The sequence below is a fragment of the Lepidochelys kempii genome, chromosome 10 (genome assembly GCF_965140285.1).
Source record: "Lepidochelys kempii isolate rLepKem1 chromosome 10, rLepKem1.hap1, whole genome shotgun sequence".
Taxonomy (NCBI): domain Eukaryota; kingdom Metazoa; phylum Chordata; order Testudines; family Cheloniidae; genus Lepidochelys; species Lepidochelys kempii.
In genome coordinates, this window is record NC_136389.1 from 20,481,340 (window position 1) to 20,553,428 (window position 72,089).

Here is a 72,089-nt window from a genome sequence, read left to right on the forward strand (position 1 = left end):
TTTCAGAGCTGAGTGTTTAGGTTTCACTTCCTAGCTACTCATTCCCCAAGAGAAGGAACCATCCCTACTTCTGTAATTGTACAGTATTCAATACCATGGGACCCCATTGTGATTGGGGCCTCGGCACTACCGTAAGTAACTGCCAATAATAAACTGTTAGTTCTGCAGTGGTCCATAGTTTCTCTAGACAAGCAGTACAAGCAAGATCTGACTTACTAATATTAAAAAAGAAAGTACTTTAGAAAAATTCTTTCAGGCCTTTATACACTGTGTAGAAGCCAGGTTCTCCCCACCCCGCCCCAATTTACATGACACCGTTGAACAACAGATTCAGAGCCTTCTACAGCAATCAATGTGTAAGTTATTCAATGCAACTCAACCAACCAGAAAATTTGGAAGAACAAATATCTAAAAGAAGTGTAGTGGTGGATGTGGAAGGTTTTCTGTCCTGTCCTCTATTTCATTGAGTTCTGTTATCCAGGGAACTGAACTACAAGCACTCTGTAGGCAGGCGGTGATCATATAGTGTTCTGAGGTGAGCAGAAGTAACTTTTATCGGCTTAATTCTCCATGTTTTTCTTTAGATTGCCCTACAGGGACAGGTTAAAAAAACTTGACCACCTGAGGGTGGTTTAATCAAATCCTAATACTTCTTGGAAGAGCTTTTGTATGCAGTATCTTGAGCCGCTCTCAAAGAATTGGAGAAGCCATGCTTTCTTCCACTCTGCCAAACATATTTTTTGGCAACAGAAATCCAACTAATGGTGGGATAGGAGTCAAAGAGTTAATATGAAATATTTTAACAAGAGAAGACAAAGGCTATTATACCCAGAGCTCAAGGTTCTCCAGCATATATATCAGCCTAGTCAGAAGTTATCTTTGTGGGATATTAAGATTAGAACCAGTGATAACTCTTCTCCAGAGGGGGAAATAAAGTGACTTGATAACCGAGCTCTATACCACACTGATGTAAATTGAAAACCTACCACTTTCCTTATGATCAACAGCTATCTAAAAACTAACTTTGTGGGTATACTTTTCCTTACGGATCCCACATGGGGTTTGTAAAGAAGCAGATTCAGTCTATTGACTTGCTGACTGAGCAAGTTTCTTGGGTGAGAAAAAGCCATGAAGTCTTATATGGAGAAAACTCCATTTGCTCAGGTTTCAGCAGATTATCTAAACATTCTGCACTAGCAACACAAAAAAGGCTAACATTTATTCAGACTCCTGGAATTGTTCACCATCTAAAAATACCCAGTGTCTGAGGACATATATAGACCTCTCATGAAGGCTATATTTCTCATAGTGACCACAACATTTAATGAGTTCGTGGCAGAAATTATTCATTAAGCAGTTTTCACTGGGCATCTTGTGCCACTGAGAAATCTGTACTTCAAGCCATATCACCAGCAAAGATCCTTCTGGAATAAATTTAATAAAGCAGCTAGTTTTCCAAAGAACTATCCCCAGTGGATGGCTAGTGCCACTGAAGTTAACAATTAGCATAAGTATGCATCAGGAAACTGGTGCCAGCAAATGTATAGGGTTTCTGCCTATCTGCAAATATGACCAAAGGAATATGGCATACTCCCAGTTAGGTGGATGATTAGCATGCCCAAAGCCCTATTTTATGTGGTGTTTGTTTCCTCTTATAACTAGCAGGAAAGAATGAAGAATGAACTATCATTTTTCATGGTACAGAATAATCAGGACTCTGCTACTCCATATAAAGATTTTTTGCATTTAATCATTACATATATTATCAAGGCTTTCAGTTCAATAACAAAAGATCTAAATCATGTAAGGTCAGTATAATCTATTTATCTGTTGATACGTCATTTCCTTATACTCAGTTCAACTCTTCACATCTTAGTTCACATTTTTTCCTCTTATGGCTGGATAAATCCTTTATTTCTTTCATCTTCAAAGTAGTATGTCATGTGTCTTGACAGAAGGAAATAAGGATTCAAAATGACAACTGTTTAAAAAAGTTTATTACATTGAGGAACTTATTAGCAAGTAGTACTTATTTCAAAACAAAGCAGCTGCACCATTCCTTTTTCCTTAATTATCTAAATTCAGCCGTCAATTGTAGTAAAAACTGCACTAACAATAATAATGTGGTACGAAGATTTAATGGAGTACATTAAACTTATGCAATTTGAGGAAGATTCAAAAAAGTCAACGGTCAAAATAGGATAACGGTATATAGACATATTTAGCTCTTATACCTAAAAATGAAGCCAAATGCCCTATACTTTCACTTTGCATTTTGCTATTAATATGCTTAAAGGTTGTAAAATATTCAAACAGAACACCTTACAACCTTATCAAATTTTTGTATTGCTTTAACAGGATCTACAACCTATGATTCAACATATTGTTAATGCACTTCAATCTTAATTCAGTTTCCCTTAACATACAAGGCAGTTTTAATTGGATTTATGTTAATAGGATTCAAATGTACTAGATTTATGATGGAATATATTATCCTTTACAGTTCCATGTACCTGTTAAATTTCCGTCCATCAGTTGATTTTCAGGCTTCAGTGATGAATCTGTTTTCAATCCATGATCAAACTAATCAATTTAAGTCCTCATTACAAGTTTGCTCACAAGTGATAATTCAGGTATTTAGTGCTTCAGTTGCATTTAAATGCTTTAAATAAAAAAGCATAAAACTTTATATTAGGTCCTCCCTGAACTGTCACTCCACAAAGACAGTTTTAATAAGGTGAGAATTTCAAAAGCATAAAGATTTTGGGAGCCAATTTATGTACTTGAGAATTTTTAGTCAAATCAGAAAAACAAAGAGCTTTGCAAGAATTTCCTTGACTAATTTTTATACCAGTTTAAGATCCAAGTGTCCGTGATTTGCTTTTGTTCACTTAGTTGGGGGGGACGGGAGGGGAGGGAAGGTGTTTGTTTATATTTTGTCTAAAGCTCTCAGATTTCCCAGAAAAATAAAAGCCCAGAGATTTGCAGACTTAATAAAATTTATTTAAATTTCATGCATTATGGTAGCTACAAGTGTAATCATATGAAACTGAAGGACAATAAACTTGTGCTGTCCATACAATGTAGCCTTAAGTGAAATGAATGGGAATTCCACAGTTACAAAGAAACAAGAAGGATAAAACTCTTTAAAATTTTGAGTTCTGTAAACTGAAACAGTCATGTGACTGTCAACTTCCAGGGAAGGCAAGGGTCACCACTATTTCATTTTACAATTGCAAAATATTTAGTTTAAGGAAAAGTATTCTGAAGAAACTCTGAAGTTAATCCTTTAATCTAATAATGAAGATTTCCATTAATACTTTATTTCTCTCATTTCCCATTCACCCTCTTTCTTATTGTTTGAACCAGGATGGCAACAGGAGATAGTCCACTTTCACCTACAACTACGTAGGGTTTTAATATTTAGCTCCTTCAAGTTGTATTGAGGACGCTTAATTTGAAACTGGTTATGGCTTTATTTTCTCAAGAAAGCTCTTCACCAGTCTACACAAGCTTAAATTGGCTTGATATGCAAAAATGTACAGACTGTACTTGATTCTGCACCTCCTAAATTTCAATATGTGAAAACACTTAGGGTCTTAAATAAATAGTCTCTCTCCTTCAATTCAGAAAGATCTTTAAAACAGCAAGGATTATCCAGCCTTCTAACAGAGAATGAACTAAGTAACTTGTCGAACTGGCACTTTTTTTAACTGGCCCAGTTTTCAGACAAAATCTAGCTCTTATAAATACCAATGCAGGCATTATTGCCACAATTACCATGTTTTTGCAGCTTCCATTGATTTACTGGTTGTTAGCATTTTCTGAAGGTAAACATTTGATTATGCTGTACTTTTTATAAAGACATAGTATGTAGTTCTAGCATTCAAAACCAGCTTACTGTGTCTACGAAATTATGTTAAGTTGACTTAGGTTTGCTGTAGATTTAAACCATTGTAAAGCTAATAAAGTAGTGCCACATTTGCAGAAAGGTATTTAATTTAAAGAATGCATTAAACACTATTAGGATGGGGCAAAACATTCCTTTTATACAAACTTGGTCAATTGTCTAATTACCTCATTTAAAACGGGGGGGGGGGGGGGAAGAGAGGGAGAGAGCCTCTGAGGAGTTTAGAAATCTCCAAGTAATCGAACATTTAGAATACTTGGAAAGTTTAAAAGCTAATGCAACAGTGTTACATCTGGATAAAAAACATTATTCAAAAGCAATTCCAATACCAAAAAGGATTTCAAATTGAATAGTTTATTAACATGGTAGTTGTCTTTGTAACATGTGTACACACACTCACACACTGAGTGATCTGCCTGGAAAAAAGATGTCTTAATATGCCAGGGGAAATTAAACATTAAAAATCCTTTAGATTTTCATAATTATAGGCAATTATGTCCACATCACTTACAAAGCTATTGCCGAATCTTTGCAAGGAAGCAGAATTTGAGAGAAAAAAAACTCTTTTTGGGAAATTCAACAGTGGCATAGCAGAGCTCTCAATATGAGAAAGCTGACATAATGTGGACCTTTGCTGTGAAATTTGTCTTTGCAAAATATGGGGAGAAGTTTATCAATGGGCAGAAAATAAGAAGGCGGTGTGAAGTAGGCTTTTGCAGAGTCAATTTTCCTCACAGTATTGTGCAGGGTCATCAAGAAAAATGCTTAGTCCTTCTCTGGAACCAGTTTCAGAACTTTTCCAATTGCAATGGTCTTACCTAAACCAAGGAGAAAGATGCTTGTGTTAGGTCTTTATTGGTGAATAATGCACTTACATCTAGAAGTGTGAAAGCTTCTAAAACATACAGATTCCTCATGGTGTCAGAGATAATTATATATTAGAGGAAATTATTTTTCATGACAAGAGTACAATAGTGTTAATGGGAGCAAAAATGCCACTCTCTCACAGGAGAGATCAATGTAGATACAAATAAATTGTTCGACATTCATTTGAATTTTTGCTTGCTAAGAGATTTTTCATCATAAGTGCTTTAAGTTATGCTTTTCCAAATTGTACAGGTTGAAGACACCATTCGTGCAAGTTACATTCTAGGACAAGGGAGTACATGGAAGAATTTAAGTAATCATTAAGGGACAGCTCTTAAGGAGCAAAAACATGTTATTTCAGGAAGTAATTCCATAAGTTTTATTATAGATGCATACAGCCGGAAGTCGAGAATGAATGGCAAAACAAAGATTGCCTTAAGTCGTAATATTTTGTCACCAAAAGGCATGTTTTGTCAGGTTAGTGAAAAGTTATTTGGGAATACCACCTTTTCCTTCTTGTTTGAAGTTCAGCTAGCTGGAGTATCAGTTAGCTCCTGTACTCTGCTTTACCAGAAACACCTGCTTCAAGCTAAATGGATTTAAATAACGTAATCTTAAGTCATTTTTACTTGACGGCGATGTCATGAGAAACTTTTTGTGCAGGTATTCAATACCCAGTTATTGGCACAGAAAAACTGGGGCTGGGGAAAAGGGAACTACTTTTCAGTGTCTGAGTCCAGCAAAGTTTGCAGAATATTATTAGGGCTTCAAGTGCTTAAAAAAATTGATCACACTTAACAAAATTAATTGTGATTAATCACACTATTAAACAATAATAGAATACTATTTATATAAAGGCAGCACAAATGGAAGGAGGAGACACAGCTTAGTAGAGAGACAGACAAACAGAGTGTGTGTGTGACAGATATGCATTGCCCCTTTTAGTACGCTGACCCCACTCTAAGTACACTACCTTTTTAAGTAGAAGAGCAAGTTGAGACAGCAGCTGTTGCCAGCAAGCTCCCTCCATCCTGAGCCCTCTCATGTCCCCCACCCTGCTCTGTGGAGATCAGGTAAAGGAACGGGGGGTAGGGGACACCCTGACATTAGCGCCCCGCCTTCCCCTCCAGCAAGCAGGAGGCTCCTGGGAGCAGCTCTAATGCAGAGGGCAGGAGCAGCACACGGCCTGGGCAGCTGGGGGAGGGGATGGACAGCTGAACTGCCCAACAATTGATAGGCTACTGGGCGGCTGCCGCACGGGGAATTTAGGGGGCTGCCGGTCCACCCTGATTCCAAGCCCCCACCACCTAGCTCCAACGGGCTGCTCTTCCTGCAAGCATTGGACAAAGCAGGCAGCTACCAAACATTATAAGGGAGCATTGTGAAACTTTAAACAAGCATGTTCTCTAAATGATCAGCAACGAAACAACATTAACCAGGACGACGTTAAATGAGAGTTACTGTATCTTTAGTATGCAATACCTGTGAATGCATTTCTACTATTAGCAGCAGCCCTGTTGTCTCCTCTCTATATACTGTACAATGGCATATCTGTTGTGCAGCAGGAAGAATAAGGAACATTCTTCAACATCTGATGAAGTGAGCTGTAGCTCACGAAAACTTATGCTCAAATAAACTGGTTAGTCTCTAAGGTGCCACAAGTACTCCTTTTCTTTTTGCGAATACAGACTAACACGGCTGTTACTCTGAAACCATTCTTCTACAGAGAATTTTCTGCTAAGTACTGCAGTTAGAAAAGGGACAGCTAGTATTTCCATTTCCAGTTTCTCCTTTCAGTATTTTCAGCGTTTGAGATTTCTTATTCTAAGAGTAATAAAATGGTGTATATATACAGAAGCAAACTCTAATAGTTGCACAAGTACTCTTACCCTCATCTCTTAAGGTAAAACGACCCATCTGAGGGAACTCTTTGAATGTCTCAAGGCAGATGGTTCCTGCTGTCCTTAAACGGGCAATGCATACTTGATCTTGTTTCACAAAACGCGGTCGTGTCTTACTTTTTTCTCCTGATTTTTTGTCTACCAAGCAGATTAAGGCCTGTACAAGAATGAGAGGTGTTAGCAAAACACAGTATCATTGACAATTACATTTTCCCCTCAGAAATAAAGCCTCAGTATTCCCCAAGCCTCTTTAAAAGTACTGTCCACTTGAAATTGAGTCAATTTTGAAAAGGTAACAGTGGTTTACCTAACACTTGCTTATGAAACACTCACCCCCATCAACTTCTGTCATTTTATAATAATTTTTTTCTGCAAATACCCCTCTCCCTTGTTACTGCAGGAAAAGCTACACAAATTGACTATACTTGGAATACAGTGAAACTTACATATAAAATGCTGTCAAATGCACAAGTAAACAAATTGAAAAAGGGAGAAATATCTCTCCCCCTTTTTTTTGGATAGTTTTAGGAAGATATTCAGACAAAAAAAAGTGTGACAGTGGACCATATCCTTTTATGATATCAAGTTTGAACGAACAGTAGCATTCAGGACTCCCAAAGCGTTCAGAAGATTTATACATGATGCTTATTATTTGCTGTGTTGTGTTAATACACCAGTGTCCAATCTGGATTGGAGACCTGTTGCACTATTTTCTGTACAAACAATTGAAAAAAAAAGTTCCTGCTCTGAAGAGCATGCTGTCTTTAAGTTAAAGCATTAATATAAACTCACTGTTATCTCGACTTCTTCAATACAGGTATGAATGTGCAGCACTGCATTATAACCAGGGCAGATGATGGATTTGTGCTCAATTATCACTATCTATAAAGTAATATAAGAAGTTATATTAAACTGCATTCCTCACATATTATATTCTAAAGAGGCACAGACTAACCAGTTAAGGGCTAGCTATCACACGTTTTTATCTAGAACTTCACATGCATGGCATGTCATGTCACTGAATAAAACTTTTCAGAAGCAAAAAGCCAACCCCTCACGCTTGTTAGGGGACTGGAAAAATGACTGAATGTCTTATAATACAGAAGTATGCTTACTGAAAAATAACTGATCTATAAGTAGGAAAATAGAATTTTGCTTTAAGATTAGTGATTTCTGAAACTTCAATTAGAATATTCACGTTCGGAGTACATTTGTTCAATTCACTCATGACTTTTTTTAAGCAATGATTTTAAATCTTGGATTAAGATTTATGAAATCACACAGTGGTTTTACAGTAGCTGTGAAATTTCTAACCAAATTTCAAATGGTATAGCCTTGTTTAGAGTCATTCACCATCATTAGATACAAGAACCAAGGAATTACAGAACTATATTTCAGCTAGTGTACCTGGGCATCAAATGTGCGTCCAGAATGACAAAGGTTATTAGGGTCACAGAGTATAAATCCCGGAAGGATCTCCTCCTCTTCAATTCCTTTCAGTCTAATCTTTAGGTTTTCACCTGGGGCTACAGAATCAGTTTCTACATCATCAGAAAGGATTCCAAGAACTTCCACGTTGTGCTTAAAGAAAGCAAGATTTGGGTTTTCTGATATATGAAATGTTTTACTTAACGCATGTCACAAAAAAAATATCACTAACACAAAAATGTATATTAGACCTATACAGTTCATCAGCTACATCTCTGCTTCTTCAGTTTAAATATGTTGCACTAGGTATATTATTATTAGGGCTGTCAATTAATCGCAGTTAACTCACACGATTAACTCTAAAAAATTAGATCATGATTAAAAAAATTAATCGCGATTAATCAGTTTTAATCGCACTGTTAAACAATAGAATACCAATTGAAATTTATTAGATGTTTGTGGATGTTTTTCTACATTTTCAAATATATTGATTTCAATTACAACACAAAATACAAGTGTACAGTACTCTATTTTGCTACAAATATTTGCACTATAAAAATAACAGTATTTTTCAATTCACCTCATACAAGTACTGTAGTGCAATCTCTATCATGAAAATGCAACTTACAAATGTAAATTATTTTTGTTACATTACTGCACTCAAAAAACAAAACAATGCAAAACTTCAGAGCCTACAAGTCCACTCAGTGCTATTTCTCATTCAGGCAATTGCTATAACAAACAAGTTAGTTGACATTTACGGGAAATAATGCTGCCAACTTCTTATTTACAACGTCACCAGAAAGCGAGAAGAGGCATTCGCCTGGCACTTTTGTAGCCAGCATTGCAAGGTATCTATGTGCCGGATATTCTAAACATTCATATGCCACTTCATGCTTCAAGCCACCATTCCAGAGGACATGCTTCCATGCTGATGATGCTCATTTAAAAAATAATACATTTGTGACTGAACTGGGAGAATTGTATGTCTCCGGCTCTATTTTACTCCCATTCTGCCATATATTTCATGTTATAGTAGTCTCTGACGATGACTCGGTACATGTTCATTTTAAGAACACTTTCGCTGTAGATTTGACAAAACATGAAGAAGGTACAATTTGAGATTTCTAACGATAGTTACAGCACTCGACCCAGGATTTAAGAATCTGAAGTGCCTTCCAAAATCTGATCGGGATGGGGTGTGCAGCATGCTTCCAGAAGTCTTAAAAGAGTAACACTCCAATGCAGAAACAATAGAACCCGAATAACCAAAAAAGAAAATCAACTTTCTGCTGGTGGCATTTGACTCAGATGATGAAAATGAATATGCATCAGTCTGCACTGCTTTGGATTGTTATCGAGCAGAATCTGTCATCAGCATGGGCGCATGTCCTCTGGAATGTTGGTTGAAGCACGAATGGACATATGAATCTTTAGTGCATCTGGCATTTAAATATCTCGTGACACAAGATACAACAGTGCCATACAAACCCTGTTCTCACTTTCAGGTGACATTGTGAACAAGAAGCAGGCAGCATTATCTCCTGCAAATATAAACAAACTTATTTGAGCGACTGGCTGAACAAGAAGTAGGACTGTGAGGACTTGTAGGCTCTAAAGTTTTAAAACAAATTTTATTTTTGAATGCAGTTATTTTTTTCTACATAATTTTACATTTTCAAATAGATTGCACCACAGTACTTGTAAGAGGTGAATTGAAAAATACTATTCCTTTTGGTTTTTTACAGTGCAAACATTCGTAATAAAATAAATATAAATGAGCACTGTATACTTCATATTCTGTTATAATTGAAATAAATATATTTGAAAATGTGGAAAATATCCAAAAATTGTTAAACAAGAATAGAATACCATTTATTTAAATATGTGATTAACCGTGTGCTTAAACATTAATTTTTTTAATTGCTTGACAGCCCTAATTATAAACTTCACAATTTTATGAAAAACTTGAGCACAGAAGGAAATTTCCTGGTATCACTCAGTTATTAAAATATAATCTAGCACTTTTTCTGTCCAAAATTCCAATTTATACAACATTGTGATACAGTGTATTTTAAATGTTAGTCTAGAGCAAGTTTCAAAAGGCTTCCATCATAGCAAAAGGCACATACATTTATGGAGAAGATCATACGCAAGAGATAAGTCTCATTCACTTTGGGGAGTGTATACTGTGGTGTTCTAAATATGTATTATATATCATATTAGAACCAGAACTAATCCAAGTGTCCACAACAGTCAAGTTTTAAATTTCTCGAGAGCTTTATATTCAAAAGATGAAAAGCTAGTATGTGCCAAGGTAACATTTTCTAAAACATTTTCAGCACTCTGATAAAATGAATCATACATCAGAATAAATGAGTGCAGTGAATTTGTTTGCAGATCGTAGAAGAAGATTCTGTAGAGCTTCCTAAGCAGATTAATATAAAATCAGGATGCAGGTTTATGAATACTCTCAATCAAAACATCATATAATCTAATTTATAGAAATCCCTTTATATCATAGCCTGTCCTTTGGTCTCATGCCTTCACTCACCAGTAAGGACCAGTGGGGAAGAATTAGATTAATTTGAAAAGGAGTAAGTGAAAAGAATAAAAGGATTCATCCTACCCTCCAAAGAGTAAAAGGTTTACCGCTGTTCACTTTTGTAAGGTATTAGCTCACTACTGCCATGAACAGAAGTGCACATCATCTGAAGTGTAAAAGGACTTATTGAAATATACAAATTTTATGTTTATGGTAACCTGCTAAAGGCATTTGCAACTTCTCAACCTCTCCCTACTAAATTCTCCTACAGAGTTACATGGGTGTCTATTATTAGTAGTTGTGTCAAACAGTTTTGTCATGAAAAGGAAATAGCTACTTAAAGTACCTTAAGCCAAAAGGTACAAGCTCATCTGAGAATTACATCTCAAATTAGTTATTTAAATTGTTGAGTCTTCTCCCTCCTTTCTCCTGGGGGAAAAATTGCTCAAGTTCCACAGAAGGCGTATTTTAAAACATTCTTTTCTAAACCACTTGCAAATAAGAAATGCCAGGTACAAGAGTCCAGAGAAGCACTCAATATTCACCAAAATAGGCAAATTAAGTTTTAACAAGAAAAATATTCTGTTACTAATGCATTTGACCCTTATGGAACTTCCCTACATGTTGATAAACTTGTCTTTTACTCAAATTTCAGGAGCAATTATTTTGTTCAGTGCTGTGATGATTCATTTCTTTAGTCACCTAGACCAGTAGAACAAATGCTGGTAATTTGAGCCCTAATATTGATCTAACTTGCTCTCCATGCCCTAAATTAAGGTGGACTGGACATCAAATAGAGTAGGGGTTACTATGCAAGATAACTTTTGGAGACAGTGTCTGAAAATTTCTTTTTATCTTGGAATCTTAATTCAAGTGTAGACAGACTGTCAAAAACAAATATGATGCAATCTTCACGACCTTTGGAATTAGATTACAGAATCTACTTTTAACCACACTATTCACCTAGATGGTAGCAACACAAAGCCAGCTCCTTTGTACTGTCAATTTTTAAATCTTTAATGCAAAAACATGCCCCATACTGTTAACTTGCAGCTGCTAATTTTCCAGAAGAGATGACATGGAAATCAGTCTAAGCATCAATGCATTTTGCATAAAGAAATTTCAGTTTCTAGTGTACAAGAGATTCATCTTATGTTCTGGCATGAATGCTGAGACACCCTTCATTTTCACTGACAGTCTGTTGGAACAGAAGTGGTAAAGGAATTCTCAAGCTAAGCCAATAAAAATAACAATAGTTCTCTCAGAGCATATACCTCAGCTTATATCCTTAGAACATGTTTCATTCTCACTTGAAAATGGATACAGTGTGTGAGGAAGGCGGTGACTAACTCCCAGCAGAAAAAGGATTCAACTAGGCAAAGATACTTATTGCAAAACAAACTAAAGCTCGAATAAGCCAGGCTGATTTGATGACCCAAGAGTTACTGGAGCTTAGTGATGAAGTACAATTCTACTTCTGAATGCTTAGGAAATCAAAGATATACTCAACATCCAGAAAAAAAGTTAACTGCTAAACTCAGATATTAAGCATTGATGTTTCCCCCCATAAATTTTACAAGTTTCCACCAAACACTTGTCAGGGATGGTCTAGATAATACTTAGTCCTGCCAGGAGTGCAGGGGACTGGACTTGATGGCCTCTTGGGGTCCCTTCCAGTCCTATAATTTTAAAACATTGAATATTTTCAGAGGCAGTTATATAAAGCTGAATCCTGTTTGACACAGTGCCATATACGGAAGCGCTTAGTTCTGATCAAATTACTTACTGTAAACCAAGTTGATTATAGCCTTAGAAACTTCTTAAATACGGAAGGTGAAAACTTGCCATACCTTGTTTGGCATCATCACAAGTTGCTGTCCTTTGCAAATAGAGCCTGATTCCAGCTTTCCCAGGACCACAGTGCCCATATCCTTTGTAAAAAATAAACACAATTTAAAAGCTTATTTTTCTTAAAATACTGCTCTACTTTACTGTTTAATCATAAATGTAGTCAATGCAGATGTAGCCAGTGAAAACATTGCACTATTGCATCTAAGTTACTATTTTCCAATGAGAAAAGCATCTAAAGCATGAAAGGGTCAGCATTAGAACATATTTAAAAGCAAATGTCACCCTTTTCAGTCAATCCAGCAGATCAAAAGGTAAATGACACCAGGCCCACCACATTTAAAACAGAACTACAGGAATCCTTTAAAAATAAAGTCAGAGTGGACTACATGGGCCATCCATTTGAAGGTAACAACTAATTTCAAATCCTAGTTTCGTTTTGTACCTTATATTTATCCACAATTGGCAGCCTGATTGGTCCATCAACTGAACGGTTGAAGTTTGGCAAATTATCCAGATATGGAATAAATGGTAATCCACTAAAAGAGTAAAAATATTTATTTAAATAAACATTTCACTTTGGCTAAACTTTAAACTAACTGTATGGCTTATTCATTATAAGTCAAGTAAAGGATTTCAGCCAAACACAGCAGAGGGAAAGAACTTTAACCTCTAAACAATGAAATCCTTAACACCGCTAACTTGTGTATGTTAACATAGATCAACCGTGGTGATGCAAAGTGGTTATACTGCTTACATTCACACCATTTAATTTTAAAACCACATTACAAGCATTTTTTAGAACAGTTCATTAGTCCATTGAGACTCTTGCTAGATAGATATGCTAAATCTGTTCCAGGAGTGTGAACAAAATAGGCTAGTTTTCACAGTGGTTTTCATTAACATGGTTTAATTGCCTTGAGCCATATCAGCAAACATAGCATTAAATGACTATGAGCTGTGTCCACAATCTTATTAGGGGTCTACACAGACTATTCACATCGAACTGTTTTTCACCCTGGCCCCACACACCCAGTGTGAAATGACTGGAAAATTCAAGTGGCAGTACAGCACTTTCAAGATCTCACAAGGCAAGGAAAATACGCTGTTATGGTCTGTGGTAACCTTTAACTCAACATACAACAGAAATAGTGCTTTGGTAGCAAATTCTCTTCAACAGTGCCCAAATGCTTCTGCTTTACTTCTTGGTCATATTGTTTTCTATTTCCTTTGCAATGAGAGTCTTCCCTCACGTATACGTTAGTCAATCATATTGGTTCGGACTGCAAGTTACAAACCTATACTTCCACCTAGCTTTACTGTATTACTGCCTATTAATGAACTATTACTATTTCCCCAACATGTTAACACTAAGTTACTTACATATACCAAGGACAGAAATCAGATTGCTCTTTAAGGTTTGCTCCAGTCAGTCCCGAGCAGGGCATAAAATGAATATCTTTTTTGGGATTGAAGCCAACTTTCTTCAAAAATGGCACCAGCTTCTCTTTACATTCTTCATATCTATTAAAAATTGACATGCATCTCAATCATGTTGAATTAAGAAATTCCAGTAAAGTTCTATTTTTCTATTTGAAATCTAATATTACAATAAAAATTAAAAAGAAACCTTGCTGATTAGATCAATATTCTGGATTTGATCAAGTTTTCTGGAAGTGACTTGCCAATCAATTTGCCACATGCAGCTACTTTAGCAATGTGTGCTTACTGCCCCCACCCCCAACAAGCTGAGGGAATAAGAAAGAAAGTTTAATATAAATGTGCTGAATGCCCTCTTAGCTTAGTTCCTGGAGTTATTCAAATTATTGTTGAAGTAGATAAAAGTCTGGCAAACTGACTTAACTCTCTCTGTCGTATATAATTTTTTTTTTGGGGGGGGGGGGGCTCTCCAAGTTTCAAGGCATTTAAAGTTTTCGTAACTCTCAACTGATATTAGAGGCTTGTGGCTTTGTTAGACATACATGCACAACAAACAGTTAAAATACATAATTATCTACTTTGCCAGTGGATGCTCTGCAGATTATGCCTGTATTCTCAGGCCCACCATCCTTCCAGTCAAGTATCAAAGGAGGCTTTGGCAAAAAAACAGCCCTAGCTGGAAATTACTGTAGCTTATAGTTCAGCTATAGTTAATTACATGAAAATACTGAAAAAATAATTTTTACTTCATAGAAACACTCACCTTTCATTACTCCAGTTTACAGTTGGATCATCCATTTTATTAATAAGAACTATTAAATGTTTTACACCTGCTGTTTTTGCTAACATGGCATGTTCTCTTGTTTGTCCCCCTTTTTCAAATCCAGTTTCAAACTCTCCTTTTCTTGCAGAAATAACCTAAATTTTAAAAAAGTGTTAAATATTAAAAAAGAAACAACCCAACAACTTAAGAATTCAAATTATTCTCACTTATTCTGCAATTAAATCAAAAAGGACAATGCATGGTTTACAGCCTTACGTTCAATAAACCCTAAACACACAAACATATCAGTCTAACTCAAAACCATTTAACAGTACTGACATTAGAAGCTGAGTAACAGTGTACCTATCAGAACTAAATTACATACAAATATTACTAGATTGCTACATTAAGATTTGAAAATTTCAGAGACCACAACTGACCAGATATTTTTATATATGTAATTCTGATCTAGCTATTTGTAGCAATACCATTAAGTGTAGATGTCCAATTTGTTTTTCTTACCAAAACAGCCAGATCAGCTTGAGAAGCCCCGCCAATCATATTTGGAACAAAGCTCTTATGCCCTGGGGCATCTAGGATTGTGAAGTGTTTCTTCTCTGTTTCAAAATAGGCACGGCCCACTTCTACTGTTTTACCTTTGTCTCGTTCTTCTTGATTTGTGTCTAAGGCCCAAGACAGGTACCTGCAAAAATACATTATTCTAGTTCTGCATTAAAATTTACTACACTAATATTTCGGTTTTCTTTAAAACATTGTTTATGAAAAACAAACAAATAGTCTTTAACTGCCTCAACAACACTGACAACTTTTAGCATTTCTAAGATCGAGGCATATAGATGTAGCTTTTGCACAGACAGGACACCCTTGTAGTGCTAAATCATTACTACTACAACATATAGCATTAAACTAATTATACTTCTGTGATGGCTAAGAAGATACCTGTTATTCCAAATCCTTACTTTCATACCTTAATTCCCTGAAGTTATGTTTTGAGCACATACATACAATTCATGCTTCTCCTCAGCTTAGAGATAAATTGCTATCTGAAGGAACTCCAACAGATTAATGGTCAACTTTATAATGGAAAAAAGTTTCAATGCTTTCTTCCTTTTATGCACAGATAACAAAACTGGTTTTCACCTGGCACATACAATCCTTCCTAGAGAATGTATGCTTTGTTAAGTTTTAAAAAAAAAAGGTTAAGTTATGAAATAAATATGACCTTAAAAATGGCATCAAAAAATTACAGGAAGTTTGAGGTTTCTAGTGCCTAGGATTTCAATTTTTGCCCACTCAAGAGTACTCACTGCTCTTAGGCGCAATTTTGTACACTCTTTCATATACATGCTCTTCTAGGCATTCAAATGCGATTGCCAGTGCAGAGTCAAATAAATATACCTTTGCTTCAACTTTCTTTCATATTCACCACGCACTCCACTTCCAAGTCCCCAAAACTGTTGTCACAATATCAGAACAGATTTCACATGACTGGAAGTTCAGTTATTCTTCCCAATGCCTCAATTAATATCTTAATCCTTTAATGCCAACACCAGGTTGGTATACAATATTCCATGTGACAAACAAGGACAGAGTTAAAATTGGTATGACGACTGTAATTCTCTATTTTCTAACTTATGCATAAAAATCATCATAATTTCATATTTATTTATTTATTGGTAAATGGAAGAATGGAAGAGTGTGTTGACCCAAACTTGGTGATGCAATTATAAAGTCCTTGTTTCAACAGGGAATCTTATAGTTTCAAATAAATGTTTATTTGACAAAGGTAAATGAAGAAAACACTACTCCAATCCATTGTTCATGTTGTGTCAAAGATTTGAGCTGTAGAGACAGTTGTTTCTTCAATAATGTTTTAATAGTCCCTATTTACTACCTGTATTATAAGTGAGTAGAACCTTGTCCTGGATATAAGGCAGAGCTGATGCCCTCTAGGAAGAACAAAAACTATGACACACACACACACCCCCCCGCTAAAAAGACAGGTTTTGAGAGACCCAAACCTGAGATGATCTGTTCACCCCCAGTAATTGGTGTGCTACAGCATGTAGCAGGAATTGCTAGGATCTCCTACTATACCCCTTTCAATAAACAAAAGTTAAGTTATTTTCTTGACAGAAAGTAGAGATATTCTTTGCCATCTGAAAAGAACATTTCACGATCTCCCAAGGAGGCATACTACAGGAAGCCAGATCTTGCTTCTGAATCAGTTTTCTAGATCTCAAAGGTGAGCATGTAGACATGGATTCAAGCTTTTTTGGGGGAGGGAGTGAAGAAGGGATGGGGAAAAGACAGGTAATTATCTGTATTGTAGCGGTTTGAGATTTGTGTGCAGACATGTACTCTGCTCCAGCTTTAGTGTGCCAGGCATGAACAACCTGAGTAGAACACACATATCTGCACCCACATCTCGAAGAACAGCAGTTACAATACAAGTAAACTTTTTTCTTCAAGTGGTAGCAGATGTATATTCCACTCAGGTGACTCACAAGCAGTTTCAGTAGGCAGTGAACAATGACTGCAGAACTTCTGTCCCAAAGTTTGCATCTGACCTAGATGATGATGTGATAGCATAATGTTTGGTAAAAGTATGCATGGAAGACCATTTAGCATCCCTACAAATGTCCAATATTGAAGCATGACTGAGGAATGAGATCAATGTCACCTGGGCTCTCATCGAATGAGCCTGTAATGTCTGTGGGGTGTAGTCTGAGCTACTCCAAAAACCATGATCTGGAAATCTGCATTGAGATCGGCTGACTTTTCATCCAATCCGCATACGAGACAAAAAAAAATATTTGAGATGGTGAATTAAATGGTTTAGTGCTTTCCAGATGGATGTGTAGTGGTGCTTGGCATTCTAACATGTAGAGATACTACTCATCTACATTTGAGTGTGGCTTAGGAAAGTATATAGTCAAGTAAATAACCTGATTAAGGTGAAACTATGAAATCACCCTAGACAAAAGCTTTGGATGTGGTTTTAAGGATACAGTCTTTGAAAAACTGACTAAAAAGAGGTTTGTAATTTCCTGATTTCTTGCAGATGTTATAACCACAAGAGTGTCTCCCTTCTCCCAAAAGATAGCCTACAAGTAGGTTGTTATCAACTCGAATGGAGGAACCATGAGGGTGGCCAGCACAGCATTCGAGTCCCACAATAGGTTCATTTCCTTCATAGGAGGAAACAGGGAGACTATACCTTTCAGAAATCTCACTGCCATGGAGGAAGTGTAAAGGGTAATCCAAAATGTCCTGAACATGAGCCAACATGGGCTGAATTTCCTTAGATATCAACCAAACGGAAAAATGCATCCACTTAACAAAAGAAGTAGTTCTAATAGATGGTTTTTTACTATTAATTAGGATCCTCTGAATTGCTTCCGAGAATTACCTTTCTTTCTCCTCTCGCCATGTACCAGCCATGTTGTGAGGTGTAGATTACTCAGTCCCGAATGAACAACCTGGCCATGGTACTGAAGCAGGTCAGAAGGAGGGGAAGAGATTTGGGTGGTCGAACAGACAAATTGAGAAAGCACATTGTCTTGGCCAAGCCAGCACACTAAGTATCAATTGGTCCAACTTCAGTTTGAGGATAATCTGAAAGGGGTATGGAGAAAGGCATACATCAGGTGCACTCCCTAGTACAGATGGAAGGCATTGGTTAGAGATCTTGCACTAAGTCCCCTCAGGAACCAAACTGACGGCTCTTCTTGTTGTCCTTTGTTGCATCTAGTTGATGAATGGGATTCCCCATTCCTTGAAAATAGCCTCACCATGCTGCTTTTTAGAGATCACTCATGATTGTTGGAGAAAGTCCTGCTGAGATGGTCAGCCAACTGCTTTTGAGAGCCTAGTAAGTGTGCTACCGTGGGTATGTCGTCTTCCTTGATGCAGAAATGCCAAAAATTTATTGCTTCCTGACAAAGTTGGTTGGAGTAGGCACCTCTCTACTTGTTCACATAACACACTGCAGTGGTATTGTTGGTGAGTATGTGAACCACTGCTTCCCTCATCTGATCCTGAAAGGCAATGTAAATGACTTGAAACTCCACTACTTTGATATGACATGATGCTTCCTACCCTGACCACGAACTCTGAACCTTTAACATTCCTAGATGTGCGTCCACAATATGTGGGGGAGCATCAGTGACTACAGTTCTGGTTGGCAGAGGATGGGCAAAAGGAATAATACCCTGGTACACATTGTTCTATTTTTCCTACCACTGTAGTGTCCAGTATCTCTGGAGGCCCTCAGACAAGCCTGTCCTATGACTTGCAGCTCACCACAGACCTACTTCAACCAGGACTGAAGAGGATGAAGACAACTTCACGTGTTGAATCAAGTAAGTAACTTCAGGCATACACTGACCATGGTCAGATGAGATTGGAGACCAGACAACGAACTGAACTGTTTGCAAACACACATGTGGGAGAAAAGCCCTCAAATTCATCGTCTAGTAGGCCCCACAGAACTCGATTTCTGAGTTGGAGTCAAAGTCAACCCCAATCAATTGAAGAAGTCCAGTGTGAACGGAGGACTTGTTCCTCAGAAATGCCTTTCACTAGCCAATTGTCTAGGAACAGAAAGATATGAATTCCCCTCCTTCTCAGATAGGCTGCTGTTACCATTGTCATTCATTTGGTAAAGATGCACAAGGCTGACGATGGGCCAGAGGTGAGAACTGTGTACTGATAAAGTTGACTGGCAACAAGAAATCTCATAAATTGCCTGTGGCCTGGGAAAATTGCTAAATGGAAATAGCTGTCCTGAAGACTGAGAACAAACCCATCATTGTGATTCAATGGGGGGGGGAGTAGCCAGGATAAGCATGCAGAATCTCAAACTTGAATTGTTGAGATCGCAGAGACTAAGGATAGGTCTCACCCCTTCCTTGGACTTGGGGATCAGGAAATACCAAGAGTAGAATACTTTTTTCAGATGAAAAGAAGGAACACCTCCTCTATAACTTCCAGAGCACACAGTCTGGACCTGCTGAAGAAGCAGTTACACATGAGAGGGGTCCCTCAAAAGGAATGGGGAAAAGGCCTGATGTATAGTAAAGCTGAAGACATACCTCTCAATTTTCAAGCCTTTTAATGTGTGGCAAGTCACTGAAACATTTGACCACAGACAAAATCTGTGTTTCGCATTTCAGTCGCACATCATGCCATATTTTAAGTTTAAAACTTGTTTTTCAAATATGTTCCCTCACTTTATAACTCAAAGCATTTCTGAAACAGGATATGGATGAGGAAGAAGGTCTCTGCCCAGAATACTTAGGATTTTGTTGGAGGGGCCCTATGTGGTTTTATCATGGGATTCTAATGGAAAAGGTGGTCCCTGCATATGCTTACCTCAATACAATTAATTCATGCCACCTTCTATCTCTCTACCGTGTCCAAATACAATTAATTCAGGTCAAAAATCTACCTCTCTGCATTACTTCATAGCTGTTCCCTCTAATGAGGTCCACTTCTGCTGCACGCCTCTCCATCCCCTCCAAGAAGCAGGAGATGCTTCTGAGAGGGTACACAGCCACCCAGGAATTGTTGGTGGAGGAAGGAGGCAGCACGGTGGCTCTTCACAGCCTGGGAGGCTAACAGTTCAGGGCCCTATTTCATTCACTCACCCCATTAGGCGAAGAGTTTTGTGATCCAGCCTGCTCCCTCCCTCCAGAGCTTTCCTCCCTCTGACTCCTCTTTCATACAGTATTTATAGGGGAAGGGCAGAAATATGCAAGAAGATCCCTTGCTGTCTGAGGATGGTTTCCTTCTTCCATCACCCCTACCAGTCAGCTGCTATTGTGCAGCACCACAAATTAAGGCAATATTCTGTACGATATGGAAGCAAAATCTGCTCCAGCATGGAATGCACTGCATAATGTAGCACACATCAAATCCTTGGCTGGAAAAATTCTGGAAAAAACAAAAGGAACCAAATACTACAAGGAAAACTTCAAAACAGTCTCCTCTCAGGAGCTAAAAAAGGATGCCATGTTATAGTCTTAGGTAAGATTCATACCAGGTTTCTCTGTTTTTCTCTTTAGCTTCTCTTTCATATTTCTCAAGTGTTCTTTTGTCAACCATTCCTGTTAAGTACCTAGGGCGTGAGGAAGGGAAAAAAAAAGAAAAAAAAAAAAGACATTTTACATTAAGTACATGGCAACTAAATTTCTATTCAAATGGAGTATATCAGCAGTTCTCAAAGTGTGGCTCGGGACCCCAAAATGGGTCACGACCCCCTTTTAATGGGGTCACCAGGGCTGGCGTTAGACTTGCTAGGACCCAGGTCCGAAGCCAAAGCCTGAGCTCCACTGCCTGGAGATGAAGCTGCAGCCTGAGGGCTTCAGGCCTGGGTGGTGGGGCACAGGTTACAGGCCCCCCTGCCTCGGGTGGCGGGGCTCGAGCAGGCTCAAGCTTTGGTCCCCCCGCTCCTGGCGTCATGTAGTAATTTTTGTTGTCAGAAGGAGGTCGTGGTGCAATGAAGTTTGAGAACCCCTGCAGTATATGATCTGATTACTCTGTAGATCTGAGGTATGGTCTGAAAATGGTAAGAATGGAATTTCTGCTCTCAGAAGAGCAACTCCATAATTCAAAAAGTAAGGCATGACTATCTGTTAAGAAAGTAAAGGGCAAACAAGGCATAAGCCTACCTACTATATGAGCTCCACAGTTTAAAAGGTAAACAAATGACATTCTTAAAATAAAAAAAATAGAAGGCTGTATATTACATTTTAAAATGCTTCAATTTAATAAATTTTAAAAGGGTAAAAAATCTAATATATTCGTTTCACAGACATGACCACCCAAGGAGTGGTCTTCATTTAGAATGTCTTTTAATCAAGCAAGTACTATTTTTCAGGACTGTTTTAAAACAAGTGTTTAAAGGAAAATATACACATACACAGAGACATCCATAGTTAGAATAGAACAGTTACAGAAGATTGGATTAGTCAAAACTTCCAATTTATTTGTTAAATCTTAAAACAAATAAATGTTAGAGACAATAAAACCACGTACAAGAGAGAGAAAATATAAAAGGAGAAAAGGAGAAGAGGTATCAGCAACTAAAAGCATTATATTCTAAACCAAACCAGATCATAAGTAACTGAGTCACTGCCCATAGAACTTACAAAATGGTAATCGAAATCAGAAACCTTGGCATATAAGTTTACATAAAAGAAAAATGCTAACAGTTAGGTGAAGGCTAAAGATCAATACCTTTGACCAGTGCCTTCTTAAATTGGCAAGGAAAGGAAAATTGCATTTTTCCATAGATCTTGCATATTAAAAGCCTAGAGATCTATATTAGACACTCTTTGTATAATACTAACATATCAGTTATGTTGCTTTTCCTTAAAGCTTCAGTCCGATCTTTTAATGGGAAGAATGGGTCTGTTTAGTTTAGAAAGGAAACTAGTAAGTGGGGAAATTATAGCAGCATTCAGAATAATTAATGGCTGAGAGAAGGTAGAGACCCTATTTACTTTTTCTCATAATAAAAAAGGGATATGCAACAAAATTTAAAAAGGCATACTTTTTTAAAAAAACTACAGAACTTATGGAACTAATTGACACAAAGTATAAACACAGAACTTTTAAAAATTAACACCTAAGTGGATAATGAGTGCTTCCAGTGACAGATTAAAATATACTCTTGTGGTTTAAGAGTGTGACATCGTGCGGCATAGTAAAAGCCAACTTCTAAAAGGCTGGCCTTATGAAAACACTTCTCCTATGGGAAAGTTATTCCAGATTTGTTCAGTACTTGTTTAATTTATATAAAGAAAACTGACAATTTATAATCTGGAATTATTTAAAATCAATACCTGGATTTCAATATATGAATAATGATAATATCAGATGCTGAACATATTCAAATCAAAGACAATGACTTACTAAATTAATAGACCTGGAGTGGTATTTCATTAAACAAAAAACAGATAAAAAAAAAGAAACAGTCTATGCTCACTAAAACCAATCATACTATTTATTTCCCATGTGTTATAATTCACAATATTAAAGACTAACAGTTTAAAGAAATCTTATTTTTAAAAATTACGTACATTATTTGTCCTCCAATGGTTGATTTACCAGCATCTAACAAACATACAAAACAAAGATACTTTAAAGTCATTCCGTCTTAAGTATTAAAAAAAATAAAACATAAAAAAGAGAAAGTTAGGTCCATCAAACCCATTTCATGACAATATAGCATTGTTTTGTAGGACACGTTTTCTAGTAATTTGTCCTGTTTAGTTTGAAAATGTCTCAATGGAGTATCTACAACTTCTCTTGAAAGATTATTCCCCAATTTAAGATTTCATTGTCAGTACAATATATTCAGTCTGTATTTTTCCCATCACCCGTAATAATTATTTTCCATCTTTCATACTTTCATCTTTCACTTTTTTTGATTGTCTAAAAACACTTAGAGTGGGACAGTGGCATATAAGTGTTTCTCTCAATTTCTGGTCAACTCCTCCATTTCTGTTGCTTCTCTCTGAATTCTCCAATTTGTTAATAGCATTTTGGTTGTGTAGCACCAGTATTTCAGGTATGGTTTTACCAGAAATGGATTAAAAGAAAACATTTTCCTGCAAAGGATTTTTTTGTTTTTTTGCAGGAGAGGTTTTTGGGTAGTCTTCACCTAACCTACCAAGCCAAGAAAAATGCCAAGCAGATCGTCATCTGAGGCCATAAGTATGGATATTATTTTGACCAAGAGAACACAGGTTTTCTATACCCTTTTCTTAGATGTTACTTCACTATTTTAAAAAAAGCAGCATTATTAGAACAAGATGGTAGCATCATCTCAAAGCAGGATGCACACTTTCATTTCCCTAGAAGGGAGCAAGATTAATTTCTGGCAAGGAACAAGAGCCCAGAAATTGCTCTACATATACAGCACCTGCTATTCAGTGGGCGAGAGAGAGGCCATCCATGATCATTCTAAAGAATGTCATAAAATTGAACAGCAGCAGCATTTTTGTAAAAGAAAGAAAACGGTATTTCAGATATCAACTTTTATATTAAGTAGCATCAGAATATGATACTGAAAAAGCTATCAATGATCATTCATCTATGATGGGGTTATTCATGCAACTTAATTATTCTAGGCAAGTAAAGCCTCTGCCCCAAGGATTCAAATCTTCAGCCAAAATTGTACATAATAGCCTAGTTTATTAGATTCCAAAGAAATATTACTAATATTTGTCGTTAACCTTATTTAAAAATTATTCTGCCAATTCTAGTAACCTGTTAACCTAGAAAGGGAGAGCGAAAGTCACAAATTTCGATTCATTAAAGGACAGAGTTATACAATAACTCATTGTGTTATCAGAAATCTCTCTTGTCCTGCAGTTGTTTATCTGTAACTTACCTACATGCCCAATGAATACTACATTTACATGTTCTTTTTTAGGAGCACCTGGTGGTGCTACTACAGATTTAGGTTTTGGTATTTCCTCCTCTTCCTCCATCATTTCCTGGGCACTCTCCTCAGTATGCCCTGCATCTCCTGACGCGCCACCTCCCAGCTCTGCTTCACATGTTTCTTCTTTGTGATCCCATGATTCTTCAGGGGACATTTCTGTCTCTCCATTTTCTACTAGAATGAAATGAAGTACATCCAAATAAATTATGAATGTAACTCAGAAAAGCTAGTCAATATTTACACTCCAGCAATAACTAATTAATTTTTTTTTTAAAGTCAAGATGCAACTTTTCTGCTCCTCAGATATTCAGTTTATGGATGTCCTACTATGCAAAGCAGGTACTCTCTGCTTCGTTTGAAATGGATATTACCACTAGCATTCAAGCAAGCTTGTCTGCTGACATCAGAAAATTATGACCCTCAGGGATTGAAGAGGCTTCTATTTTAACAAAGCAGCATTTTTATGGGGAAAAAGAAAACCCAAAACAGACTTATAATAGCATAATGGTCAAGTACAGACTAATATTTGTACTGAAAATTGCACTGAAGACTACCACAATTTTAGCAGGAAAAGGGAACGCTGCATACAAATTCAGGAAAAATATGCCATCTTTACACTCAACACGTTATGACTTGTTTCGCTTACTCAAAAGGGAGCATGCCATGGCATGAAATATTGAGACTATTTTATAATTTGAAGTAGTGACTGTATTGAAGAAGGGAAGTGGAGAAAATGCAGCATATTCTTATTCGGTGTTCAAATAATCCCACTACACCTGCCACCACAAAATTTACTGCAGTGGCATTTTAGTGTCCCATTAAGTCTCTTTTCTGATTCAGGCACACAGCAGTGATACTGAGAGTTTTGTACCAACCAAACTGCGAAGGCCCAATTAAGGCAGCCTTCAATTTAGCTAACAATAAATCAACCCAAGTGATATTAGAAACTGTTAATGGCCATGTCTTACCAACAGGTTCTGAGACTTCCATACTAACAGCAACATTTGAACCTAAACAAAAAATTGAGGCATTATGTACATTTGCTTAATGTGAAGCCAGCAATATCAAACAAACAACTTTGGAATACCACCATGAACACTTTAATACTGCAATTACTAAAAATAGCTATTTTTCTTAATTACATTTATTGGTGCTACAATAGATTTTCAAACATGAAAACCCAGTACCTTCACAAGATGTTGTTTGCTCCTCTTGAGAAGACTCTGCAGGTGCTCCTGAAACAAAAAAAATGTTTTAAAACAAGAATCAGATGTTACTAATTTCAAGATTATCCCATAAAGACCAGAGTGCTATCAAATTTATCACAACAACAAATAAAGCCATATCTAATAAAAATACTCCCTCCTCCCTGCAAGAGGACACTAAATACAGCCTTCTAGTATGAAAGAATTCTACTAAAGCTAGTATATTGTATTTTAAGAACTATGTCACATATGACAGTTTCAGGGCGAAGTCCCTTTATGCCCCCTGCATCTAAGATAGTGCTTCTCAAACTATTGTACTGGTGACCCCTTTCACATAGCAAGCCTCTGAGTGTGACCCCCTTATAAATTAAAAATGCTTGTTTATATATTTAACACCATTATAAATGCTGGAGGCAAAGTGGGGTTTGGGGTGGAGGCTGACAGCTTGCAACCCCCATGTAATAACCTCACGACCCCCTGAGGGGTCCCGACCCCCAGTTTGAGAACCCCTGATCGGAGAGGCTCCAAAGCAAACGTAGGGGAAGCAATTGCTGTACATGCACATTTTACTTCACCATTCTTTTTGTGTATTCTAGCTATTTTAGATATTTGGGTGTTTAATACATTGAAATGTAACTTCACTATCTGCAATGAAGTAATCTTTGTTTGTGAGGTCTTTCTATTGTATAGAAAAGTTATTCATCTTGTAGAATTTCTACAGTGCCCATCACCACAGTATCTGGATGTTTAATAGCTTCACTGCAAGATCAAATAGGAAATTGAAATGAGGTAGGGAACAAGTGAGCCCTTGTTTAAGCAAAGATCTGCCATAAATTACCAAACATGGTAAGAAATAAAAACAAGTGACTGGTAAATTTTTAAGCCTAATAAATTATAAGATCCTCCCTAATATCAAAGCTTCTCTCTAATGTTTTTTACATATTGAAGAGTTGAACCATTTGTAATTGGACCAGATTAAGCATAATGATTTATTGCATCCACACATGTTGAACTGGTTTAAGATATTTTCCTTAATATTCACTTTGGCATCTTAAACCATTTTAGTTACAATACCCTCTATCCTATAAACCTCAGTACAGTTCCAAGAAGAAATATGTTCTGGAAGATTTCACAGGGCCATCAGTGACCTGGAGTCAAGTTCAACCAAACATTTCTTGTATTGTTCCAACTGCTCTGCAGTAATGCAGTATATTGGGTCACGTTGAGTTGTAACTAATTACACCTACTCAAATAGCTCATTCCAACCAGTTACTAGACCATTTGACTCTTTGGAACATTTTTATATGTGAGTACAAAGTGTTCTATAAGTGTTCTGGGGGATTTAATAAGTTTAATTTTTGGGTAAACCAGACTTCAATGGCCTCTGTGAAACGACATGAGCAACAGCATCTCCATCCACATTGTTCGTTTATGTTTGGCTAGTCCCTTACCAATCCCATATCCTTTACTTGGCTATGTTGTCACCTCCCCTCCCTCCATACTTAGCATACAGCCCAGTCTCCTGTACTATTTTAGTTATCTGAGCTATATTCACAAAAGACCTGAAAATTGAAAATTTTTCTCAAAGCATCACAGAGAGCAATGAAGAGAAACTGGACCCTCAGCCATGTGTTCATTGCAGGCCGTCAGACTGGAGCAGTGCAGGAGAATCTGGCAGAATACTAGGACTACAAGACTTGCAGGAAGGGTAGGGACATGGGTCATGCTGGTGCTGGGAGGGCCTAACAGGGCTGGTAGGCTCCCTAATTGGCTCTGTGTGGCTCCCAGAAGCGGCCGGCATGTCCGTGCAGCCCCTAAGTGGAGGCGTGATCGGGTGGCTCTGTGCACTGCCCCCGCCCTGAGCACCTGCTCCACAGCTCCCATTGGCCAGGAACCACAGCCACTGGGAGCTGTGGGGGCGGTGCCTGTAGGTGGCTGCAGTGCGCAGAGGCGCCTGGCTGCACCTCCGCCTAGGAACATGTTGCTGCTTCCAGGGAACCCCCTAACCCCTCCCCCCCCGAGGTAAGCACCAACCAGAGCTCTCACCCCCTCCTGCACCCCAACTCCCTGTCTTAGCCCTGAGCCCCTCCCACACCTAAACTCCTGCTGCTGGGGTGGGAGAGGTTCAATGGCCCAAGATTGTCCCAACAGCGGTCAGTGCGGCTGGCCCAGGGGCTGCCCAAGAGGCCCCCAGGCCAGTCACACTGGCCACTGCAGAAGTCCCAGAAGTCCTGGAAAGTCACGGAATCCGTGACTTCCATGACAGACTCACAGCCTTACTTATAGTACAATTCATCTGAATTGAGAATCAGAGTATTTTTTATAAAAGCGGTTAAGACTCCCATTTTACAGATGGGAATCCAAGAAACAAAAATTGCCTTATTCACCCAACACTGAACAGTAAGTGGCATAGCTGGAACTAGACTCTAAGTCCAACTCCAAACCCCTTTTTCTAGATTACATCACTTCCCAAATTTCAGCTGGCAACTTAATAATGCATTCTCTGTAGTCAAGGCTGAAAAATCATTTCCATTACAATTTCATTTGCACAGGCTTGTGATTTTTCAAGACATTCACCTTTAGGACTGAAGTTTTCCACATGGTCTCTTGCCTGCAAATGAAAAATCTATCCAATGTTTATTGTACTTTCACTTGCCTTGAAATAGAAACAGTATGATAAGTAGATCAAAGAGGTTTGTTTGTTTTTCCTCTCTTATTAACCACATGCACAGCAGCACAAACCATTTGAGCAAGTTGGTAATCGGACAGAACATTTTTCATAGAAAAAACACCAATTCATCTAAACCAAAATTGTTAGAGTGATACCCCAGAATAGCCAATATCCCAATGGTTAGGGCACTAACTTGGGATGTGGAAGACCCAGATTTAAAGTCCCTTCTCTGTCACATCAAAGATGAGCACCCTATTGGTTATTCTGATGACCTATTACCATGAGGCTATTGGTTATTCTGGGGTGGGTGTCTAATTTTTTCCTGCAACAAATTCAGAAGGTCTCTCCTTTCATCAGTATGCAGAACAGGAACATGTTTGAAATCTCAAAGTTTTGCAGGATAGGAAAAGCCATTTTCTGTTCAGTTTCTCCCATCCTAGCACTGGATCAAAAGCAAGCTTGCTGAAGCTCTGCACTACGGTTTCTAAACCCATAAGCACAATGGATTTGAGGAGAACAAGAAGAAAGCAACTCTTCCACAGAGAATTGAGATATTGGAAATAGGAAGCAGCACACAAAGAAGTATGGAATGTGGGTTGACCTAGTAGGAGCAGCACGGCTGCTATTATGAACTTCTATTAAGGTAATGTGACAAAGTCAGATCTGACAGCTATAAGAGAGTGGTAGAAGGCCTTAAAATGATGAAGGCCCTTTCCTCTCAGAGACACCTGAGTCAATTAAAGGCTAACAGTGACCTTTAAACACCCCTCTTCTGTTGAGATACAGGGATGAGGGATGAGAAACAAACTACAACAGGGTTAGTGGCAGAATGGAGAAAAGGCTTCTCTTGCGAGGAAGGCTGCTATCCTCCCTGTAGGGGAAATAACCGGCAACCAGAAACCAGCATAAGGCAAAACCCCGGAGAGTGGGCAGGGTATCTCCTTTTGTGTGTTGAGAGTTTTTGTTTTGCTTAAGAGAGCTACTTGTGTCTACCCTGAGGCTCACCTTGTAAATATTGAAAAAATAAATCAGAGAGAAGAATTAAAAACTTCTCGAGTAAGACTGAATCACTCCGGGCCCCCACTGTCTGAGGGAGAAACGCTGAGGTGGCAAAGGACATACCTTGCCACAGTTGTATCAGTCAAATTAGATATGAAAGTACCATATAATATGGCAACAGGAAAAGAGCTAGTGCTACTCTGAGCTGCATCCACAGAAGTATTTCACAGAGCTAGGTGGTGGATATATACATTCTAGCATGACTGCAGCTAGAAAATCAGTTCTGGGCACCTCAGTACTAAGGAGAAGATGACAAACTGGAGGAACTATCTTGCAGTAAAAAACTGAAATATTTTAATATGTATAGCTCCACTAGAGCAGGAAAGGGATAACACAAACATCTGCAAATACATAAAAAAAAATGTGAACACCAGAAAAATTTAATATGGTAGAAGATATAATGAGGAATAAAGGAAGCTAAAAATGACCTATCCTACAAAGAAAAAACAATTGGGTTTGTGCATATTGACTTTGCGATGTAAACACCTTTCAGAAAACAGCTCCTCATTTTTTAGAAATGAACATTCTACCTACCCTGGAACATTATGGTACTAGGAGGTTGGTGCCAAACATATAGGAAAGCAATATCTGATTGAGGAGAAGAGTTTGACAGACTTTCACTCACTTTCATGTGCTCTGTGTAAAAATGAAGAGGTCTACTGAAGAAAAAAAATTCTTTAAGACAGACACCTAAAAAGGTAACAGGGTAACTCAAGGAATTCATAATGGTCAATGTTACACTTTACAAAAAGACCCTGGAAAATGGCGTCTCCTCTGATGAGCTCCAAACAATTCCTAGGCCTAGCTAAGGCAGACTGTCTGAATGACTCAATGTGGGGTTAGGGTATGAAAAAAAGTTGAAAGCCTATACTGACCAACTTGGGAGATATGTTCAGGGCAGGTTAATTCAGCTGGTTAATTCACTAAGTCCAGACTTCATCAGCTGGAGAGAAGGTCACAAGAACATAGCACCTCTGAAGGTAAAAAGTGACACAAAGGAGGTAATAGGGAAGGTCTTAAACGATATTTCTTGTATCTTGTGGTCTTCTGTTTTCTCCGACAATACTCTAGCAAATACCTATGGTCTCACATACTTCCTTAAGTTTTCCACAAGCCACATGAAGTGTCTAGACAACATACTATTAAGGGTTTACACTTTTTACAAGAGTTTACTAAAGCAGTCTTTAGTAGATCATGTGTAACATCCGCTGTCATATACAGCAGACCTAAGTGAACAATATGAAATTTTTATCCACACTTCTAAATTCTGCCTGAAAATTCCAGCTCTTCATTATTTGTGACAGTAATTCTGGTAAGAGTCTTTACAATAAAAGGTGTCATCAGCTTACCAGGAAATCCAATTTTATCAGAATGTCAATCTTAATTCACACCAGGTGTTACAGAAGATCACAAAACACGGCAAAATTTTGCAATTACACATAGTTTAATGTAACAGAATTTGGTATTATGTATCATCTTTCACATTCCCCCCCACCCATTCTCAAAGCACGTTACAGTAGGCATTAAACATTGGTATTATAGTGACTGTGGAATGTGGCAGCAATAGCTAAACAGACCGTACAGTCTTCCTAGATGTTCGAGATCTGGAACATAGTTTTATCACCACTTGATCTTTCCAACAACAGACACGGGATCTTTAAGGGTGGACAATCAGAAAGGAAAGGATATAGTGTATTGCAGTCACCGTTTGCATTAGGTAAGAGTTCAGTTTCTAGAGCGAGCTGTGACTCTGCCGAAGAGTAAGTGTGCTCAGATTTAGCCTATATAAAACTGCATTACAACAAAATGGATCATGCATCCTAGTGTTTTAAAGTGCTATTCTAGTGTCCCAAATAACTTTGCAAGAATGCACCATATGGCCTATATAATCCACATTATCCTACCATAGCTGACATAGATCAGTTGCTTATTATTTATATTCTATTTTGTGCTTCTATATATTTCTGTTGTACAATAGCCCCAAGACCTTGGAATACTGAAGGGAGAAGAGAGGTAGGGTTCTAAAAACAAGTTATGCTCCACTTTCTGAAGTACGAACTTATTATTTTGTTCTTGTGGAGAACGATGAGGGTAAGTCAGCAAGTTGACAGCATTAGCAGTTTAGAGTACTAGCAAGGTAAGTTTCAGAAAGCTGATTTGGATTGACATTTAAATTAAAATGAAGTTAGATTTTTATGTCCAGAAAAGATACAGCTTGTGGAGACGGGGGGGGGGGGGGAGGGGGGAGAAAGAGTGGCTAAAATATAGGAATACAACTGCTAGTAGAGTCAGTGTAAACTAGGATACAAGAAATAAATATAGCTGAAAACTGCTCAGTGACTGTTAATCTTCTAACTACAAAGTCAATTTTGTTCTTGACTATATTTCATGCTCCACCTCTTTTGAACTGCTCCTCTCTTTTATGAGGTGGTTCTGGAATTCCTATTCTTTCCCTTTATTTTATTTACATCTGCCACTTTAAATGCCCTGCATGATAGCAACCCTTCCTTTGATTCAGAAGGGCTTGATGTGGTTCAATTTATAGCCCAAAACTTCCTCTTCAACAGATAGGGGGAAGGAATCAATGAATTTTTCACTTCATCCAATAAATGAGAGCCCAATTCCACAGTACTCCTATTTCCTTCTGGCCCAAAGAGCAAGAGACTGATTTTGGTCCTAAAGTTGATGTCACTAGACTACTGGTACAACTATCATACTTTTGTCCATCTCCTCTGTTTGCTTGAGTCATACTCATTTCTTATCCCCCTACCCCTTTCATGGCCTCTGTAGATTCTCATCCTACATCTGTGCAGTCTTTGCACAAAGCATATAACTGATGGAGAAAATCTGACCTGTTCTTGAAAAAAGAAAAGGAGTATTTGTGGCACCTTAGAGACTAACCAATTTATTTGAGCATGCTCAAATAAATTGGTTAGTCTCTAAGGTGCCACAAGTACTCCTTTTCTTTTTGCGAATACAGACTAACACGGCTGCTACTCTGAAACCTGACCTGTTCTTGGTCACTTTCCCTCTGCTGCTCCAGCAGCAGCACAAACACCATAAACTTCTTCATAGCAATTCTTGAAACACTGGAGGATGAAGAAATGCAAGATGCCCACACTGACTATAAACCGAGTAACCTTAGAACTTCATCATTGCTCCATTCTTGTGATTTGAATATCTGATTTGTGTACCATATTTACACAATAACCATATGGTCTCAGCTGTTCTCATACAATTATTACAGATGTTTACCCTTCCTTGAAAAAGGAAATTAAATTAACGATCTGACTTAAAAGTATAAAAGCAGGAGAATCACAGCCAACAGTAAAAATAGTAAGAGACTCAGTTAATATAAGCAGTATTATCTAGTTAAGGACAGTAAGCACAAGAGCTGTTCCAAATATTTCACATGAACAATATTTAAAATTATAGAGAAAGAAAAACATTTTCCAAGAGAGTTTCTGAAATTCACTTCAGGTAAATAAAGCAGTTTGTAAAAATATCACTTACACTTGGGCCCTAAATGACTTTTTGAAAGTCTTGCTCTCTACCTCAAAACTTCAGGTCTTGTCTTCCCTAGGAAAAGAAATGTGTTCTTTACGTGTGATAACAAATAGGAGGCAAAATCCCAATGAAAAAATCAAGCAGTTGTTTTAATGCGAGTTGGCAAGTTGAGGTAAAAACCATAGGCTCCCCCACTAACTTTTACCTGCCAACATGTGGGAAAACTACAAACTGCCTTGTCCTCATTAGGATTTTACCTCATGTTAGTTACCTTGCATTAACTAGTATGTGGCAAGACCCCCATTTCTTGTAGTGAAGTATCTTACCTGTTTCACTAAAACCTACATGTTACTACACAACTAGGCCTTATGAAAGCCTGTGGATCCTCAAAGAATACCCCATACACCCCCAGAGATCACTTCCCTTAAGATAAAAAATCAAGGCTCAATTGGTAGCACTCTTGCCTTTGAGACAGAAGATCAAGGAATTAAGCTCAGTATTAAGACAGTTCAGGGTTACAATTCCAACCTTCAAATAAAACATCTCATATCCCGGAGGGATTATGAGACAAATTTAACATTCCATGGCACTTAAAATAGAATCAAACTGAGTATCTTAACACTGACACTCACAAAATTAGTTCTAATGTCCAAGCTATTACAAAGAATATAATATGATCTACATTTATTTGCCAATACTACATTGTCTGTACTTAACTCCTTGCTTTACACAGCTAACTGGGGTACCAGAGTATGGAGACACTGTCTAACTTCAAATTATATTCTAAGAATTACTAAAACTTGAGCAACTACATTTTGATGTAGGCATAAAGGCCTACTTAAAACTTTTTGTCACAACATATCTATAAAGCAGCAAGAGATTATTGCAGACAAGTTAAACTCACTCTCTTTTAACCTAATATTGTTATAAGTAATAGGCAACATTACCATAAAATTAGATTAGAGAAAAAAAACTCTTCATTTTAACTTCTTGTATTTGGCAGTGAGTTTCATTATTTTGCCCTGTAAGCTTCTTCTTTTGTTTGTATTGATATTTAAACACAACAAACTGGGGAGAAAAAAAAACAAAAAACAAAAAAAAAAACAACTTAAAACCAGGAAAATGAAAATGTAAAACCCCAAATGTGCAAGGAAGATTAGGGAAGTACCCAAAACCACTTCTGACTTTGTTTTTTAAAACTGAACTTCAAGTTGACAGAGTCCCATTAAGTATCCAAATTTGAAAATGCTCGCCTAATGTCAATCAACATAGACTTGGACTTGCTGCTATCTAGATGAAGTCAGGTTACCACCTGATTCAAGATTCCATTTTGTGCTAATTTAACATTTTTATACTCTGCACAAAGAGATGAACTGTTCACAAGTAATATGATACAGATTTGCCTCCATGTGACCAATCAATAAGACCTCAGTGATGCTGAAAACATGTACATGAAGTACATTAAAGTTCATGGAATCAATTCTGTCTGTGAAAGGCAGCTAATATGTGAATATTATAAATATACACATTAATGAACTGTATATAAACTAAGCCACTATATAATTTTGATCTGAGTACTAAACTGTTGGCCTCGGGCAAACTCATAATTTGTCTAAAATGCAGAGGTGTTAATCTGCAAAGGTGCAGAGTGGGAGCTAAATTGAACAAAGACTGGTGGTCACTATGCATATGATTTTGGAAAGATGTTTAAAGAGCAGATGGCCTAATGTTCACATAAGTTATACAAAGCTCGAGAAAACAAGACACGTGCCAGACTAAACTATTTTTGAGAAAGTGATACAACACATAATTTACCACCTTATTTCCAAAATGGTGGGCTTTGACAGAAGACAAAACATGTTATTTAATGTCTGGTTGAGAGCAGGTCATGGGTGACCTAAGGGCTAGCTGGCTGAGGGAGGGCAACCCACACAAGACAATTAGTGTTGACAGGTTAGGGAAACCAGAAAGATGGAAGTTCCCTTGACAGAGAAGAGATGTTTCAGAGTAGCAGCCGTGTTGGTCTGTATTCGCAAAAAGGAGTACTTGTGGCACCTTAGAGACTAACCAATTTATTTCAGCATAAGCTTTCGTGAGCCAGCTTTTCTTTTTGAGAGAACTCCTTTTCTTTTTGAGAGAAAAGAGTTTATTTAGTGTTTGAAACTGAAGGTCTCCAGCTGCTCCTAGATAACCATCTCCAAAGAGTGCTGAAATGACAGCAAAGGTATGTAGAGAACCAACCCACCTAAAGGGTGTTTGACCTTTGACTGTTTTGCAGACCACGGTTGAAAACAGTACTGTTTAACCTATTTGTTGAGTCCTTGCTAAACACATTCAGAAATTTGCTTGAAGCAACCAAAAGCCATTGAAAGAAATGTTAGTGCCACTAAAAGTAACTCAACATCTTGGCTTGCTCTACAACTTTTGCCCTCCAGTTTTTGTTCTCATCACCTTTGTATGTAAAATTCTTCTAAATTTTACATACCACAACCACAGCAATCTCTAAAAGCCATTTTAATTGGAGTCAAAAATACAATACACACACAACAAACATCATGACTACACCGACTAGGTTTTATAGAGTACTATAATAAAAAAAAATTACTCAAGACAAGAGTCTAACTCACTTCTGTTCTCTAGTTTCAAAATAGATGACTTTTGTTTCCATACCCATTTGTCTGATAAGATTGCCAAACGACAGTTTTAACCCTAAGGAACACATCCTAGATCAGTGGTTTTCAACCTTTTTTAGTTTGCAGACCCCTAAAAAAAAATTCAAATGGAGGTACGGACACCTCTGGAAAACAGTCAGTCTGCGGACCCACATTGAAAACCACTGTCCTAGATAAAGCATTTTCTTTTAACTGCTTCCTCACTCCTTAAAGCATAAACATCTCAAATCCTCTAAAGATACAAAAGTAAGGAACAAAGCATGAGCCCAGAAAATCACTTTTATATGTATTTAGGAAAAGCAATAAAGCATGATGAGAATTAAATATATGCTATAGAATGGTGAGATTAGAAATAGTGATTACTTGTGGACAGAATTGTTCTGACGCCCATACACCATAAACTGTAGTTTTAAGATGTACTTTCAGCTCAAATTAATTTAGTTCAGCTTAGCACTTTAGAGATGGCTACATAAAATAAGTTTTCCCAAAAGCATAGCTTGTCTATAATATACTTGACCATTTAGTGGAAGATAGTGTAGGATAGCATTCAATCATACATGAAAACGGAGAAAGGTTCTCAGTTAAAATTCCAGGTGGAACCTCATGAAGTATGACTTTGGGTAAGTCAACCTTCTTATACCTTACTCAAACTATTAGTTGAACTGGATAAAACCAAGACCTCATGAAAAGCTAGATATTGCATTTGGAATAATTCTTAAAGGAGAAAAATGACAGTTTGGCCAAAGAAACTAAGTAAAATGACATTTTATGTATAATCTGAAGGTGATTTTGCTTCCAAAGTCAGGCATGTTATTGTATTTATGACAAACAAAAATTCTAGTCACATTAAAAGTAACAAAGGAAAGTGAGGAAATAAAAAATTATAGAGAGACACTCTTCTTAGCAGACTCAGTTGCAAACAGCAGAAAATCACATACAAAACAGAGGCATAACGGAGTGCAAGTATGCCACTAAAACCAGAATTTTTCCTGGATTAAAAAAAAAGACAATTTTTAGAATTGGCTTTCCTAAATATCTTCTGTGAAAGATGATTAAACACTCAAATGGCTATTTAATCAAAAACTACCATTCTACTCTATTAAATACATTTTAAAAATAAGTAAATTTATTATTTATGAAAGGAACCAATAATCCTAACACATTGTAACATGGTTATTTAACCAATTATATCCCACCACCTTAATTAGTTTACACCCAGCAAAAATTAATTATATAGCAGACTGAAACAATCACAGAACCAGACAGAGATTATACAGACAAACAATAGGGAAATGGGGACTACAGTAATAGAACACCACAGAAATGAGGATTTCACATCCCAGCTATTGATAAGTGAGTTCTTGCCAGACAGGATGCTATCAAACTAAGTTTCCTTTTACATCTTCTAGGCACTTCCCTTTCTCTGGAGGCGATAGGTATTATCAGGACAGGACTGTATTCCTAACAGCCCAATAGCATCTTATTTCAATGTGACTAGTTTGGAATGTGAGGATGTGACCAGTGTAGTGTGGTCAGTTCTGTGCAATTTTCTCATTTCAGTTCTGCTAATATACCTTGTTCCTGACCTGCACCATCCTTTTGAGTCAGACTCTCCTCCTGAAGAGACTGAATATGTTGTGGTTTTATGAAGGAGTGTTACAAGAACCTAAATTTTAGGCCACTTAACTCATTTTAATTGACATATAAACAGTGATGAGCTGCCAAAATCTTAACTGGTTCCCTCCTCACCCCACGAGGGGGTCATTGCCCACCCCACCCCCTGGGACTCCTGCCCCATCCAACCCCCCGCGTTCCTTGATTCCTCCAGCCCCCCCCCCCCAGGACCCTTACCCCATCCACCCCCCTCCCTGTCTGCCCCCAGAACCGGGCAGGAGGGTCTTGTGGGCCTCAATAGTGGGTGCCCACCCCACCCCTAAGAGCCAGAGGGACCTCCCAGGGGGCAAGGTGAGGAGTCCCAGCAGTGCTTCCCTGGGGCAGCTCCCAGGAAACATCCGGCAGGTCCCTCTGGCTCCTAGGGGCGGGGGAGCAGCCGCTCCCCCCACTGATCACATCAAAAGTGGCACCTTAGGCACCGACTCCATGGGTGCTCTGGGGCTGGAGCACCCCCAGGGAAAATTTGATGGGTGCAGAGCACCCACCAGCAGCTCCCCGTCCCACGCCCGACCCCAGCTCACCTCACCTCCGCCTCCTCCCCTGAATGCGCCACCCTGCTCTGCTCCCCCCCCCCCCCCCCAGCTTCCTGCGAATCAGCTGTTTGATGGGAAGCCTGGGAGGGCTGAGAAGCAGGCGGTGGCTTCACACTCAGGGGTGTGGAGGTGAGCTAGGGTGAGGAGTGGTCCCCCTGCGCGCGCCCCCTCCCGCAGCGTGGGCGGCCCTCCTCACGCCCCCTCGCTCCAAAGAAGCGGAGCGAGGCAGTGCATTCAGGGGAAGAGGCGGAGCGGAGGTGAGCTGGGGGTGGGGTGGGGAGCTGCCGGAGGGTACTCTGCACCCACCAAATTTTCCCCTTGGTTGTTCCAGCCCTGGAACACCCATGGAGTCAGCGCCTAAGGGGCCACTTTTGGCCAGTTAAATTTAGAAGCCCTTTTGGAACTGGTTGTCCCTCGTGGAGAATTTTAAATTTAACAACCCGTTCCAGTGAACCGCTGGGAACCGGCTCCAGCTCACCACTGCATCTAACCCTTTAATTTTCTCTCTAAAAGCCTGGCACAATAACCATTAATACCCCTCCAGAACATTACACTTAGATTGTAAGCTCTGTGCAGCAGAGATCATCTTTTTATTCTGTGTTTGCACTGTGCCCACCACAATGTGGTCCTAGCCCACCACTAGGGCTTTAACCTTTTACTGAAATGCAAATAATAAATAATAATACAGATAAAAAACGTGAATAAAATTGTTCCACAAGCTGGCAGAGGCTGACTGCTGCAGAACATGTAAGTGCCTGAGGAAATGGGAAAAGCCAGAAGGTGTTGCTCAAACAACCTATTCAGCACCATTTGCTAATAATGAGCTGTACTGACCGATTTCCAGGGCAAACTCCACCTCCTGGCCAGAAGTATCACAGATGTTCATGTAAATAGGAGACCGCAACTTAATGGGGTAAAATAGAACCACACAAGAACCATCTTGGTTCCACCAATATCTTGGTCATCAATTACTTAATGTGACTAGGTACTCCCAGGCTCAAAGGTCACAGCAATGACGGCCAGTTCAAGGAATGAGATAAGAAGATATTGTTTGGAACCGCAAAATCCTCATAATGAAAGAAGGTCGCTCCAAGATAGACAAAAGTGCTTTTAATAGACAATGGCTTAATATTATGAGAACCCAAGTAAATATTGAGTAAGGTATCAATTTAAACCTTTGAAACATTGAGAAGGTATGACTATTATACAAACTAGGAACTTCAAATCAGCCAAAGATGGTATTGCTACATAGGAAGTGTATTCAGCAGCTGGAAAGAAAGGAGTGAAAACTGTCCACTCTGAAAGACTAAGGTCATGTACTGTGGCTCTACAGCTGCATAGTCGCAGCTATGTCCCTGTAGCGCCATAGTACAGATGATTCCTACATGGACAGAAAAGGGTTTTTCCATCAATGTAGGTAATCCACTTCCCCAACCTAGCCATATCCACACTGGGTGGTAGGTCAACTTAACTACAGCACTGAGTGGTGTAAATTTTTCACACCCTTGAGCAACACAGCTAGGTCAATCTAAATTTTAAGTGTTGACCACATCTCGGAAGCCATACTGATTGGCTTTCCGTTAAGTCTCCTCTAGTCTCTATCTGGAAATATGGAAGCTCAGTAAAGGGGCAGCATACAGTATAAGAAATGAGGGAGGAGGCTAGGTGAGGGGAAGTATTATCAAGCCTACCAAAAAAAAAAACAAAACAAAACAAAACAAAAAAAAAACCTACACCACACCTACCAAGGAACTGCCAGCCTCATAAAAAGAACTGGAGAAAAATAAGTTACTGCACATGCCATTATTCAAATATTGGTAACAGTATTTCTAACACAACCAGGAGTCCTTGTTCATAGTACAGAACAAAGCTCTGATGGTTCTCTTTTAGGAGAAGATGATGTAAGTAAACTTTTTCATATTGTTTAAATTTAAAAGATTCAGATGGATTATGTACAAGACGTAAAAATATTTGTTGAATTATTTTAAAATGTGAATTCCAAGTTTCATATTAGAGTGAACTTCAAAGATTTTTTCAAAGGTTCATAATACAAATTCTGATATAACTTCAACTATTTGCAGCACCTTTACAATTTACATTTACCTCTGAACATTAAAGTGCATGGATTCTTTGAATAGGAATCGAGGAGTCTGTCCAAAGCTTATCCAAAGAATATTTTAAATGGTATCGTACAAGGTCATGCCTATTGTCAGCTGCCCACATCATACATGTCCTGAAATTTACAATATCAGAAAGTATTCGGTATAAAACTAAGTCAGACTTAATGAACATAGAGCTTTACACTTAATTGTTTAACAGAAGGATTAGTTTTTAATATTGATATTGAATATTTTACACACTTTTCTACAAACCAATAAGTCAAAGATTGGTTACTGATTTCAATCATCATCATCATCAAATATTAAGGCAACTATGATATTCATTTAGATACTAAGTCAGCATGCATATTTAATAACTCATGATCTCTTGCTGGCTATGGCTTATTAAACACTATATAACAAATTGGTGACTATGAATTACTGCAACCCTGATATCTGAAATAGAGGGCTGTCTCACATGTTAATATCAATAAAGGAAGATTTCAAAAATAGATAGCGAGATTTTAAATGTCATATTCAAACAAGTTTCAAAATCCTAAATCACAAGAGTGACCCTGTAATCTATGAATAAGAATTTATGAATGACAATCTGCTGTAAAATTAATCCACATTTTTGACATTTGGAAGGCAACTCCTTCAATTTGGAACAGGTATTAATAAGAAGCTGTTTAATTTCACCCCATTAATCCCATGCATATGCTATTTGCAACATACCGTGAAATCCTTTGAAATGAAAGGCAATATAGAAATTCAAGATATTAAGGTAGAGCACTGCCAGAGAGCCCCACTCCCCAAACACCTCACCAAATGTGTCACACTGGAAAGATTATTAAATGCTTAAAATGATCCTCTTCATAAAGGCATAAATGATCTCCCTGAAACTGTTGGTGGCAGATACAGGGCCAATCTCCAAGCCATGTCATGTCAACTATGACCCAGACCTGTGACCTATCTCCCTTTTCTACACTCAGTTTCCCCTCCCCTTCAATCCACTCCAATCTTTCAAAAGTATATTGACCTCTAAGGCGTTTTTTGACCCGTCAAGATAAAAAAGTAATATGGGGGGTGGTGGTGGGATATAGATAGTATATGAAACACGATACTAATTAAAACTGAATTACCCCATTTTGCATCTCTGCTTCTTGACAATAAGGATATCTTTACTGTGCACCCTTGTTCAGATTCCTAAATTGTACCCTATTGTCTCCTTCCTAAAACCGCTCAGCACATTGCTCCAGTAGCTAAACTGTGCCACGAAGTGCCCTTCTGCCCGGCTCCACTATAACTCCACCCACTATAACTCTGTAGCTGTATTCTGAGTCACAAAAAAACATTTCTATGCTGTCCTAAAGCTCCTCTGGCTAGATTTTGCAAAGTGATCCTCAGCCCCTCTTCCTCTCCACACACACCAAGGTTATGCTCAAGTTCCTCATGTACCACCAACCTCTCTGATGTCCTTTTCTCCATCTACAAAGTTCATTTTCAAAGCTCCCCTCCCGATTCCAAACCCAAATTCTCCTCCCAGATTCCAATCCCTTACTCCTAAATTTCCCCTCAGCAGCCTCACATTTCCCTCCCACAGGCCCAACGAGTATTAGCCCCCAGGTCTCTCCAACACAACCGCCCTACACGTTGTCCTCACACCCAGTATGGCCACCAGCAACACCCACACATCCCACTTCCAGTGATGCCTCCCAGGCGCTCCCCTTCCCTCCTGGAAATGTTATTATACCCAAGCCCCACCATCAATCTTTTCCTCCAGGCTCCACAGCCAAGTGTTACTCCCCAAGGCTTCGGCTTCCACACCCTCCTCCAACGAGATCCCCCAATATCCCCTCCAAGCCCTGTTCCCCCCTTCCCCAGCCCCCCCTACCTGAATGTGCCAGGGCCCTACTCACCACCAGGCCCCTCCCCCCGCGTTCCCTCATTTCCTCTTCGGCCCCGGGGCTGCGTTTACATACCCCCATCCGGCGCACGTGCCCCGCCCACTGCCCCCTTCCCCGCAACGTGGCCCCGGCGGCGGTTACCGTGGGGCGGAGGCGGCGGGCAGGCCAGGTGGGGGGGAGGGCGGCGGCAGGCCAGGCGCCGCCCCGCCTCTCAGGAAGGACGGCACGAACTCGGCAGCGTGGACATTGGGCACGAAGGGCTTGGCGTTCACGTTGAGCTGGCGGCTGAAAGCCGCATCAAGGAGGAGCTCCTGCTGCTCGGCCTGGGCCTCTGCGGCCGGCGGGCAGACCCAGGGTCGGTGCCGCTGCCCGACTCGATGTCCGCCTGGTCCCAGCAGTCGGGAGCCGAATCGCTGCTACTCCCGCTGCCGTTTCCCGTTCGCCTCCATTTTGTGGCTGCCCCACCAAACCTCTGCGGCTCCGAAGCCGTACGGGAGAAGGCGGCGGCGGCGGCGGCGGCAGCACCGACTCAGCACTCCCTCACTCCAGCGACTCCGCGTGTGCCCCACCGCCCTGCGCAGTGTGACCTGCCGGAGTTCCCGTGCCTCCTCCCGACAGAATTATTCGCCGCCATCTGGTAGTTATTTCTTCCTGGTTCCCTTGCATAACATGAGTGTGCTGAGGTGTAGGGACTACGATTCCCATTAGGCTTTGCGCGCACATATTTGTCTTCCCCCTGGGAGAGACGGGAAATTAGTTCTCTTGGCCTGCTGGGTCACATTTCCCGGCGGGCTTTATGCACTAGTCTCTCGATTTTGCTCCTCTTCCCCCTCCCTCCTGCCACAGAGAGACGGGAATGTAGTTCGCGGGAGCGATGCTTGAAGGAGAACAACCAAATCCCAGCAGGCACTGCGTGAGAATTTGCTTTCTTCAACTTTTTTTTGCCACCGCATAGAAGGATGGAAATGTAGTTCTTCCCCCTTGACCAGCGAGAACAACAACCCCTCCCATAACTATCCCACAAGTAGGAAGGTGGCGGGCAGCTGGTGACTTTCAGTGGTGATAGAGAGCTATGTTACAGCTGCCAAGTTGGAGGGGCTCAATTTTCCCCCCTTCCAAGTTCAGGTGAGTGTGTCACATGAAGTAACCTCATATGCACAATTCTACAGATGTTCCTGGGATGTGGGATCTCCGTCCCCTAAACACAAGCCTTTTCCAGTCCACATCCGCAGGCTCCAATTAAATTGGAAATATGGAGCCCTCTGTCTCCATTGGACTTAAGCTGGACTGGTGGAGGCCCAGAGCTCCTGAAAAAGGTTAGGATCAAAGCAGTGAAGCCAACTCTGATGATTTTTATGGCTAGTCTCATGCTATTTGGTGTGTTTTCTCTAAAGCTCCAGCTCCTGGAGTCAAGTGATTACATGAGACTCTTTTCAATTTTTTTTAAAAGGGTAGCATAATGTAGCTCTTGGCTGCAGAGAAAAGCCTTAAAAAAAAGTGATCCGAGTATATCAAAGGCTTAGAACCTGGAAGGCAAATAAAAAGAACTCAAAATATTTTTCTAAAGTTTTTATGATTTTTAAGGCAATGTCATGATTGGTGGGTTGGTTTGTTTAACACTTTAGGTTGAGAATACTTATAGTGTCCTTCAAGTTAGGTAACCATAATGGAAGCACCAGAAATCAGTGGCTTTTTCTGTAAAGTGAGTATAACATTACTTACCAACCTCACTGTGTTAACTTGCGGCTTAATTCATAAAGCTTGTTAAGCACTTTGAGAGCCTCAGACTCTATAGAACTATGAAGTTTTAATATGCTGTATACTGTACCAGTTTAAGAAAACAGAAAAACATTAGAACCACAGAAAAATATTATGCTACATAACGCTGTATTACACAGACCACAGCTTTGATCTCACAGACCCCTCATATTCTTCATACTTGCTAAGTGAAAATTCCTCAATAATTTATCCATCAAAATTTAAACCTTGACAAGAAAAAACCCTCTTCCTTTTCAAACAGTCATCTCGATGTCACCAGATTCCATATGCTCTCCTGCCATCATATTCTCCCTCCTGTTTTGAACATGTACCCACCCTAAGGGTATGTCTATGCAGCAAGAAGACATCCACTGCTGGCCCATGCCAGCCACTGGGGCTGTTTCATTGCTGTGTAGACTTCCGGGCTCTGGGACCCTGCGAGAGTGAGAGGGTCCCAGAACTCAGGCTCCAGCCCAAGTCTGGAAGTCTACACAGCGATGAAACAGCCCCGCAAACCTGAGTCAGCTGGCACAGGCCAGCAGCGGGTTTATCTTTGCCGTTTAGGCATACCCTCAGTGTTATTCCCTTGGCCAAATTATTAAATATTTGTTGACATTTTGTGAATAAATGGAATGGAATTTGCAAGTATTTAAATTACTCTATATAACCTCTCTCTCTTTCTAGATATATAGTATATATTACTTTATATAACCACTCACCACACAAAGGGCCAGCTTCCTCCAGGACACAACCAGCTTCTTCCAGAAACTCCATAAAATTAACAATCTCACTGAGAACACCATGGATATCACCTCTCTGTACACGAACATCTTTCACAATGATGGCATTGCTGCCTATCTCAAATATTTATAAGACAATGGAAAATACTCAGATATCCACCCAAACTCATCTGTTTCATCCTCAGCCATAACAATTTTACATTCAACAACAAGCACTTTGTCCAAACCATGGGAACAACTATGGGTACTAGGATGACTCCCCAAATTGCCAATCTCTTCATGAGCCTCCTTGAGGAAGAATTTCTGGGTAAATGCACCATTAAATCAATGGTTAGATACATCAATAATATTTTCATCCTCTGGACAGAGGACCTAAACACCCTCATAATTTTCCACCACATCTTCAACAACCACCACCTATCAATTAAACAATCTCTAGAACACTCCCACACTAGGATCAACAATCAGCTCCAATAATGGAACACTACAGGCAGCTATATTCAAGAAACCTATGGATCAGCACACCCACCTACACAGATCCAGAAACCACCCCAAACACACCAAGAAATTTGTTATATATTGCCAGGCACTCAGATACCAAAGAATATGCTCTGAGGAGAAAGTCTGAGATATATATCTTAACCATGGGTGGCACGTGATGGAGGCTTGGGGAGGCTAAGCCTCCCCTGACCTCGTGCTGCTGGGGGTTGGCAGTGGTGGATTACTGCACAGGGCCACAGGACCCGTGCCAAGGGGCCCTGGCCAATTTGGGGCCCCCAGAAAAATCTCCCTTCACCACGACCCCAGGGCTGGAGGAGCTCTTGCTCCCCACTGTGGCTCTGGGGCTGTGGCAGCAGCACAGAGCTTTTCCAGTCATAGGGCCACAGTGGGGGGTGAAGGTGGGGCAGAAAGGAGTGAGTGGGGGCAGGGCCTCAGGGGAAGAGGTGGAGTGGGGGCAGAATGGGGCGGGACTGCAGGGGAAAATTCACCTGATGCCCATGATCTTAACACTCTTAAAACTGCTTTCACGAAACAAGGATATTCCACCAGTGAAGTAGATTTCATCATGGAATGTCTACCCAAATATCTTGAGAGAACCTGCCTCAATATGGAAATAAAACCCACTCCAACCTCTAGTTGTCACCTACCACTTCACACTGGAACTTATACGGTGTGTCATTAAACAAGTACAACCCATAGTCAGTGGGGTCCACAGCCTGAAATAAATCTTTCCTGAACCCCCTCTTCTGGCCTTCAAACAACCCCCCAACCACTCTCCCCTCATCATCAGAAGCAAGCTCCCCACAGACCAGGACACACTAACTCAAAGTGGCACCAGACCTTGCCAGAACAACAGATGTAAAACCTGTAGACATATTTTCACTCCAACGATGATCAATGCCACCCCCAGAACACACCTTTCAAGTCCCGTAAGTCCGACACATGCCTATCACAATATGTGGTATGCTGCCTCATCCAGTGTAATAAATGGCCCAATAACAATTATGAGGGTGAAACCAGGCAATCACTATGCTCTCAAATGAACTAACACAGAAAAATGCTAAAAGACCAAAGCACCGTATAACCTGTGGGTGAACACTTTTAACAAACATTCACTCTATATCTGACCTTTCAGTCCTCATCCTCAAAGGAAACCTCCAAAACACCTTCAAAAGATGAGCCTGGAAGCTTAAATTTATAACTTTTCTAGACACTAAAAATCATAGTCTGAATAGAGACACTGGATTTATGGCTTATTAAAACAATCTATAACCCATTAACCCCGATCCCCCCAGCTTTTTATTTCTTCTTTCCCCCCTATGACTGGAGAGATGTTAACTGGTCACTTCACCTTGAATGAGCCCTGGAAATATGTATTTACTTATTCTAAACAATCTGTTCCATCTTGTATTTAGCTGTGACACTCACAGTACATTTCCCAGACCTGAAGCACCTTGTTTATCTCTATAACCTTAGGAATTTATACTTATCAATATATGATTGTGCAAATTATGTATTTTCTTATTTGCAGTTGTAAACAAAATATTTTACAAACTGTGAGAATGAAAAAAAAACTCTGCCTTTTTGCTTCTTTATAATGTATAAAGCAGCCCTAAATTTTTTTACACTTAGAAATATTAGTTCTTGATTTCCCTATTTTTCCTTTAAGGACTCTCTGGACAACTAATGAGATTATAATATGTGGGACTCAAACTAGGGGCATATGTTGTGTCTCCATCTTCCACAAAGTGCCACCTTACATTCCGGAATCACAGCTTTAATTTAAAGTAAAGTTTTTTAAATGTCAGTCTCTAGCCATTTTGGTTGTGAAGCATCCGATGAAGTGAGCTGTAGCTCACGAAAGCTTATGCTCAAATAAATTTGTTAGTCTCTAAGGTGCCACAAGTCCTCCTTTTCTTTTTGCGGACACAGACTAACATGGCTGCTACTCTGAAACCTGTCCTGATGCAATGATGTTTGCCTGAGTTTCAGAGAGCTTGAAACAATAGCTATGGGAGGTAACAACTGTCTCAATTAATTTTAATCAGGTGTCCAACGAAGATCATTTAAATGTCAGTGTTACAGCTAATCAAGCATATAGAGAAAGGAGAGGGACAATCATATTATAAAAATCTGCACAATCTCCTGTGAGTGACATCTCATTTTGGCACCACCAATGGGAAGTGATAGAGTACCACCCTGTATTCCTCCTTTGAGAAGTGGCCAAACCAAGGAGTTTAGGCTTGTTCAATAGGGCATCTGAGCCACACCCAGTGGGAGGCAAGCCCATGATCATATTTTGAACATCTCCCCAACTATATGCTCTGAGTACTTTCAAGGGGTGTAGCTTCATTTGTAGGCAGAGTGTGAAGTACCACCATTGTTATTTTTCCTTCTGCATTTGATCCCTGTAGCTGGGTGGCTACCCTGCTCCTAAAATAGAAGGGGTTAAAAGCAGCCCTGGAGAGGGCTGTGGCTGGCTGATTGGGGAAGCAGCTGCAGCTGGGCCATGCCCCAATCAGGCCCCCAGCTGGCCTGTATAAAAAGGCTGTGAGCCAGAGCCTAAGGAGTCTCTCTCTAGGTTGGGAGAGAGTAGGGTTTGGCTACTTGCCTGACAGAGTACTGAGGATGATGCAGTGCTGGGGAAGGAACAGGTTGAGTGGGGGCTCTCCAGGCTGTAGGACCTGGTCCAAGGCCCATAGAGGTACTAGGAGGCAAAGGAAGGCAGCAGGTCTGAACCCCCTTGCCTATGATGAGTGGCCTTTATGCTACAGTCTGCCCCAGGGAGTGGGGGCTTGGTGATGACTGGCAGTAGCCCAGACTGAAGCAAGGTGGGGAGGGTTGGGGGTTCCCTAGGAAGGGGAGACCTGGAGGCACAGTGTGGGGGATACTTCCAGGGGGTAGAACTCCAGAGAAAGGGGCACTGGGGTCTGTGAGGGACATGGGGGGCCAGAGCTGTGGCAGATCACTGGCCTACAGAGGGTGTGCCATGCTGGAAAAGAGCTAATTCCCAACAACCAGCAGGAGGCGCTGCAGGGGTGAGTCCGTTCCTTTACAATCCCACGTAACAGAGGAGGCAAAAGATTGAAATGCAAGTAACTAGGTCATGAGTTGTTTAAAAGTGAGTAAAATAGGTAATAAAAACAATAAACTTCTGAAGTATGTAGACTTAAAAATCTACTCTCCTATGTTCCTCTGCCAAGTGCAAAGCTCTCCCTAGCATGCGAAGGGATAACTCCATCAATTTATGAAGAATCTAGATTCCCATTAAAGTATTATGGCTATGAAAAAAATTTCAAGTGTGACCTGATGCAGCGCTATTTTCCTGAGTATGCAGTAGGCATTTCCAGGATTTCTGTTGCTGCTTGGAGATTTCTTCAAGAGCGAGATTAAGGAGCCACAAATCTGTTTCACCACTGGACTAGTCAGAACTTTGTAAAACTGATGAGTCATCTCATTTTTACTCAGCTGCCATATGGGACAGTTATGAGCAACAGGGGACAGTCTAGATGCTAATCATATGAGAGATGAACCTGGAAAAAAAGGACCCCCCTCACCTGACAACCAGAATTCTGAGGAAGAGCAGAGTAGTGGAGGTCACTTTCCCTCTCTTTGAAGCTGCCAAAAGTAGTACCACCCCTGAATAACCATGGGGTCTCTGGGTTTGGAGTGGGAAAAGAGTGATCCTTCTTCTTTCAGCATCCAAAGGAGTTTGGGGGCAAAAGACAGATATCAGATAGGCAGAAAACATATGAAAAATAGATCTCCTGAGCAAGGAGTTATGGGTAGGAGTGCCCTGAAAGTAGTCCCAACACCCTCCACCTTGTGGGAAGGAAGGCTTGGCTTCTTACCAGGACTTCTCTGGTGCCCCAACTTTCCATGAATCTTTGTATTGGCTTCTGGGTAATGGGTGACATTTTCTGGCTATTTGGTATCTGGTAAATTTTTATGTAATGGTTTCCCTTTAGTTGTGGATAAACCCTTATTGGCTCAGTTTTATAACTATTGCATTACCAATTGGTAAGCCTATTTTTGTGTGAGTTCTGACTCTGTTGAGAAGTCAAGTGAGCTCTTACCTTCAACCAAATGCCATACATGAAAGGGATTTTCTCAGTTCTTTTGCCCCATTTAGAAAGACTTCCACAGTCTCTCTTTTGTTAACATCTTGGAGATGTGTCCCTTCTTCTGGCTACCTCCTTCGTGGGGAGAGAATTTTAGTTCTGCCAGTGTCTGTCTTGAGATTATTACGTGCACACAGAGCTTATGGGCAGCACTGTCTTATTACGTATGTTTTGGCATCCCTTAGAAGGTTGGACTTCAAAGCATCTGAAATACAACTTGGATTTGTGAGCCCTAAATATCCCTGATCTCTGTTCTTGCCTCTTCTCCATTGTTCATGGGTGTTTCTCTCTCTTTATGTGTGTGTGTATGTATGTAAGTAAATACACACAGGTTTGATAGTTTTCAGAGTATGTGGTGCCAGAAGTCTCAGACCTTCTGTATGGAAGAAAAGTTACTTGCAGTGTCAAGCCTGACATTTATTCCCTAGATACTGTGATCCTCAGACATAATTTCAGAAGCTCTTGTGGCCCTCCCACGTGTTCCTAAGGGTGTGCAAACCTGTTCTGCAGGCTTCTCCATGCATAAGAGGTGAGTAAAGCGAAACCCTAAGGTTTTAACTGAGCTGGTATCTTTCAGTGTTTTCAACCTGGAGTATTAGGTAGTACTTAAAAACAAGAGCTAAGGAGACAAGTAGCATCATGATCACTTAGCTGACTAATATCTGTTGGAATATAAATAGTGATGTTCTATTGGGGTGTCTTAGCAATATAAAGCTTTTTACTTTTTCAAATAGTCCCTTTGTATCATCCAGCCATTTAAACTAAAATTGTAAGTAAAAGCTCTTACGTATTTTTTTGCTGAAGAATTTTTTTATTCTAGAACCACCCATGTTTGCTGCCAAAATTCTTGTAATGGACTGATGCCATTCCTTAAATTGAATTCGATTATTGATTTACATACAGATTCTGTCATCATTGCAGCATGATTGCTTCATTAGGTTTTCTTCATAAATGTAAAAGGACCCATAATGCAAGGGAGATGAAAAAGTTTAAAAGGCCTTTCAGTAATAATTAGCCTGTATATAGCTATCATAGGTACTCATGTGGCCTTCATTACCATAATATCTGAGCACCTCACAATCTTTTAGTATACTTATCTTTGCAATCACCTAGGAGGTAGAGAAGCACAGCTCCAGTTTACAAGTGGGGAACTGAGGTACAGAGAGACTAATCTACACTGCATTTGGGAGGTGTGATCATAACGTGTAGATCAAAGCTAGCTCCAGTCACAGGTGCCAACTTCTCATGGCGCTGGTGGGTGCTCGCCCCTCCCCCGCCCCCATTCCACCCCCTTCCTCCAAAGTCCCTACCCCAACTTCACAACCTCCCTACCCCATTGGACCCCTCCCCAAATCCCTGTCCCGGCCCCACCTCCTCCCCTGAGCGTGCCGCGTTCCTGTTCTCTCCCAGCGCTTCCTGCTCAAAACAGCTGTTTTGCGGTGGCAAGTGCTGGGCTGGAGGGGGAACAGCGGGCATGCTTATGGAGGAGGCAGAGCAGAGGTGAGCTGGGGAGGGGAGGGGAGCTGCTGGTGGGTGCAGAGCACCCACCAATTTTTCCCCGTGGGTGCTCCAGCCCCAGAGCACCCATGGAGTCGGTGCCTATGGCTCCAGTAATAGCAGTGAAACCTTTGTAGCACAGTACCCTTGGTATGTTCTTGAGCTGCCACACCCATGCTGCTGGGGTTTCGCTGGTATTGTGATGTGAGCTAGCTATAGAAATTATAGTGGGGCAGAGAACTGATCCCTGGTTTTGTGGGTTCCCAGCTCCTGGAGATCAGGAATTCATTCTACAGCAATCAACTATAGGACAGGTTTCAGAGTAACAGCCGTGTTAGTCTGTATTCGCAAAAAGAAAAGGAGTACTTGTGGCACCTTAGAGACTAACCAATTTATTAGAGCATAAGCTTTCGTGAGCTACAGCTCACTTCATCAGATGCATATCGTGGAAACTGCTGCAGACTTTATATATACACAGAGAATATGAACCAATACCTCCTCCCACCCCACTGTCCTGCTGGTAATAGCTTATCTAAAGTGATCATCAGGTGGGCCATTTCCAGCACAAATCCAGGTTTTTTCACCCTCCACCCCCCCACACAAATTCACTCTCCTGCTGGTGATAGCCCATCCAAAGTGACAACTCTTTACACAATGTGCATGACAATCAAGTTGGGCTATTTCCTGCACAAATCCTGCACAAACTATAGGACACTATCCTTGTCATATTAGTAATAATACTTGGCACTTCTATAGCATCTTTCATTCAAGGTTCTACAAGTACTTTAAACTATTAAGTGTCACACAGACACACCTGTGAAGTACCTCTGCTACAGTTATGTAAACTGAGGCAGGATAAGGCAAAAGCATTCAATCTTGGTGCTAAAATTAGGTAACTAAATCCACATTTAGGTATTTAAATAAGTAGCCTGATTTTTAGAGGTGCTTTCAAGTCAACAGGAGTAGTGAGTCTGAAAACAAGTCTTAGCCCTGGTCTACGCTACGAGGTTAGGTCGAATTTAGCCGTGTTAGGTTGATTTTACAAGCAATGCGTCTACACCAGTGGTACCCAAAAGTGGGGTGCGCAAGACCATCTGTGGGAGTGTGCAGCAGGAGGAGCGCCACCAAAGGAGCACCTGGTCTACACAACCAACCCCATTCTGTCGACCTAAAGGGCTCTTAAAATCGACTGCTGTACTCCTCCCTGGCAAGGGGAGTAGTGCTAAAATCAACTGTGCTGGGTTGAATTTGGGGTAGTGCAGATGCAATTTGACGGTATTGGCCTCCAGAAGCTATCCCAGAGTGCTCCAATGTGATTGCTCTGGACAGCACTTTGAACTCCAATGCACTAGCCAGGTACACAGGAAAAAACCCGGGAACTTTTGAATTTCATTTCCTGTTTGGTCAGCGTGGCGTGCTCAGCAGCACAGGTGACCACACAGTCCCAGAATTGAAAAATGAGTTCCAGCATGGAGTGAACGGGAGACACTAGATCTGATTGCTGTATGGGGAGAAGAATCTGTGCAGGCTGAATGCCAGAAAGAAGAAATGCTTATATATGCCAAAATTGCAGAGGGCATGGTGGACAGAGGCTACAACAGGGACACACAGCAGTGCCACTTGAGAGTTAAGGAGCTCAGGCAAACCTTCCAAAAAACAAAGGAGGCAAATGGTCGCTCCGGGTCAGAGCCCCAGACATGCCACTTCTATGATCAGCTGCATGGCATTCTAGGGGGGAACCCTACCACTACCCCATCACTGTCCATGGACACCTGCAAGGGGGGAGTCTCATGCAACAGGGAGGAGTTTTTTGTTGAAGAATTGTCACTTTTAGGTCTCTAATCGAGTAAAACTATTTCTCCATGTTTATTTCCCTCCCACACACACTGTTCCTCAGATGTTCTTGTCAACTGCTGGAAAAGGCACACCTTGATTATCACTACAAAAGGTTTTCTCCCCCTTCCCCCGCTCTCCTGCTGGTATTAGCTCATCTTAAGTAATCACTCTCCTTACAGTTTTCAGAGTAGCAGCCATGTTAATCTATATACGCAAAAAGAAAAGGAGTACTTGTGGCACCTTAGAGACTAACAAGTTTATTTGAGCATAAGCTTTTGTGAGCTACAGCTCACCCGGGTCTCGGTCTTGTAGTGTTCATAATTCCTTACCACCAGTACCATGGCATCAGCTTGGGATATGTTGCGATGTTCTTGTGGTGTGCCAAACATGATGTTAACAGTGCAGGAGCGGTGAACTTGGTGCTGCTGTGTGATGACAATGGCAAAAGGAGACCCTCCTCTGCCTACGTCCTCCAGGGCCTGAGTCAGTGACATTTCTGTGTTGAGGAAGATGAGATCCATCACCATGCCCAGATCCCGCACCTTCCGTCCCACTGACTCGGCATATTCCTTTGTCTGTTTGACCACTATCACAGAACAGTCCACAGGCCTCTCTGAATCAAAGCGCCTCTTGATTTCCTCAAAGTACTGCCGGTATAGATCCTCCCTGCGTAGCTCCTTGCGTTTCAGACGCTCTTCTGCACTCAAGGTGGGGGGCTCTGTCAAAGTGGTCTCTGTAACGGTCATATGGGTCCTTACAGTGTGTATGGAAACTCCCATTGTTTCATGTTCTCTGTGTATATAAATCTTCCCACTGTATTTTCCACTGAACGCATCCGATGAAGTGAGCTGTAGCTCACGAAAGCTTATGCTCAAATAAATTTGTTAGTCTCTAAGGTGCCACAAGTACTCCTTTTCTTTTTGCGAATTCAGACTAACGTGGCTGCTACTCTAGACCTACCAACAGGAGAGTTTTTGACATCTGTACAAGACCTGGTATGTTTGAAGCTGAAATATCTTGATCTAGAACAGTTCAATTTTAACTGAATATTTTACCTTCAGCTCTTTTCCACTAAGTAATGTACAAGTGTAAAGTGCACCATTTGTTGTTGACATTTGCCTTTATTGAACAAATAGATGCTCTACCTGAAAATCCTAATCTAATCTGAAAATCCAGATGAAGTAGCTGATAAATGCCCCTTCCCTTAAAAAAGGACCATGGCAGCTAGTATGAATTTATGACTGTCAGCTGTCCTCTTTTTGATAAGATGAGCATCCTAGACCATCCACTTGTTGCTAAGATCTGTTAAGGAAATGGATGGTGAGGCCTGAAGCCACCGTGACTGTATGAGTCTCTCCCGTGAGCTCTGTTCAGAAGTCTCCCATCCCATCAGCTTTCAAACTTTCTGCAGAGTCTGTTTGGGTGACGGCAGCCAGAATGGCGCTGCCTTTTAATTTAATTCAATCCATTTTGGTTTCTGTTATGCTAGGAATTTTGGCTGTATCTGTGAAGCTTTGGGGTTTCTTTTTTCTTTTATTTCCAGTGTTCAGTTCAAATACAAACAGATGGTACAAAGTTGACTCCTGTTATACTACAGCAATATATACAGAACAGCACATTGTCACTGCTGATGAAAATATGCCTTCAGATAGTATTTGGCCTTAGGGTATAAAGCGCATTGTGAGACTGGACATGCCTTCATTGTGCAGCCAAAATTTCAGGGGCAAAAATTGCAGTGTTTGAGATTATAATAAGAGACGCAATATAGATTATAAGAGAAAGTAAGACTTCTTGTTATTATGAAGGTGACAGTACAGATCTCAGCCTAGGGTAAATTAACGTTTCTATTTTGGAAGAGAGACATGTGGAGTGTCCAGAGCAGCCTTGCTCACTAACTCACGTTAATTCCTGAGGTAAAAAACTATAATGTAGACAAGAGCCAGCACAATTTCCAACATTTTAATCTGTATATACAATGCAAGGTGTTATGAAGTGTTTCAAATCATGTTTTAAAAACACCTGTCTTTCTTGTCTGGGTATGCCCTAGGAGTGTCCTCACAGAGGTCTGGGAGCAAAGGCATGGATGGCGGGGAGCTAATGGCTGCATGACTCCTGAATAAGCCATGCTGCAAGGTGTAAATGAATTTCTGGGGAGTAGTATGGGATGGAGGCCTCTTTAGGTTTCCCTGTAAGTCCTTAATCTCCACAGGACTTCTAGGTGTACCTCCTGCCTGTACATGAGTATTCAGCAGCAAAGATAGTAGGCACCTTATAGACTGCAAACTCTTCCCCCTAAGGAGGGGATGCAACACTAATTCCATGCAGACACATTCCTCTCCCTTTCTCCCCTCCCAGAATTTTCAGTAGGAGGGAGCATAGGTCTTTAATACATACTACTGTAGGATTGTTTCCTACTGTACAAGGTCTGTTGTTTTGTGCTGTTTAATTTAGAGATTTCAGTTCAAAATCTGATCTTTATTTTACAAAGAAGATAGCAACAATTTCCCAGAACAATAGTAATTTAGGCAACAAACATTTTATAGGCAAATGGAGGTGTGTAGGTTTTTGGAGATGACAGAACCAAAAATACAAAATAGTAAGATTAATTATGCAAATATCACATGTTCATCATCTGCAGTTAGTTTAGTGGTAGGATGAAAATTAACAGCTATTGTGACTCTTTATTCATAATTGACTCAATCCAAATTTCTTTGGATTTAGTAGGCATCTCTATTTTATACTAGACATTGTCTGGTAATATATACTTATATGGCCCTTCCCCCTGTCTGAGCATCTCACAAACATCAATTATTTTAGCCTCACAACACTACTGTAAGGTAGGAAAGTATAATTATCCCAATTTTACATTTACAGATTGAGAACTGAGGCGCGGGGGAAGCGAAGGGTTTTCAGAAGCAGTTAGGCACCAAAACTCCTATAAATATTTTCTTTTGTAAATAGAGAATTTGATGCATAATGACTCTTCGTGCCTTTGAAAATCTTCTCCAGAGAGACCAGGTGGTCAACAAAGCAGGGTCACAAGGCCTGTGCTCCAGGGAGTCTGTGGCACAGCTGGAAATTGAACCCAGGTCTCCACAGTCCCAATTCGGTGCCTTAACCACAAGACAGTGTTTCTGAAAAGGACAGTAAATTTCCTGCTGGAAAGGAAGAGGATTAATCAAACTCCCTTATATAACTCATCAGGAAAGTAGTCTTGCCAGTTCACAAATGAGATCATAGTAAGAATTATCATTAAATGTTAGTCATAGCTTACATTTAAGTAGTGCCTTACATCTACAAATGCCTTACAAACTGATTCACAAATTATAATAATTTAGGAACATTTTATCCACCCTTCAAATACAACTTCTTGGGTGAAATGCAGCTGCTGATTAACACTACAGAGCAATACTACATAACACTGTCAAAGAGAAAGGGAGTTTGTGGATCCAGAATATTCCAAATTAGATTTGGCCAGGAAACTTTCCTGATAAGTGCCATAAACGATCAGGACCTTGGTTGTGTGTCTCATCTGAAAGACAGAATCCTACAATTTGTATTTATTTAGTGGCCACAGTGGTTGGGAGAGGATGCATTCTCAATTACATGGAGTTAAAAATACAGAGTGGCAGTTTTTCACAGCATAATATGCAGATTTTTGTATGTGAAAAATAAGTTTGAAAGGAGTAAAAATTTCTTTGCTTCTCAGGAAAAACCTCACTTATCAAATATTCAAGGTAGAATTGACCAGTTTGTTTTGGGATACTATAGTGATGAGGACCCATACTCCTACAAACAGATAGCTCTACATACAGAGAGAAAACACACTCAAGTGAAGCAAAGGTGAGCTAGGTCAATTTAAGGAGAGTTACATTGCAGTATCTCTTTAGTAAGATGACACTAAGATAAAACACAGTTGCTTTAATATATATTAGGCTTTGTTCTGCAATTGTCGTCACTAATTGCTGTGGAAAAGTGTTTTATAAGACATAATCAGACAACACACTTAAGCAACTGACAGAGATTGAACTAATGCCAGAGCTTCCACCTGAAAGGATGGCAGTTAAAAATTGGAGAGACTTGAGAGAACTAAAGTGAAATTAATTGTAAAACTTCTGATAAGCCAGAGAAACTGTTTTTATCTTTGAAAGAATAGCAGATGCATGAAATGCTATTGGAGGTTCAATTATGGAGCCATAAGAGCAGAAAGAATTTATTGCTTGGCTATTTCTAGTTGAACCTTTGAACAGAAAATCCTGTCTACTCAAATGGACAGTAATCAATACTTAATGCACCAAAAATCTGTCCTGCGTTTGTTAATTTTCTCTTGCTTTAAGCAGAAGCACGTACATGTCTCAGAGTGAAAGTAATTGGATTAGTAAAATAGACTGTTAAAAAGGAACTCGTTAAAACAAACCAGCACAAGAATGTTTATGCTAACAAACATACTGGCACTTATTTTTAAATGTAGCTGTGTTTCTTTTGCAGAAAGAAAGTATGCAGCTGTGTTCAAGTCTGTGGACAGGGGTCTGGCTGAAAGTCAGTATTGGAGTGATGCCCCAGGTCTATCAGGGCTGAGCCCCAATAGTTTAAGGAAGATCCCATGACAGATTAAGTGAAATCTGTTAGAAATCAGATTAAGTGAAAGTGAAGCTAAATTTTAGCATCTCAAAAAGATGTTTAGCATGTAGAAGACATAGGATTATTTTTTTTAGTATAATAGAGTAGTGTGAATATTAATTCACAATGCATGACAATAGTCTTCTACAAATATGACAGTAAAAGCACATAAACTGCCTGGATTAACTAGAAATGGGTTATCTCAGTCTCTTCATGCTAGTGTTCATGATGATGATGCCACTCATATCTGTCTAGCCGTCTCCTCCTCCTCATCTGGAAGCAATGCATGGAAGATTATCTTTGCAACCACAAGGCCCAATAACTTTTTTTTCAAATGAAAGTGTATATTCTGCAGACACTATTATAACCATCAGAAAAATGTGGTTTTATAGCATTCTACCAAGTACAACTCAATCCAAATTTATTTGGCACAACTACTGTATTATTCATTGTTCTGATGAAGTATAATACTACTGGTGTACATGGCTCTTTACAGATAAATTAAAAGATGTCTGTGACCCACAGAGTTTACAACCTATGAACACTGCTTTTTCCATATCATGCACTGTTTTCTGTAATTCAATTCCAAGTTAAATAAGCTTTCAGTGTGATGATTGCAGGAAGTTTTCTGATGTTTAGCTAATAAGTGTTTGCACCATTGGTATTTTAATTACTATATTTAGAGAGCATTTTTGTGTCTAGTTGTTTTGGTCTTTAATCTTTTTTGAAATACCAGATGTAGCAACATTGTAAACAACATCATTCTCTTCGAAGCAGTGCTCTAAGGCCTGGTCTACACTAAAAAGTTAGGTCAACCCAGCTACTTCATTCAGAGGTATGAAAAATTCACAGCCCCAAGCAACACAATGTAGTTAAGCCAATCTAGCCCCGTAGCACTAGGTTGAGGGAAGAATTCTTCCTTCGACCTAAGTACTGCCTCTTGGGGAGGTTGATTATCTATGCCAGTGGGAGAACCCCTCCCGTCGTCATATGCAGTGTCTACACTGAAGCACGACAGCAGAGCAGGTGAGGCATTGCAGCTGTACCAGTGTGATGTTTCAAGTGTAGGCAAGCCCTAATTAAAATGTAAAATCCTGTTGCTCTTGATCCCACTGAATGCCTGCATGACATATTATGCTGTGCTTAAGGAAGGGTACTGTTCTTTCTTGTACGTAAAAGTTAATTAACATACAAAATCCTTTACAGTCTTCTTTCCTTGTTTAAAACCAAACTGTGCCCCCTCGCTCCACAAGACACAATTCACCTCTCTACTCCAAACCACAGAATTAAGAAACGCATGGTTGTTGATAAAGGAAGTGAGATTTCTAAAAACACTTACTTAATCAAGGCTTTTAAGGCTTTTCATGATATTACTGTATGTGGCATCTCCTGTCTTCCACAAAGCTTTGCTAAAAAGGCTACAGAAAATGTGGTGATCATTAGGGAGAAGGAGAAACGTTGAAGATTTTACTGGTTTGTATGCCAAACTTACCTAGCTTTTAGGACTGCTATAATGATGGATTTACATGGGGCTGTATTCCTGGGGTACCCTCTACAGTTAGATTTACAGAATCTAGTGCTGGTATAATATGGCTGAAGTTCACCTTCATATAAAGGGCTAGCATAAGGCCCTATTTTTGAGGCCCTAAGTGCTGCATAGGCCTTGAGTTGTTTCTCTGTGCAGGGGTGAATTTCAGCCTGAATGTTTTAACTGCTGATATAATATTTTGTTACTCTTTTGGATTGTCCATTCACAGTTTACGTGGCAGAAATACATTCATATTATCTCAGTGTTGAAACTCCCAATAGCTTCTCTTCACACTTTAAAGACTTAATTCTCCTCACCCTTATCATATGACTAAGTCCTTTCGACATCAGTGGAACTGCAGCCACAACAACATGAACTGGATTTGGAATCAAGACTCTAGACTGAGGGTGGAATCAGTGGATAAATACAGAAAAAAATTCCAGTTTCATCCTACCCAATGAATTAAAATGGGCACTAACACTGGGATTTTTGCCAGTGCTAAGCTTTTCCAGATGTCAGAACAGACCAGTGATCATAAAATGAGATCAAGACTTGTAAATGTGGGCACTAAGAAGAAATGTCATATGCAGTACATTCATGTTACTACTTATATTCTGCCAATTAAATGTGCCATTCCAGGACCTCTGGCCATACTTTAGAATGAAGTATGAAGATGGGTATGATCATAGTTCATTACAGAAAAAATGACAAAACATTTTAATGCATTTTATACATTTGAGAACTATAAATCTGTAAAGGCTTTTTTCATGTCTAACTGTAGAAAATATGTTCTCAAAATGGTAGCATGCTAGTACACAATAGTTCGTTAGCACTGTTATAACTAAGTACATTTGCAAAGCCACTGACAACAGGAAAAGCCTTTTTAAAAGCTCTACAATGTCTTATATTAATTTTTATATATATATTTTTACAGACAGAGGGTATTCTTCTTAAACGCTTTTCTATGGGCCTAGTCCAACATCCATAGAAGTCAATGGAAAGACTCCCATTGACTTTAGGAGCTGTTGGTTCAGGTCCCAAAGCAGCACCTTGCAGCCAGTGCATTAGGAGGATTTTTGGATAAAAAGTGAATAATGAATCATTAGGAAGAATTGAGCAAACCCACAATAAAGGCTCTTTGTAAACAAACAGGTGCATAAAACGAGCGGGTTATTTAGCAAATCAATACTGAACCCACACGTTTTGCCAGATAAAATGCTACAACAATGAACCCCTGAAAATCCTGCTATTGATACAAATATTGAAATATGTTAGTGTATTTATAAAACAAGTCAATATCAAGCCTAACGCCAACCCCACTTCTTGTGCGTGTATGTGTTAACAGAAGAAATCAGCTGGCAAAAGCTGAGGACTTGCTGAATGGGGTACGGGTGGCATAAGGATTATGGGCTAATAGTTTACCACAGGACTAGGACTCATTGTTCTGGAGTATATTCCTAGCTTTGCAATTAACTCATCTTTATGACTGAGAGCAAGTCACCTAACCTTTCTGTGCCTCAACTGTACAATGGGAATAATAATGCACAGGCATGTTGTGAAGCTTAATTAGTGTTGGTATAGAGATACAAAGTATTAATGACAGGTTTCAGAGTAGCAGCCGTGTTAGTCTGTATGCACAAAAAGGATACTGCTTACTGTATTTTCCACTCCATGCATCTGGTGAAGGGGGTTATATCTCATGAAAGTTTATGCACAAATAAACTGGTTAGTCTCTAAGGTGCCACAAGAACTCCTCATTGTCTTAACATCCGAGAGTTAACCATTAATACTTTTAAAAAGGAGTACTTGGGGCACCTTAGAGACTAACAAATTTATTTGAGCATAAGCTTTCGTGAGCTACAGCTCACTTCATCGGATGCATGCAGTGGAAAATACAGTGGGGAGATTTTCTATACACGGAGAACATGAAATAATGGGTGTTGTTGAAATAATGACCGGACAGTCTCTACATAAAAGAATAAATGGACACAAATCAGACGTCAAGAATTATAACGTTCAAAAACCAGTCGGAGAACACTTCAATCTCTCTGATCACTCGATTACAGACCTAAAAGTGGCAATTCTTCAACAAAAAAACTTCAAAAACAGACTCCGATGAGAGTCTGCTGAATTGGAATTAATTTGCAAACTGGACACCATTAAATTAGGCTTGAATAAAGACTGGGAGTGGATGTGTCATTACACGAAGTAAAAGTATTTCCCCATGTTTATTTCCTCCCTCCCTCTCCACTGTTCCTCACACGTTCTTGTCAACTGCTGGAAATGGCCCACCTTGACTATCACTACAAAAGGTTTTTTTTCTCTCATGCTGGTAATAGCTCACCTTACCAGATCACTCTCGTTATAGTGTGCATGGTAACACCCATTGTTTCATGTTCTCTGTGTATATAAAATCTCCCCACTGTATTTTCCACTGCTTGCATCCAATGAAGTGAGCTGTAGCTCATGAAAGCTTATGCTCAAATAAATTTGTTAGTCTCTAAGGTGCGCCAAGTACTCCTTTTTAAAAGTATTAATGGTTAACTCTCGGATGTTAAAACAATGAGGAGTTCTTGTGGCACCTTAGAGACTAACCAGTTTATTTGTGCATAAACTTTCGTGAGATATAACCCCCTTCACCAGATGCATGGAGTGGAAAATACAGTAAGCAGCTATAAATATACAGCACATGAAAAGATGGGAGTTACCTCACCAGGAGGGGGATCACTGATAATGAGGCCAATTCAATCAAAGTGGATGTGGCCCATTCCCAGCAGATGACAAGAAGGTGTGAGTATCAACAGAGGGAAAATTATTTTTTGTAGTGACCCAGCCACTCCCAGTCTTTATTCAGGCCTAATTTGATGGTGTCACATTTGCAAATTGATTCCAGTTCTGCAGTTTCTCGATGAAGTCTGTTTTTGAATTTTTTTGTTGAAGAATGGCGACTTTTAAGTCTGTTGTTGAGTGTCCAGGGAGATTGAAGTGCTCTTCTGCTGGTTTTTGGAAAGTTACAATTCTTGATGTCTAATTTGTGACCATTTATTCTTTTGCATAGAGACTGTCCGGTTTGGCCAATGTACATGGCAGAGGGGCATTGCTGGCACATGATGGCATTTATCACATTGGTAGATGTGCAGGTGAACGAGCCCTTGATGGTGTGGATGATGTGGTTGGGTCCTATGATGGTGTCCCTTGAATAGATATGTGGACAGAGTTGGCAATGGGGTTTGCTGCAGAGGTTAGTTCCTGGGTTAGTGTTTCTGTTGTGTGGGTTGTAGTTGCTGCTGAGTATTTGCTTTAGGCTGGGGGGCTCTCAGTAAGTGAGGACTGGCCTGTCTCCCAAGGTCTGTGAGAGTGAGGGATCATCTTTCAGGATAGATTGTAAATCCTTGATGACGCATGCGCTGGAGAGGTTTTAGTTGGGGGCTGTAGATGATGGCTAGTGGCATTCTGTTACTTTCTTTGTTGGGCCTGTCCTGTAGTAGGTGACTTTTGGGTACCCTTCTGGCTCTGTCAATGTGTTTCTTCACTTCCCCAGGTGGGTACTGTAATTTTAAGAATGCCTGATAGAGATCCTGTAGGTGTTTGTCTCTGTCTGAGGGACTGGAGCAAATGCGGTTGTATCTGAGGGCTTGGCTGTAGACAATGAATCTTGTGATGTGGTCTGGATGAAAGCTGGAGGCATGTAGGTAAGTATAGCGGTCAGTAGGTTTCTGGTATAGGGTGGTGCTTATGTGACCATCGCTTATTTGTACTGTAGTGTCCAGGAAGTGGCTCTCTTGTGTGGACTGGTCCAGACTGAGGTTGATGATGGGGTGGAAATTGTTGAAATCATGGTGGAATTCCTTAAGGGCCTTCTTCCCTTGGGCCCATATGATGATGATGTCATCAATGTAGCACAAGTTGAGTAATGGCGCAAGGGGACAAGAGCTGAGAAAGCATTGTTCTAAGTCAGCCATAAAAAATGTTGGCATACTATGAGGCCATGTGGGTACCCATAGCAGTGCCGCTGACTTGAAGGTATAAATTGTCCCCAAATCTGAAATAGTTGTGGGTGAGGACAAAGTCACAAAGCTTAGCCACCAGGTTTGCCATGACATTATTGGAGATATTGTTCCTGATGGCATCTAGTCCATCTTTGTGTAGAATGTTGGTGTAGAGCAGTGGTTCTCAAAGCTGGTCCGCCGCTTGTTCAGGGAAAGCCCCTGGTGCGCCGGACCGGTTTGTTTATCGGCCACGTCAGCAGGTTCGGCTGATTGCTACTTCCACTGGCCGTGGTTCGCTGCTCCAGGCTAATGGGGGCTGTGGGAAGGGCGGCCAGCACGTCCCTTGGCCCGCGCCACTTCCCGCAGCCTCCATTGGCCTGCGGCAGGTAAACAAACCGGTCCTGCACGCCAGGGGCTTTCCCTGAACAAGCGGCAGACCGGCTTTGAGAACCACTGGTGTAGAGAGCTTCTACATCCATAGTGGATAGGATGGTGTTTTCTGGAAGATCACCAATGGATTGTAGTTTCCTCAGGAAGTCAGTGATGTCTCGAAGATAGCTGGGAGTGCTGTTAGCATAGGGCCTGAGGAGAGAGTCCACATAGCCAGACAATCCTGCTGTCAGGGTGCCAATGCCTGAGATGATGGGGCGTCCAGGATTCCCGGGTTTATGGATCTTGGGTAGCAGATAGAATATCCCTGGTCAGAGCTCAAGGGGTGTATCTGTGTAGATTTGTTCTTGTGCTTTTTCAGGGAGTTTCCTGAGTAGATGGTGCAGTTTCTTTTGGTACGCCTCAGTGGGATCAGAGGGTAATGGCCTGTAGAATGAGAGTTGCCTAGCAGCCTCTTTTTCATACGCTGACCTATTCATGATGACTAAGCACCTCCTTTGTCAGCCTTTTTGATTATAATGTCAGAGTTGTTTCTGAGGCTGTGGATGGCGTTGTGTTCAGCATGGCTGAGGTTATAGGGCAAGTGATGCTGCTTTTCCACAATTTCAGCTCGTCCACGTCCGTGGAAGAACTCTGTGTAGAAGTCCAGTCTGTTGTTTTGACCGTCAGGAGGAGTCCGTGTGGAATCCTTCATCTTGTAGCATTGGTAGGAAGTTTTCTGTGGGTTAGTGTGCTGTTCAGTGGTGTGGTGGAAATATTCCTTGAGTCGGAGATGGCGAACGTGGGATTCCAAGTCTCTGCAGAACTGTATCATGTTCGTGGGGGTGGTGGGGCAGAAGGAGAGGCCCCGAGATAGGACAGACTCTTCTGCCGGGCTAAGAGTATAGTTGGATAAATTAACAATATTGTTGGATGAGTTAAGGGTACTACTGTTGTGGCTCCGTGTAGCATGTAGGAGTTTAGCAGGGTGGATAAAAATCAATGATTTAAAAAAAAAATCTGATTTTTTTGACTTAAATCAGATTTTTTTGATAAAATGCTTTTTGAGGGAAAAAAATCTATCTAAAGATAGTTTTAATTAAGATATATTATAGCTCAAAGTTATCTCATCATGGAATAGAGATTATTAATTCTAATTCTATGGTATGAGACAATATATTCATGTAATGTTTAAGAAAAGTTTTATAAATGAGTTCCAATAGTTCATGATTAGGGACCCAATTTTATGGGGTTCCAGGGGCTTCTGTATAGATTATTTAGGTTAATCTTTCTATCTACCCAATGGGACTCAGTGCTCAGTCTAGAAGATATCATCAGAGATGCTTAGTTTGCAGTTCTCAATTTGTGGATTTGTGTCTTCAGAGATAACTTGCTTGTTAACAGCAAAAATGTTTTTAAATAAATAAATACATAGAGATGAGAAATAACAGACCTCAACCCTATTGTCACTCTGCAAATTTGTGTACTCAGAGTCAATCCCTTACCTCTCTCTAAAAGTGCAAAGTTTCAAAAAGTTCAATGAATAGAAGATTGTTGGGGATGGAATAGATCTGGATGAGGAGAAGAAGTCTGGAGATAAATGTGAGAAGGGAGGGACAGGCAGTAGAAACAAAAGTGAAACTGTTTGAGCAGCATATTCCAGAAGTCTTGAGGTCTTTCTGAGTGTAGCCTTCACTGATTTGAGATCTACCATACCATTATCTCAACAGAACAGAACACCTATAATGGCAGCAGGCCATAAAAGAGACTCAGTTTGGGAATATTTTAACAAAGTTCCTCTATCTGTGGGTAAGTCAGGCATGCGTGCAAAATGCAAACAGTGCAACAAAGAAATGCAAAGCCTGGTGATGTTCTCCTCCTAATGCAGTCTGGCAAGAAAATCCTCCAAATATTAGTGATTAACCTGCTGAATTGGAGATCACCTCCCAATGACTTCATAAATATCTGCTTCAATTACCTTTGGTAAATGAAATAACCAAACAATCATTCATTTTCTGATCTAGCTGTAAAACTAATCTGAAAAGTTTTCAAAATAAATCACTTTAAAAATGTATAGCGTGTACCTTCTAAAAATGAAACCTACATCTATCTCTGAGCTGTGAAGAATATGTGTTAAGGTTATAACAACCAACAAGAATGCACTTTTATGCAGAAATTCATGATTAAATTGAGTCTTCCTAACTAGTGATTTAAATCATGATTTAAATCAAATCCACCCTGGAGTTTAGATAGTTTAGTGCCCTTTTTCCTCTGTAGAGAAGCAAAGTGTGTGTGTTGTAAAGGGCTTGTCTCGTTTTTGTAAAGTCCAGCCACAAGGAAGTTTGTGTGGAAGGTTGTTTTTTTATGAGAGTCTGCAATTCTGAGAGCTCATTCTTGATCTTTTCCTGTTTGCTATATAGGATGTTGATCAGGTGGTTCCGCAATTTCTTTGATAGTGTGTGGCACCATAGTCTATGTGTTATGTTGATTGTAATGGATTTTTTACCTTCAGTCCTTTTGGTATGATGTCCGTCTGTTTGCATTTAGAAAGAAAGATGATGTCTGTCTGTATCTGCACAAATTTTTTCATGAATTTGATGGATTTCCACTTCATACAGCTAAATTCAGTGCCTTGCATGGTGACAGGTTTCAGAGTGGCAGCCGTGTTAGTCTGTATCAGTAAAAACAACAAGGAGTCCTTGTGGCACCTTAGAGACTAACACATTTATTTGGGCATAAGCGTTTGTGGGATTTCACCCACTTCATCAGTTGCATGGAGTGGAAAATACAGTAAGCAATTATAAATATACAGTACATGAAAAGATGGGAGTTGCCTTCCCAAGCTGGGGGTCAGTGCTAACAAGGCCAATTCAGTTAGGGTGGATGTGGCCCATTCCCAACAGTTGACAAGAAGGGGAGAATATCAACAGAGGGCAAATTACTTTTTGTAGTGCTAATGAGTCCCTCTAATATCTTTCCCCACCACACACCCAAGTTGAAAGGGGTTTCCTGTTTTCTGTAACACGATGGCTGCCTTCCTTTAACACCCCCTTCCCATCCTCTGCCTTCAGCTTTGTCCCTTTTTCAACAACTGTAATATTTCTGATTTTTAAGTATCAGTATCACTTTTCTTGTAAACTGTCCCAGAACACATCAGTATTGTTTGATTTTCTTCTAATGCTTTCATAAAGATGTCAGTGTAAAAGAGTTTTTTAATGAAATCTCAATAGTTATTTTCTTAGTTCCATTTTTTATTTAAAAAACAGAATCCTATCCAGTATCTGTAGCTGTACTTTCCAATGACTCAATAATATAGGCCTAATAATGCCTTTTGCAATGTAGATTTTGCAGTTGTTTTCTTTTTAATTGTCTGCAGGGATTGAGTAAGACAAGATATTTTTGGCTGGCCTGATGATCTGAAGAGGCTCTAAACAATAAGTTAATGGGAAACTCAGGCCCAAATTCAGCTTTGAATGACATTTGTACATTCCCATTGGCTGAGTAAGGACAACATCCATATTGTGTGTGTTGCATTTCAAGTGGGATGGCAATACTGTCCATTTACACTATTCTGATATTAAATAGATTGCATTCAGATTGCTACCAGAATGTTTATGTACAACCCCACTCTTTTAGTTTGATTAATGTTGTATAGATTGGTATCCTACCAGTGCCAGGATGTCAAGGCTTAACACTGTATTTTGCTTCTTTGCAAATAAATAATAATAATAATAAATAAGGTGGAAAACTCCATGTTCTTCTGACAATAGGGGAATAAATAAAATTTTAGTCTCATTCCTCAAAATACACTTTTTTTCTTGCATCTCAAAAAAGGAAGAATTATTTGTTTCTTGAAATGCAGTTCATTAAGTTGCAATTACACTTGAAACCCTGGTAAAATTTCCCCCATGCCTGATTTTTTAAGCAAGTGACATATTGTTTGTCAATTCTAGGAAGGGTAAATGGTTCAGAGGTCAAATGTAACAACTTCCTCACAAGATGAAAGAAACAATTTCATAAAGTATAATAAATTGTCACTGGGTGTCACTCTTGAGTCAGCCTACAACAGTTTCAGAAAGATTTTAGTATAAGTTTTATTCTTTACAAAATAGGTGATTGCTTTGCTTCTTTCCTTTTTTGTTTGGGGGAGGTGTATTTATTTATGATAGTTTTCTGATTAATAATATTAAATATTTTCTCCATAGGAAAGCTGAACTCAGCTTCACTGAAAGATCACACCATATCAGTATGACTTCACAGAATTGTATTGTTCAGAGAAGCTGAATTCGGAGATTTTGAAGTTGGTTACACCAGTGTTGCTTCAGAGAAACCTCCTTGACTTCAATTTCAAACACCTACACTTTGATTTGCAGGTAAAGATTTTTTTAAATATATTGGCCCAAATTAATTCTTCAATCTTTTGTGAAACTCTGTTGACTTCACTATCATCTCATACCATAACTAAGGAATGAAATCGGATGTGTTAGAGATATTGTTTGTTAGGAGTGAAATTCACCCCTTTGCAGAAGGCCAGTACCTGGCCTAGGCACCATTTAAGCCCTCAAAACAAGCTTAAGCAGGTCTTCAGTAGCACATAAGCCTTGTGCTGGTGGTCTGCACAGGCCTGAATTTACCCATTGGAGAAGAATCAAAGAGTCCCAACACTTACTAACTGATAACGCTAATAATGTAAAATAGATGTAATTGTTAGTACTAAACCGATTTATCTGACAAATAAATACGATCCCCAAAGGAATAGTTATCCCACAGCTGTACTTCTAATACTGACTGCAACAATCTGATGTGCAGCGGGTAAAAGCAAGCATGTTTTTACTCTGTTGGCCAGTTTCATTTGTTCACTCTAGAATTTTTTTTTAACCCTACTTCTGGAGGGGAGCACACAGTAACCACATCTCCTTCTTGGAAGGCAACTTCCACTTTTCTCCCATAGTAGCTACGACATGAACAAATACTGTCCATTCCTCACCACACATACATTATATCCCCAGTGTTCACAATGGCAAAATTAAAAGGAGTACTTGTGGCACCTTAGAGACTAACCAATTTATTTGAGCATGAGCTTTCGTGAGCTACAGCTCGCTTCATCGGATGCATACCGTGGAAACTGCAGCAGACATTATATATACACACAGAGATCATGAAACAATACCTCCTCCCACCCCACTCTCCTGCTGGTAATAGCTTATCTAAAGTGATCATCAAGTTGGGCCATTTCCAGCACAAATCCAGGTTTTCTCACCCCCCCCCCCCCCAAACTCACTCTCCTGCTGGTAATAGCCCATCCAAAGTGACAACTCTCTTCACTTTGGATGGGGCTATTACCAGCAGGAGAGTGAGTTTGTGTGTGTGGGGGCGGAGAGTGAGAAAACCTGGATTTGTGCTGGAAATAGCCCAACTTGATGATCACTTTAGATAAGTTATTACCAGCAGGACAGTGGGGTGGGAGGAGGTATTGTTTCATGATCTCTGTGTGTATATAATGTCTGCTGCAGTTTCCACGGTATGCATCCGATGAAGCGAGCTGTAGCTCACGAAAGCTCATGCTCAAATAAATTGGTTAGTCTCTAAGGTGCCACAAGTACTCCTTTTCTTTTTGCAAATACAGACGAACACGGCTGTTACTCTGAAACCTGTCAATGGCAAAATTGTGAGCCAGTTCATTTCATGTGTCTTTTCTACTAGTCACAGTATAACACACTCACTTTCTTTCTCATACACTCTCTACACATGATGGTGTGATATGGCCCACTTTCTTTCTCATACACTCTCTACACATGATGGTGTGATATGGCCCTTAAAGGAATTAATAGGTATCACATAATGCATTGCATTAATCAGTTTACTTGTCTGAATTTGCTAGGAAACAGCGCCATACTCTTAGGGTATGGTATGATCAGGTAATGAGAGTTAATTCTGATGATGTAATGCTTCTATCTTGTGTTTCATTGGTTGAGCTATTGGCACTCAATATCCTGTTGCATCTCTAGAAGGTTCACAAAGAATTAATCTCAATAAACCCAGTTGTTATTTTTGTAATATAGCTCCAGTTTCAAAATACTACTAGTCTAAACATAACAGCTAGGCCATAAAAATAATTATGTTGAAAGGGGTGAATTTTTAACCCAACCTCCTCCCTTCACCAGTTTTCTAAAATATAGGTTGCACAACATTCCTGCTAGGATGGAAGCAGCCTCTAATTCTAATATCACATTACCTACTGCTTTGCAGGCACATTTTCAAGATGTAACTCTTGCCGGCAATGGTGTGGAAATACCTACATAATATCCAACCAAGGAAATTAACTTTTTCTGCCCCTAAACTCTACTTACAAGAGTTGACTTGTCCCAGCATATTTTAACAATCGCTTTTGAGAGTGAACTCTGCAATATTTTTAGTGAGTTATTTAAAATATTTAATAAGAAAAGGTGCTGTGTGGGCGGAGAAACAATTGTCAGAGCAATTCTGCTGTGGAGACAAACATTTGGAGTATGCATTTCAGAAGTAGTTTCCAAATGAGGACTGTATAAAAAAATATTGTCATTTCAAAGCTGCTCTATGGGCAGGAATTATGGGTTTATTTTTGTGATGTGAGTGTCTCTCAGAATTCCCAGGACAAGACTTTTTAAAAACATATAGGAGATACTTTTTCACATATGATTGTAGGTCTTCTCCATTTTCTTGTATGGATGCTGTGTAGTCTGTACAAAGTTCATCTTGGAGAAGTGAACCGTTCTGGAGTGATATTTCATAGCAACATGAAGCAGGTGAGGCACACTGAATAGGGCTATTTAATACTTTGGACAGATGGTATGTCTGCAGGATCTTGAGCAGGGCTGAGTGAGTGCTTATATTTGGACTCCCTGATGCCTGAAGAGGGTCTTTGAAAGACTTCAAATGGAGCAGGTCTGGATCAGTCACGAGACAGTGTGGACAAACAAGCAATACTAGCAGTGTGCAAGGGATAGAGGCACAGGCACTATCCCACAGTATTATCGTCTCCTAACGCCCACTGTATGGTTTATCTCATTTCTACATCCTTCCAGACATGGATGCTTGATTAACCAGGTTAACTAGACACTGTATGGCAGGGGTCGGCAACCTTTCAGAAGTGATGTGCCGAGTCTTCATTTATTCACTCTAATTTAAGGTTTTGTGTGCCAGTAATACATTTTAACGGTTTTAGAAGGTCTCTTTCTACAAGTCTAGACTATATAACTAAACTATTCTTGTATGTAAAGTAAATAAGGTTTTTAAAATGTTTAAGAAATTTCATTTAAAATTAAATTAAAATGCAGAGCCCTCCAGACTGGTGGCAGTGTGAGTGCCACTGAAAATCAGCTCGCGTGCCACCTTTGGCACACATGCCGTAGGTTGCCTACCCCTGCTGTATGGTTTAGTTACTAATAACCTTACGCTTTGAAAAATGACTTCATAATCTTGAATAATTGTCACAGCACCTAGCTGCAACCTTCACTACCTCCAGCCTGCAGTCTGCTTCCCTTTGTCCATCTCCTTTATTTGCTGTCATCATGTATCTGATTTCTGTGACCATTAACAGAACAAGCCTGGTATCTGTGACACTTGTGTGCACCGCTGCCTTGACACAATTGTTTTTTCCGAGGAGAGAAAACTAGCTTTCATGGTGTTTTTCTGACGACACCTCCCAAACTTCTGTGACACTGACAGATTGCTTTGCACTTGCACATGGGATTTCAACCTAGTGATTTCAGCTCTGTAGAGCCACTTACCAATCTCCCTCTTCCTTGCAGAGACTTTAGTCCGTTTGTAAAAACAGTTTGACACTCACTTCTTGCCTGCACCTATCTGAATTTTATACAGTACCTTTTGCACGTTTAGAAGGGATGCATAAGGTGGTGCAGTTACATGTCCGAATGTGGCTATAAATGGGTCTGAGTGTCAGGGATTCTAAGTGGCATAGTTTACATGCTGAGTGTTCATGTGAGCAGTGCAAGAGGGGCATTTTACCCCATCACTCCCCAACTTTAATTTACATCTTCTTGTGGGGGCTCAGAATTAATAGTGCAGGGATTTCAATTGTTGGGCTGCTTGTGTGATATTAAGTAATTCCTCTCCAGTTAACAAAGGCCCTGAATTTTATGCTCACCAAAGGTCCTGGCCTGTCCTCAAGACAGAAAGCCTTTGTTTATTTACAAAACAGATATAGCGTGGATAGCAATAAGTGTTTCCTGCCACCCGCCATACATCCCTAGCAGACTCAGCCCAGAGGGAGAAGGTAGTTCAGTGTTTAGTCCGTCTAGTGATACTGCCAAGATGAGTGACAAGTATTATTAACCACTCTGAGGCACAGACAAGGTAAGGCCAGTATTTTCAAAATAAAGCTACTTTCCACTGAAAATCTCTGCTGAATCAGAGCCTGATGTTGTATACCACCTCAGGTGAATTTGTTTTATTGCTGTTTCCAAGAGGCATTTATAAGGTTAATTATAACTAATGACTTCTGGAGCATGTACACTTGATTGCTGGAACTCAGACATAAGGTTAGAATTTGAATGAGTGTATATGCATAAGTTATGTGTGCATCTCTGCTTCCATCAAAGTCTTCTGAAGATTTTAGTTTTAAATTACATGCTAGGTGTTTTGTTTAATATTGTTCATCAGCAGCCAGTGCTTTAGCCTATTTCTTTCTTCATGATAAGCACTTAATATTTTGCAGAATGTATTAAATGTTGTATATAATTCAAACATAACACTATTTTCTACATTGCCTATTTTTGATTTCCAGTTATCCTGTGATATCATTAGGTTACATTCTTCCACCAGAAACCTTCATTAGTGTTGACAATCTGAACCTAACTCTTACTTTTTTCTACATAATGTTAGAGATGTATAATGACTGAATATCAGACAGATATTGTCTGTGTATTTAGTGAAATCTTTTTGAAGACAGTTAAATAATTTAATGCTCAATCAGAGTAATTGTATACACTCGCTTCAGTCTTGAAAGAAAAGCCATTGACATTGTTGTACTTAACCGTTGGGGAGTGGGGTGTGAACACTATAAGAAAAGCAGCTAAAACAAAGAAAAATACTTTCAGAATTGCTATTTCTCTACTCCCTCCAAAGTATGAACAAAAGTGTGAAACTGTGGTTAAGGAACTGTGCTCATTCATTTATTATATTGAATTTTATGTGGTTTCCTTGGACCACATTTGCTAAACTATATAAAAAAGCATGTGGCAGGTATGAATACAATTTAAGAGTTTGCCATTTGAGGGCTAATGATTTCACAGGAATTTTGCCAGAGTAAAGACTGCAGGATGTGGTCCTGTTAAAGCCCTCTTCACGTATGTATGTAATGCTATGTTAGAACATGCTGCAAAGAGCTACTGCAGAAAGGAACTGACTAATTACTAATATTTAGTGGTACCAGAAGTGCTGTGTAAGTAAAGCCAAAAACAATCATAAAAAGGAAGCTACAAAAGAAACACGCAACACAGGATAAGACAAAAGACAATATTGTTTATTTCTATTGTCTAGTTTGATTAAAGTTAATTCATATCGTGCCCACAGTTAAAGTCACTGTCCCACACATCTCTCAATTGAATTCAGGAAAGCCCTAA

General features: G+C 39.8%; 1 protein-coding gene across 3 annotated transcripts; it reads right to left on the reverse strand.

Moving 5' to 3' along the window:
- Positions 1 to 1,979: 1,979 nt before the first annotated feature.
- GSPT1 (G1 to S phase transition 1) lies at positions 1,980 to 41,683 on the reverse strand. 3 transcript variants are annotated; one of them, XM_073362367.2, is made up of 15 exons: positions 41,649 to 41,683; positions 25,368 to 25,415; positions 25,149 to 25,190; positions 24,127 to 24,354; positions 22,811 to 22,844; positions 20,767 to 20,844; positions 15,225 to 15,405; positions 14,703 to 14,857; positions 13,883 to 14,023; positions 12,945 to 13,038; positions 12,502 to 12,582; positions 8,086 to 8,259; positions 7,471 to 7,560; positions 6,667 to 6,835; positions 1,980 to 4,728 (listed from the first exon to the last, which is right to left on the reverse strand). In XM_073362367.2, the coding sequence occupies exons 3-15, from the start codon at positions 25,168 to 25,170 to the stop codon at positions 4,676 to 4,678; spliced, it is 1,500 nt and encodes a 499-aa protein (XP_073218468.2). In that variant the 5' UTR covers positions 25,171 to 25,190; positions 25,368 to 25,415; positions 41,649 to 41,683; the 3' UTR covers positions 1,980 to 4,675. The 3 variants fall into 3 exon arrangements, with proteins under 3 accessions (XP_073218468.2, XP_078710704.1, XP_073218473.1); XM_078854578.1 differs by lacking the exon at positions 41,649 to 41,683 and adding an exon at positions 41,495 to 41,541 and having other exon boundaries at positions 24,127 to 24,351; XM_073362372.2 differs by lacking the exon at positions 41,649 to 41,683 and adding an exon at positions 41,495 to 41,541.
- Positions 41,684 to 72,089: the final 30,406 nt, after the last annotated feature.

Excerpts from the sequence above, each read along its gene's own strand:
- GSPT1 (XM_073362367.2), bottom strand. The coding sequence starts at position 25,170 with ATGGAAGTCTCAGAACCTGTTG. Across the intron at positions 14,024-14,702 it reads GTAAACTGGAGTAATGAAAG|ATATGAAGAATGTAAAGAGA; the intron begins GTGAGTGTTTCT and ends AATTTTTAATAG. Across the intron at positions 6,836-7,470 it reads TTGAAGAAGTCGAGATAACA|GCCTTAATCTGCTTGGTAGA; the intron begins GTGAGTTTATAT and ends ATTCTTGTACAG.